The sequence below is a fragment of the Cupressus sempervirens genome, chromosome 9, assembly GCF_028749045.1.
Source record: "Cupressus sempervirens isolate cs-2001-9-10 chromosome 9, ASM2874904v1, whole genome shotgun sequence".
NCBI classification, from domain to species: domain Eukaryota; kingdom Viridiplantae; phylum Streptophyta; class Pinopsida; order Cupressales; family Cupressaceae; genus Cupressus; species Cupressus sempervirens.
Window position 1 is genome coordinate 437,512,250 of NC_143126.1, and position 72,089 is coordinate 437,584,338.

Here is a 72,089-nt window from a genome sequence, read left to right on the forward strand (position 1 = left end):
GGTCAGATAGACTGAAAGTCAAAGACTAAGGGAAATTGATATATTTGCATCATATATGCTAGGAAGAAGGTTGGTAAAAGGCCAGTACCCATAGACATCTAATAATTATTTATAGTAGACTAAGATTAAATAATTATTGTAGAGCAAGTATCACATGGAAAATAATATCAAATCCATCTGCTATAACAGAGAGGGTAGAGGAATTGTATGAAGGAATGGTAATTCATAAGAGTGATAATCAAGTTCACATAAGAATCAAAACCAATAAAATAGTTGCAAAAAAAAGAAGTATAAACTATGTAGGGGCACTAGTGATAAAGAATATACTATATCATGACAACAAGAATATACTGGTAGAAGTAGAACCAATAGAGGTATACAACTCATTTTTGATACTGGTAGAGCAATTATCATTGGAGAATTATTGATCACATTAGAGATGAGAAATTATAGTTCTCATTGTGACCCAATGGGCTCTTGGTAGTAGAAATCCATCTATTATAGATTTCAAGTTTCTCTAATAGAGAACTCAAAGAATGGAGGGCATTCGATAGAATTTCAAGTTTCTCTAAAAGAGAACTCAAGGTCTAGAGGGCATTCTAAGTTGAATGTTAGATTTCCAAATTGGTATCCAAAGAGGGATCTATAGAGGATCCATTAGAGGCAATATATATTGTAGTGGTCAAACATATGCATATGTCAGAGAAGAGATTTGGTAAAGGTGGGATCTCTACCAATTAGTGTTACTAGAGATCTAAAAGAGGCCTAAGAGAGAAGCTCTTTCTATGATGATTACCTAATCGAGATGTAGTTCTCACCTGAGGATTATGTGATTGGAGGAAAGATTTCTCCTGAAGGATTAGGATGGGTAGCTTGGGTAGTGTAAAGATTAGTATTTACTCAAATTTTATATTGCTAATATGTTTTACATACAATTTTTGGATATTATATTGACAAATGGTTGCAGGTTACAAAAGTCGAATATAAGTGGAAAGCAGGGACATTACGGTGGTCTTAGAGCATGATCTTGCCATCCTGAAGGGCTCAAAACTATTTTAAAGAATGGGAACACATATATAATGTATAATTAAAATTATCAATAAGCATACATCTATGGATAAATTATTATATGAACATGGTTTTGGGAAGACTCAATAAGAACCTTGAAGAGATGATCAAAATATTGGAACATGTCCCAAATTTTTTCTGAACCAATTTCATCAGCTATGAAGAGAATAATTGCTTGAGGACAAGCAAATTAGGGGAGGGTGGACTATCATAACCCTATATTTAAATATAATGAATCTTGTAAATAACTTGGTCAATGATATTTATCAAATATTACAAATAACTATGCTTAATATTAAGCCACTGAGAAGCCTATGGGTCAAGTGAAATTTGGCTAGAATTATCTTAAAGGAAGGTAATAACAAATATAACCTTAGGAGGTGGTGAAGGTGGAGGCGCAGAGCTAGGTTACCAGTTTTGTGAGAGCTTACCAAGCAACATAGGGAAGCCCTTCCTCTTATGTCCCTCTTTTTTACACAAATAGCAAGCATTCAACCCTCCCATGTATGTGATAGGACAAAAGACTGATGAAGGGCCCAAGTCTAACATAATCTTTTTAGGGGCTTCCACACCAAGAAAAAATGGAAAAAAAGGATTCTAATGTCTGAATTAGGGATGAGGGTATTTGACCTATCAATTTTAAGAATTTTACCAAAGGGTTCCAAAACCTAGGGAACAAAATTATAGACATGAGAGGGGGGGGGGGGGGGAGATTACTAACTATAATCCATCTAGGGCTAGCAAGAGCTAGTATCTCATCATTGACCGAATCTAATGACCACAAAAGGGCCCTAAATTTTGCATTTCCCACTTTTTAGAATTGCTTCTCCACAATGGCTTTCTGGGTGTTACGGTCATAGAAGATAATAACAAAAAGCCCTTTTTGGATCATACGATAGAATGAAAAATGGTGCCCAAGTTTATTTCCCCAAACCCTTTGAAAACAATCATTAAGATAGTTCTACAATGGTAGGTTAAGGGGGTCCATAGAAGCAAAAATATAGTAGTGTTCGTTAATCTATTAACTTCTTTATCTATTTCTAGACCCATTTGGTCATTAGTCTTAATAATGATGCAAGAAGTAGATATATCCTTACCTCCATTTCCTATGAAGGTGGTTTGTCCTGTGTTGACTATCGGTTCCTTGAAGAACTTGGCTTTAGTTGGAATGGTAGGAAGTCCTTGTAGGGCTTGTTTGAACAAAGCCTTGGTATCTTGATTGACTTCTCTTCCTATGCAGGCTTTCTGTTGTCCATGTTGATCCAAGGCAAAATGAAGCGGAGGTAGGTGGGAATTAGTTTTTAATGGTGAAGAAGATGATTCAATTCCATTGAAAGTAGCTAGAATGAGAGTCTTTAAGTAGGCACTCCTCCTTTCTATAGGTGAGGCTAAGGCCATCAATGGTGGTATGGGGGAATTAATGAGGGCTCTACCAGTTGCAAGTTGCAAAGCCCTCTCTCACATATGAGCCATTATCTACGGGTATAGAATATTAGAAAAGGATAGTTTAATAATAATATTTAATTATGAGGTTGTTGTAAATATAATTAATTGATTTTATTATTATTATTACAATATAATTGTGAGGTAAATGGGTAATTGAAATTTTGGGAAGAAATGATTATTTTGAAGTAAACTTATATGTAATTTGATGATGTAATGATGGAAATGCTTTCTATTATAAAGGGAAAATCTATTATATCTTTTGATAATTTGAATACCTTAGTAGTTATCATACTTAGAAAAGACAAAAATTATAACGTGTATATTTATTGAATCTTGTGTTTCGATAATGAATTGAACTATGAAATAATGTTTAAACAACTTTTTATGAATTGTTGAGTGTTGAGACTCATGTGGACCCGAGAACTTTAGCAAATTTGTAATACTTGAAAATGAAAAATGAGAACTTGAGAACCTTTAGAAAAAATTGAACTTTTGTGTTCTCATAACCTAATGAATTATGAAATTAATTTTGTATGTACTTTATGTGATGTGTGGTTTACTACTGGGGGTTTCGAGTTTTGATTTAGTACTTTGACCAGTTAGGATGTTTACTAGAGGCTTGGGGGTTTTATTCTATGATGATGTTATGGCTTATTTTGGTTATGATATTATATACCTGACCATGGTGATGTGTCATGTGTGTTCTTTGATGAGTTTGATAAGATATTTTGTTGTGCTTTCTAGTTTCTTGTGTAGAACTGAGGTGAATGACATGACTTTTCTAGTATAACCTTTGAGTCTTTGATCAGTTATATTTGAATTTCTTTCCAGTTGCTTGTTTAGGACTGAGGTGATTATGGTGATTTGTTTTTGGGTGATGTCATGGGTTGGTAAATGTGTACTTGATTTTGGATCAGTCATGTCAGGATGATTGTATTGGTGAAATCTATGAATTTGATGAATGGGATTTCTGTGTTTTCAAGTTGCTTATTTAAGAACTAATGTGTATTTTATGGTCATATGAGGTCTTCTTTTACTGATCTTAGGGTGGGTTATTTGTATGTCATGTTGGGAAGTGGCTTGCGATGGAGGCCGAAGCCCTAAAGAGGCTACTTGGGTAACACATTGTAGGTTATTTTAATAAGTGATACCATTTCATTAAATGGGTTTAAAATAAATTAATAAGATATGGTGCCACATAAAGTCACTAGGGGGCCGAAGTCCTCAGAGACTACTAGGGTAACCTTAGAATTGACTCGTTAGTATGCCTTGTCTATACGAAAGGATATTGATGCTGCATAGAGACACTAGGGGTCTAGAGTCCATAGAGGCTACTAGGGTAAACTTACATAGTATATTTCCTACATGTCTTTGTTGCCTCTAGGATTAGATGATACTTGTGTCTTGGTACCCTTTGAGAAATTTTTCTTTCAAGTGTTTCCTTAACCTAGATGTTGGTTATGACTTGTGTTTTTTTATTTGTATGGGACTTGATTTTATCTCCTCATCATGGTGGGAGTGGGCCATTTAGGTTTCATGAGGTTGGATGGTAGTGCTTTTTCTTATACCATTGAGATTCAATAGTTTGATGTTGATGCTGGAGTTCCTTCTTCTATATTATCCTTCATTGTGTTCTTGTGTACTATGATGGATGGCTATACCCTATTGTATTGTATTTGATTTCATAGATCTTATGAGATGATGTAATCTATTTTATGATGAATATTCTTTGGGCTTTTCATACCTTGTGACTTGTACAGTGGATGATTAAGCATTCTAATTATTGCCAAGTGAAATCTTATATAATTTTATATTATTTAAATAGATTTGTACTTTTGGTTATTCTTTAATGTGGAACTGTTAGATATTGGATTTAGTATTAATTAAACTTAAATGTGATTCAATGCCATGGAACCCTTAGGAGATGTAATCTGTTTATGTGTTGCTTATGTATGTGTGTATGTTATTGCTTCTGCTATATTATATCTATTGTTGTTGAGTTATTATATTTCAAAAAAAATGTTTGGCAAACTTAGTAAAACTTTAGGTTAATTTCTTTTGGGTGCCCTGGTGGGGCATTACATGGATGGATGAAAATTCCATGAATGACACTCCTAATTCTCATGGAATGACTCATACCTAACTTATACAATACTATTCTAACTTTGACATGTGTAAACAAGAGTTTGTTTGAAGGTGATCACCCAAGAAGGAAGTCTTAATGGTGAATGAAGATGTAGGTATGGAGCAGTATTAGAGAATTTGTCTAAAGGAGGGGAATTTTTTATGTTTTGAGGTGTCTAGATACACCCCATACAAGGTGAATCCACCCTTTTTTGATTCCAAAAGGGTTGGGACAACACTTAATTAGAAAACCCTAGTTTAAGAGGGCTTTGAGGAGCAATTTGGGGCTTTACTAGTTGGAGGCATCCAAGGACAATCTGTATAAAAGTTGAACATGTACATATGCATATAAATCTAAACTAAATAGACAATGGTGGGGAAGGGTATATCATGTAGATCCTAACTAGCAGGTGACTATGACTCCCTCCCTCAACCACATCAGAAATGTCAAACATAAATTAAAACATACATGTACATCATACACATGCAAGTATGGGGTAAGTAACCATAAAAAATATATATACATCATCCATCTAACTATCATCATGAAACCACTAAAATCACTATATGAAACATACAAAGTATCATCATCAAAAGAATAAACATGAACACATGAAATAACCAAGTATGAAGTAGCTCATCAAATATATAAACTTAGTATGAAATAACATCAATCAAATTAGGTGATCAAGTACCACTAAATCATAACACATAACCATAAAATATGGCCTAAAACAATTCAACAATAAAATATGAAAGGTAAACTAGGGGTGGGCACTACATCCTCCCCTCCTATACTTAGGCTTACTCCTAGAAGCTGAATATTGCTACTAAGATAACAAAAAATGAAATATATAGTCACAAAATAATGTTTGAAATAGAAATGTTATAAATCTAAGTTTTATTTTCATAGTTCTATTGTTTCCAATTTTTTTGTTTATATTTTGGGTTGATAAGTCTTGCTGCAAGTTCAACTATTTGTTAGCGAATCATGCACAATATGCCCAAAGTTCCCGATGTTGAAACTCGGGCTCTAATATACTCCTCCTTGATGCAGAGTTGGGCTTATATGTTAGAATATTTAGATTAACTGGGAAGGGGGGTGAATCAGTTATCCTTAGGTCTAGATGTACTAATTCAACTTTCAACAACTTCAAACAACTTAATCAATCTCATAAAATCTCTCAGCCAATATAGCGAAGGATCAATAACTTAACTTATTCATTCATCACTAGCTCCTTGTTTAGTATATGTCGACTAGTAGAAATAAACAATAGTAGATAACATGTATCAAAAAATAACATTCACACATATATGACACTAGGATTTAATGTGGAAACCCAATTTGGGAAAAACCACCAAGTAACATGCTATCGCTTTTCACTCTTCTGAAGTGAGCTTGGTTAAGAGCCAACCTTGTTAAAGGTTACAAAATACATTGTTAGGTGTGATCCTGTTAAAGGATTTAATCACTGAATTAGGAGTGGCTTGGTTAGAGGAATTTGGATCATTCCTTTAGAATGTCACCTTGATAAAAGGATTTATAAATGACTGTTAAGTCAACTTTGATTAAAGGATTTTACTTCCACAATGGTTAGAAAGTAACATCTAGGTTTGATATGTCAAGATACAAATAAATTTGCAAATTTAGATCTCCATTCGACTCAATTTCTAATTCATTAACTGGACTTCATTATACTCTCCATCTTTAATCTTCTTGGCAACCCTTCAAGCAATCATGCTTCACCAATCTTCTCACTTTTCCTTTGCTACTATGTTCTTCATAGGTTCTTCACAAATTCTCCAATCAACAATGAACCATCTAATTTAAAACATATCTTGTTCCTCCTTAAATAGGTAGCTTTGATCTTTGGTTGCATAAATATTACTGTAGATCTTAGGTTTTTATCAAATTCATTGAATTTGTTAATTATTTTGTCCTTCTTTCTTGAAACTACTAGAAATTTATCCTTAAATCCTTTTCTTAGATTTCTCAACAAACTCAATTCATGCATCAAATATGCTAGCTCATCAATCCTTATCATTTATGCATTTTGACCGATTTGAAAATTCAATCGTGCCAACCTCAAAACTCGATTCTTTCACAAACTATAAAAATGCTAACACTCTGTCATCACTATATTCTTCTTCTTAGTCATCACTAGGTAGCTTGATCTTTACTATTTTGTCCTGCTTAGCTTACACTGGGTCACTCGGTCACTCATACACTTGGTCACTTCTACATTTTCCTTCTTCATTTTTATCAGCCATAACTATCATGTAGCTGATGCTATTTGCTCAACTATCTCTTAAGTTCCTTAATCCCATGCTTCACTGACCTAGTAAAACTATCACTTGGTTAAGCTTAGTGTTTTACTCAAACTCTTGTCTTCTCTTCTATAAATTAACTTAACTATCTTCTTCACTTCATATAATGATTAAACAATGCATTATCTTGTCAAAGACTAATTGATCAAATGCCTATTATAATTCCAACATACATGCTCCTCTTTACTCAACAAATTTACTAGTTCATCTAGTTATCTCTCTTTTCAAATCCTCTTCATCAATAAAATGATATTCGACTATACACGATTAGCAAATGTCTCACTAGTAAGGTTTGACATCAACGACAACATACCAATTGTTCCAATTATAGTTTCCAACTATCTCCCTCTTTAGAATTGACAAAAACACTTCTATTTATTATGCAAATGCAAAAGACTTTCTCATAATTTTTCATTAACAACTCCCTTTGTAATTTGTATAAGATCTTCATTATTATCCTTAGTTTCATTTTGGTTCTCATTTATGCACTCTCCAATATGCTTCCTGCTTTCTTCTATTACATTGATTCCTCTATGATACCAATTGTAGATTCATTAATCTAATACTAATTTTATTAACACTTGTAATGAATCCTTGTTAGAGATCACTTCTTCATATATTACATTCATATTCTCCCTCTTCATATTAAATGGTAACTACATACATATTATCCCTCTTTGACAAGAATTCCAAAGGCATGATACACTTCATACACAACATCCTCTTTGTCACTAATATTGCAATATTAGTCCCTCTATCATTTTCAACTTGTAGCTTCATCTACTCATACTTTTGTCCATCTTTTTTACAACTTTAAGGGTTCCTAAAGTGTGACTTCTCAAATCAATGTGTAAGATATTTAAATCATAACAATTGATGCAATGTTGCATCTCTTCTTAGCTTTCTTTAGATAGGGGAATGACCCCTAAATTACCTCTTAGATACTCATGTGAATCCTTAGGTAATGCCTTAGTGAATATATTAGCTATCTTCTCCTTTGGGTTCACATATTCTAGTCTAACTTCTTTGTCTTGTACTAACTCTCTCAAGTAATGATACTTGATTGAAATATGATTGGTATTTGTATGCATCAAATGATTCTTAGATATGTTTAGAGAACTTGTGTTATCACAATATATCACTACAAGTTCAATAATTTCCTCCTTCATACCTTTCAACAATTGTTTGATCCACAAAATGTTTGAACAATTAACTGCTGCAACAACATACTTAGCCTCTGCTGTGGATTTTGAAATACACTTTTGCTTCTTGCTTGTCCATGAAATAAAATTCTTTCCTAGAAATAAAGTGCCTCCACTAAATAAGCATCACTTATTGGTATCTGAGAAATTTTTCTCATTGCTCTCACGGGGCACTATCTCGGAGAGAGACTCGGTGAAATAGACATGTCTGTGAAGATGCAGACTACTTGCACCTGGATAGAAAGACCCTATGAAGCTTTACTATTTCTTGGGATTGACTAGTCTTTTAATTCAAATTAATAATAATAATTTTCTCATTTATAAAACATTAAATGTTCTTTCCATTTTGATTCCTCTTTCTTGTTAGCATTAACCATGGACATAAATAACAATTACACACAAAAATAACCAATATCAAAAAATAATAAATAACGTAGAGGAGAAAAATGATATAAAGATTTAATGTGGTTCACCCAATCCCTGGGCTACATCCACCAACAACAAGTCCAACATTATTATTTTCTAGTGATTACATTCCACAATCCCTTATAGCTTAATACTACCATAAGAAGCTATAATCTCATCATACATTATGAATTCTCTAACCCTAAGCCATTTTATACAAGATTTTGTCGCTTAAGAAATTAGGGCCAAAATAATTCATCCAATAGAAAAAATAACAACCAATGCCTTTTACAGTAATAAATTATTTTTGGCTTTAAGGGCATTTCCCCTCGACCCCACCCTCTAATGCAATAGGGAGCACACCTAGGGTACTACCCTAGGATCTCATAAGGGGCATTGCCCCTTGACCTCATCTTGGGGGAATTGCCCCCAAACCCTTGTAGTAATAATTTGTGGAGAAACCATGTTGAATAAGGTGATAGAAATTAAACCAAAAGTTTGATTAGGCTCCACATCACAACATTTCTATCATCAATGTTTCCATCCCAATCAACATCTATTTACACTTCTAGCTCAAACTTGTCATTCTTCTTGTACCATAATCCACAACATTTAGTTCATTTCAAATATCTCAGTATCCTTTTCACAACCACCATATGATTCTCCTTAGGATTATCAAAAAAACTTGCAACAATACCAACAACTAATGCAATGTTAGGTCTTATGAACAACATATTACAATTTTCCAATCATTGACCTATAAAATGTCTAATTCACCTCAACAAAATGACCATTCTTTGAAAGTTTGTGTCCATTCACCATAGGTGTTCCAACTGGTCTTGAATCTTCCATTCCAAAAGTCTTCAATATCTCCTTGATATACTTTGATTGTATAATGTATATACCTCTCTTCATCTAATAAACTTGCAAACCAACCAAGGATAACTTTAAGAAATCCCCCTTTGGAAAAAATTATTAAATATTGGCAAATCCAACATTATTTTAGGGGGAAAAATTAATCTATATTGGCAATTTTTTTTGCGATTTTCTTTCTATCGTATGGAAATTTTGTAAAACCTTGACGAATCTTTAATTACTAAAGAAACTCATGAATGAAAGTAAAAATATCTAGAAACCATATTTTTATATCATCTTAAATACACTAACCCATTTTAATAACCATTAGATGATCCTAAATGAACAGTATAAATCCTATTTTGGGCCAAAATATTAAAGGAAAACAAGTTTTTGAGAAAGTTTTTGAAATAATGACACATATCCACAATCAAATCTATTTCGAGCCAAAGAATAAGAGGATGAAAATTCACTTGGAGAGCCTCTGGAGTCGAGACACATGTCAAGTATATATACTTAACATATAACCTAACTTAAAGTTTTACCACATATTGGCGAATGTGACCATCAAATAAGACAATCCTTAGAAATTGTAGGCAAAAATATTTAAGTACCATATGGAAAGATCAAATTCCATTAGCAAAGTCATCACAAAAATAGAAATAATTATCTATCTTTATTGGCTATTGGTCTAAGCATGTGACCCAATTTTTAATAAAGTGTAGGCAACATGGCCATCGCAAAAGTGCACTTTTTGTTGCCAAATTCAAGATCCCTGATGAGTGAAATTCACCATTTGGTGAAAATTTGCCACTAAAGTTATCCTTGAAGCCAACAAATAATTTAATCTCTCCAAACATTGAAATCTCAAATGCTTTCTTCATCTCATTAGAAAATGATTTACATAGCATATCATGGCCTCCAAATATGATATCATCAACAAATATTTTAGCTGGCAATATCTTACTCTTAGATTCACTTTTAAAGTACAATTTCTATTGTCATTAGTCCTTGCAAAAATATTTTTCACCAAATAATTGTGTAACCTTTAATACCATGCTCTAGGGGCTTGTTTCAAATCATATAATTCTTTGTGTAGTTTACATACCATGTTCCTCTTGCGAGGATCAACAAACCCTTTAGGTTGTTCAATATAGACTTCTTCCAAGATTCTATTAAAAAATTTAGATTTGACATCCAATTGATATACTTTGAATCCTTTGTAAGAAGCATATTCAAGAAAAGTTCTTACTCCTTCCAACCTTGCAACTACAGAAAATGTCTCTCCATAGTCAATTCCTTCCTCTTGTGCATATCCCTTACAAACTAGTCTTGCTTTGTTCCTTGTAACTTCACCTTTCTCATTCATCTTTTTTTTGAATACTCACTTTTTTTAAATCACATTCTTGTCCTTTTGCCTTGGTACCAATATCCATGTCTTGTTCTTCTCTATTTGATCAATCTCCTCATTCATTAGTCTAATCTAATCTTCATTCTCCAGAGCATCTTTAACTATTCTTGGATCAAACTCACATAGCAAACATGTATCCTTCTTCAACTTATTTCTTGTCATGGCTCCTGAATCTTTGTCTCCAATAATTTGATCTACTATATGGTATCTTTTAACATATTTTTCCAAGATAGGTTTAGACCTTATTTCTTCTTATGGTACATCACTTGGTCATGCTCACTCATCTTCTTCAGGTACCTCTACCTATAACTCGACTTATTCGTCTAGTGTTCAATATCCTCTATCTTATATTTTTCTTCTTCTTTGTGTAAGTCATTTCTACAACTTGATGCTTGGTAGCATGTTGATGCTTGGCAAAGAATTTCTATTGAACCTTGGTAGTGCCTAGTTTTTGATGCTTAGAAGCCTCTTTCTCTAGTTCAGGTAGTACTAGGTTCTCCTTCATAGATGTAGACAACATTTATGTAATATTTAGGTTCTTTCTTACATTCCTTTTCATTCTTCTATGCAAACTCATCAACTCTAACATTTTCACTTTCCACAACTTTTTTGGTGTTAGAATTCAAACAAGAGTATGCCTTGCTTTTAGTGTAATATCCTAGGAATATGCCTTCATCACTCTTTACATCAAGTTTTGCTTTCCTTGCATCTTTCAATATGTAAAAATTTGTTCCAAATACTTTGAAATAATTTACATTAGGTACATAGCCATATCAAAATTCAAAAGGGGTTTTGTTTGTACCTTTCTTAACTTGAACTTGGTTCAATGTATAAACAAAAATACTTACAAATTCTCTTCAATAATTTTGTGAAATATTCTTTTCCATCATTAGTGTTCTTGCACAATCCATGATTGATATATTTCTTCTTTTAGCTATCCCACTCTATAGTGGAGTCCTTGGTGTACTCATTTGCCTCTTGATTCCTTTGGCATTGTGATGCAGGAGCATCCTAGGTTGCCTTGTTATCTTGCTCATTTTTGTTCATTCTACAAGATGGTGCTGAGTTACTATAGCACTCAATTGGTGTCAAGTTACTGTAGCACTTAGTTGGTGCCAAGTTACTATAGCACTTAGTTGGTGTCGAGTTATTGTAGCACTCAATTGGTGCCGAGTTACTGTAGCACTCAGTTGGTGCTGAGTTACTGCAACACTCGGTGCCAAGTTACTATAGAACTCTAGTGTTGACCAAGTGTTCCTTCATATGCTGAGTTACCTAGTATATGCCAAGTGACTCTTCATGTTACAAGTTACCCAATGTATGCTAAGTGACCCTTCATGTGCCGAGTTTTCTTGCTGATGCCGATTGTCAACATTTAGACGTGATTTCTATAAGCTGACTTGTGGGATTTATTTTGATCGTGACATTTATGTTAAGATATTTTCTTGGGATGTGTCCAGACCATTGTTGGGTCAGGTTTCCTCTTATGTAATGTTCTAGAATGATCTATAAGCCATTTTGGCAAGTATATATAGAGTGTTTAGGCTTAGAGTTAGGAAATTTTTTGGGAAGAGGATTGTATAGTAGAACTAGAAAGTGTGAATTTGCTATTGGAACTTTGAATGTGAATGTATTTGTATTTGGTCATAACCCATAAGACCTTATAGTTGGGCATGTATGAAGATATTTTGATGAATCAATAAAAATATTTCACTCTTCTTTCTCCTTTGGTTGTTCTTTTTGTTTTCTTCCATTGTGTTAACTCTTGTAGGGTGGTTTGGATAGCTGGGTGAGCCTTTGGCCCTAGTTATTTCATCCTTTTTCCCTGCGTCACATTGTAGAATATATTGAGTTCATCTGATATGAATTCACCTCCTTTATCTGAACTCAAACACTTTAGAATCCTACCTATTTCCTTTTCAACTCTAGCCAAATACAACTTAAACATTTGAAAAGCATTAGATTTTTCTTTAAGAAATATCATAGTCATCATCCTAGAGAAATCATCAAAACATAGAATAAAGTACATGTCACCATAATAAATTTTTTCTCCAATAGGACCACATAATTAGTATGAACCAAATTCAAAATACCATCAGAAGAATAGGTCTTTCTCTTCAAACTAGATTTTGTCATTTTTCTCATTTGACATTGTTTGCACATCACTTTGTCAAGTTTGCTCAATCTTAGTAATCCTCTTACCCTTTTCATCTTACTTAAGCTTGCCAACTTATTGAAGTTCACATGATATAGCCTCTTATGTTATAACCAAACATCTTCAAATTGTACAAATGAACATGTATCTTCAGATAGGTCTAGATAGAATAAGTTACCTCATGTTTTCTCTCTACTTCTAATTAATTCACCAAAAATATCATAGATCTTTTCCTTCTTGTTTTGAAATTCAACTCGATAGCTTGAACTATTCAACTGTGCCACACTCAACAAATTCTATTTCAAACCATCAACCAAATATGCATTTTCACATTTGTATCTTGTCATTCAATATAATTTATCCTTTACCTTTCACATAACATGGTGCATCATTTCCAAACTGAACACTACTTCCATTGTAATGTTCTATCTTTTCAAACTTGTATCACCAATCATATGATGTGAGAAACAACTATCAATTATTCATCTTCCATTCTTATTCACATGTGATATTAAAGTACTTTTCTCATCATCATCTGACTCATCTTTCATTGCAACATAAACAACTTCTTCACCATTTTCATCAGTATCGCTATTAGAACCATCTTCTTTAGCAATGTAACAAACATGATTTCTTACCTTTTCTTTTGTAGTCTTTGATACCTCATTTCTCTCTATTGTCTCTCCTTCCTTGGTATTTTTTGTCTTTTCTTTTCTTTTCTCCTTCTCATCTTTGTTAGGACATCTTACAACAATATGACCAAATTTGTCACATGTAAAATAGATAATAGGAACTTTACCTTTGTATTTTCCTTTTACTTTTGGTAGCTTTCTTGCCAATAATGCTTCTAACTCATCAAGGCCATTATTTGATTCACTATCATTATCCATAGGCTTATTATTTTTCTTTCTTTGAGATCCATCAAGGGTTAGTTGAGACTTGAAAGCACATCCAATAGTAGAAGATGTATAGTTATCAAAATTGATAATTTAAATGCAGTCAGCCTACCAATTAGACTATCCAAAGTAAAATCATTATTAGGCCTATGTACTAGTTATTGAATTACATATACCCTAATTGCATAGATAGGAAGTAAAGTCCTCAATACTTTTCTTATCCTAGTCAAATCAGATATGTCTGCTCCATCTCCTATAACATCATTCACAACCTCCTTAATTTAGCCACAATACTTTGCAACAATCTCTCCCTTCATTCTCATATCATCAAACTTGCCTCTCAAACTTTATGCTTTAGTCCTTAACACATTTTTTCTCCTTAGTGAATTTGTGCCAACTTATCCCACATTTTCTTTATAGAAGTGAAATCCTTTACATGATCAAACTCAACTTAACTTGGGGAAGATGCCAAATCTATCATCATTTGATTGTGCTCCTACTTCTCCTTCATTTGCTCAATTATCATGGGTCTAGGTAATTTAATATATTCATTGTCCAAGTATTATAATGCAAACTCTCCAACTCTAGATAGATGCAATCTCATCAATTTTTGTTATTCTAGGAAGTTCTCTTTGTTCACCTTATGTACGTCTCTCTTGTATATCTTGAGCTTTAGCTTAAGTCCCTTCAAAATTTCCTTACAAGCATCAAATCTCTAATATAAATGGTTAGAATATTCAAAATAACTGGGGGGGGGGGGAGGTGGGGAATTAGTTATCCTCAGATCCAAATGTACCAATTCAACTTTCAACAACTTCTAAAAACTTAATCAATCTCATAAAATAACTCAACCAATATAGCAATTTATCAACAACTTAACTTATCCATTCATCTCTAGCTCTCTGTTCAGTATATGCCAACTAACATAAATAAAAAATAGTAAATAAAATGCATCATAAAATAAAATTCACACATATATGATATTGAGATTTAATTTGTAAATCCAATTTGGGAAAACCACCAAGTAACATGCTACCACTTTTCACTCTTCTAAAGTGAGCTTAGTCAAGAGCCAACCTTGTTAAATGTTACAAAACACACTATTAGGTGTGACCCTATTAAATGATTTTATCACCTTTTTAGGAGTGGCCTAGCTAGAGGAATTTAGATCATTCCATTAGAATGTCACCTTGATCAAAAGATTTATAAATGACTATTAAGTCAACCTTGATTAAAGTATTTTACTACCATAATGGTTACAAAGTAACATCTAGGTTTGATATGTCAAGATACAAATCACTTAAAAAATTTAGATCTCCATTCAACTCAATTTCTAGTTGATTGACTAGACTTCATTATACTCTCTATCTTTGATCTTCTTGACAACCCTTCAAGCAATCACACTTCACCAATCTTCTCACTTTTCCTTTGCTACTATGTTCTTGATAGGTTCTTCACAAATTGTCCAATCAGAAATGAACCATCCAACTTAAAACATATCTTGTCCTCCTTAAATAGGTAGCTTTAATATTTTTCCTCTTAAACATCACTATAGATCTTAGGGCTTGATCAGATTCATTAAATCTATCCATCATTTTGTCCTTCTTCTTCTTTCTTAAAACTACTAGAAAATTCTCCTTGAATCCTTGCCTTAGATCTATTAAAAAACTAAATTCATGCATTAAATATACTAGATCATCTATCCTTATCATTTACACATTTTGACCAATCCAAAAATTCAACCATGTCAGCCTCAAAAATTGATTCTTTCATAAATTGTAAAAACTATTGACACTCAGTCATCACTATGTTTTTCTACTCGGTCATCACTGGGTAGCTTGGTCTTGACTATCTATCTTTCTCAACTTACACTATCTCACTCAACTACTACTATGGTTGATTACTTCTACATTTTCCTTCTTCATTTTACTTGGCTACAACTATCACTCAATTGATACTACTTGCTCAACTATCTCTTAAGTTCCTTAATCTTCTGCTTCATTGACTTAGTAAAAATGTCACTTGGTCAAGCTTAGTATTTTACTCAACTTCTTGTCTTCTCTTCTATACATTAACTCAACTATCTTCTTCACTTCATATAATGATTAAACAACACATTATCTTTTCAAATACTAATCGATCAAGTTTCCCATTGTTATTGCAACATACTTGTTTCTCTTTACTCAAGAACATCTCTAGTTCATCTAGTTATCTCTCTTTTCAAATCATCTTCATCAATTAAATGATATGGGACTCTAAACTATTCAAAAATGTCTCACTAGTAAGGTTTGATATCAATGACAATATAACAATTGTTCCAATTGTAGTTTCCAACATTACAATCTTATCACGAAGAGAAAAAATCTGATTTCTTGTGATTGCTTGGTGAAGATATATGCTAATTGTTCTTGAGTGATTATGTATTTTAATTTAACTTCCCTTTTTTGTACCAAATCATGGATGAAATGATACTTCAACTCAAAATTCTTTATCCTATTGTGATGAACTAGATTTTTTGTTAACTTAATGGCACTCACATTTTTTGCAATAAATCACAATACATTGAATTTTCTTCTCCCTAATTTCTTCAAGAACCTTTCTAAGACAAAGAGATTTTTTACTAGCTGAAGTGACATAAACATACTCTACTTTTGTGGATGAGAGAGAAATAATTCTTTGCTTCTTTGAACCCCATGTAATCAAACTAGAAATAAAGGAGATAATTTGTAGATGTAGACTTACGGACATTTACACTACCCCCCCAATCTGAATCACCAAATCCAACAAGATTGAACATTATATAAGAGTAGTAATTAATATTAAAATTTATAGGTCCTTTCGCATAGCTTAAAATCCTCTTAACTTTCTTCATATCTATCTTTGATGGATTTGTCATCAATCTTGTAATAAGTGAAACTGCATAAGCAAAATCAAGCCTTGCGTGGGTTAGAAACATAAAACTCCCAAAAATACTTCTATAATATGTCTTGTCAACTAATTCAAAACCATATTCTCCACACAACACAACTCCATGAGAACTTGGAGTGGGGTATGTATCAGTATCAACCATATCAAATTTCTTCAACATATCATTTGCATAATTTGTTTGAAAAAAAATAAATTTCATCTTACCCTTGATAAACCTCCATTCCAAGGAAATATTTCATAAGGCCTAGATCTTTCATCTCAAATTCATTCATCATAGTATATTTGAACTCATCTTTCTTTTATAACTACTACCCATATAGAAAATATCACTTATATATAAACTTATGATGAGAATATCATTACCTTTTTTCTTGTAGCAAAGTGTAGGTTCACTCTTACTTCTGTTGATGCCATTCTCTTGAAGGGTACCCATAAATTCTTTCATACCATTCCATTGGTGCTTACTTTAGGCAATACAAAGTATTATTCAAATTGTAGAAATGATCTTCTTTTCCTTCAACTCCAAAGAATTGTGGCTACTCCACATATGCTTACTCTTCTAAGTATCCATTCAAGAAGGCACTTTTTACATTCATATGATGTATGCTCCAATTATTTTGAGATGCTAATGTTGGAAATATTATGGTAGGCTAAGTTACTGAGAGGGGAGGGGTGAATCAGTAACCAATAAAACTTTATCCTTAATTAGCAATTAATCCTTCATGTATATTCTGATCTAATTGCATGCATGAGAAATTGAAAACATTAAGGCATACATAACACTTTTGACACACAATTTTGGTAACCTAGAAACCTTCCAAATAGGAAGTAAAACTAGGGTGGGGATGATACCCACAAGCTTTAGTATTGTAGTATAAATTTGACTTGTTAAGGCTTACAATGATCACTTCTGATGATCTGCCTTGTTAGGAGCAATAAGGACTGCTAGGTCCACCTTGCAAAAGGATTTACAAACATACAATGAAGTATGCACTTGGTAAAGATATTTACATAAGACTATTAGGTCTACCTTGCTAAAGGATTTGACTGATCCACTTGTTAGGATGAAGCAGTAGCTGATCTTTGATCTGCAACTTGGTTTGGTGAATGAGATTCCTTTGAGTGTACAAATCACCTTGCTATGATAGATAAATCTTTGCTACTCCTTATACTGCTGTAGCCTTTGTAATTTTCTCTTCTTCTCTTCTTTGATGATTCTTTTACTTCTATTCAATACTTTGGATGTGATACAATACATTACATATATACCAATCCAATTACACAATTACAAAGCCAACCATAATACAAGTTTACACAAACATTACAAAGTTAGCCAAAGTGTAGAAACTCGAGTTATGAAGATTGAATCAGTGAGGTTTTGATACTTGGCATTCACTATCAATGCTTGACATCATCATGCACTCGATAGATGTAGAAGCTTGGTCCATACTAATCACTTCCAAGTAGTCTTGAACTCAGTTTGCATTGGTGACTCAACAAATACTGTAAAACTTGACATATAAACTGAATCACTCAATTCTCACTACATAGCTCGGTCAACACTATCACTTTGAGCTTGGTATAAACTAAGTCACTTGGTTAAAACTAAGTAGCTCAATTAACACTAGACTCGTATCACATCAACTATGAACTTGGTAAGCACTGCACAACCCAGTTTGCACTGGTAAACTTAGCATACATTGAGATGCTTGGTTTACACTGCTGATCATCACCATAGTAGTAATTGCTTAGTGCAAATTGAAATCTATCTAAAGGACTTAGTAGCAACTGTAGAACTCAGTATCAATTGAAATGCTTGGTTAACTCTATTAACTATACAATAAGATCGGTAGATATGAACAATTTGAATAAGTGTATCTCACTAATAATAAACATGATTGGAATATCAACAATCTCCCCCCTTTGGCATTAGTGACAAAAATACTTATCATTCAAAATTGAATTCAAGAATGTTCAAGAACATCTTAATACCTTATGTCTCCAACTTGGTAGAGTATACTATTTTTAAGATTTTTCAAAATTGGTTTTATAAGAGTTATATTTCTATATATGGTAATGCTCCCCCATATAATATATAGTATACTATACATCTAAATACATATTTCTCTTTCTTTATACAATATACATTTTCAATCTGCAAATTTTTCTAATCTTCTCCCCTTTTTTGACATTAATGCCAAAGACTTATGCTATATTTATTTACACAGTAATGCCAAAATGTGACAAGAAATTTGAATATACCTTTAAGATAAGCACCAAAGTCTTGTCCCAATTCTGCTGCAACACCTTGGATGTGTGCAATGCAATCTGCACTTCTGCTACCAATTCTATCATGTGGTCTACAATGAAGAAGTTATTGTCATGGATGAGCATTTCTGAATGTGCAATGTGCTTCTGCAGTGCATCCATGTTAGGGAGAATCATATTCTAAATATCTATCAATGTAGATCTAATTCTTGCCTCTTCTCTTAGCAATTTTGCTTGATTATCTTTTAGAAATCTAATCCATTTGAAGTAGGCAAAACTTGAACTCAGATCAAGTTGTGACTGCTGTGCACGTCCCTTCAGATCCTCATCAATTTTTGATAGTTTATCTCTTATTTATTTTGTGAAAATTGATGTATCAGATAGCTTACCAAAAAGTAAAGATACATTGATGCAAGAGGTCTCTAGAGAGCCTAAAATAGTAGATAATTCTACCTGATGAATGGAAATTTGTTGAGCAATAAGTTCTAAAAATTTATTCTCAAACTTTATTCTCAGCTTCTGTAATAATTTGTTCTGTCCATCCAAATCTTTATTATATTTTTGGACTGCCTCTGTCAACTAATACAAAATTGGTTGAGAAGTATCAACCTCTATACCTAGAGCCTCTGCTAGAATGATCTTAGAATCCTCAATGATCTTAAACTCCTTGTTTCTTTCCTCTCTAAGCCTTTGCTACTTGGCTTTCTTTGGAACTAGTTCACCAAAAATTTGCATCTAATTTGGATTTAGATTTGAGATGTCCCATTTTGTAATGACAATCTCCTCATAAAGATCTATATCCTCTTCCTTCTCTTTTCCTTTACCCAAAAATTTTGTGCTCGATTGTGGCTTGGTCTCAACTATCCTTGCACTTATTACTTGCATACTAGGAATGGAAACAATTGTTGAAATGCTAGGGCTTGCTACAAAAGTAGATACTACATTCATTATTGAAATACTAGTAGAAGTACCTAATGTAGCTAAAATTGAAGTAGAGGGAAGAGCTTGCAGCTCGATAGATGAAGTGCTAGGCACTACTATCAATGAAGTGGTGTAGAGATTGATTGAGTATTTGTGCTTATAGTGCTGGTCATAATCAATCCCATTGAAGCTATTTCCAAGCTTGATGTTTTCAATGTTTTGCTGGGAGAATGAGGAAGTGAGGCTATCACTGCTACCGCAATCTTTACTAGGTCAGTCTCCTCAATATCTCATGCATCTTCCTCAGTAGCTTCCTGCCCTTATTCCTCTTCATCATCATTATCAAAATGGGTCACCTCTTCTTCATCTTTCTCTTGATCATCATCATCATCCTTATCACTTACACTAACTACAAAATCACTTAGTTTGTGAAGAAGATATACATTCTTCCATGTGTTTGTAGCATTCTTCACAACATGCTCAATTTATTTCAATAGAATAAGACAAGTGTTGAATCTTAAAGTTAACTTTTCTTCATTTTTCTTTAAAGATTCCTTCACCTCCTTATCATTCAAATTTGGCATGAGTTGCCTTAGGTTCTGATCATATATATCTTTTGCAATTTTCAATGCATGCTCCCATCTTGGCTTAAACTTGTCCATTAAAGCATCATGAGTTTGCTAAGTAAGCTGGTTACGTGAGTGCTTCCACTTATTATACCCATTTCATTCTTTCCTCAAATGTGGGTGGAGACCTCTTGAAAATCATGTTTCCTCCTTTATCTACTTTCTTTCTAGATGATCTCCTTGTGATCACAGCAATGGATGTCTTGGAAAGTTTGGTAATGATTACCTTACCTTTCTTCTTTAGTGGCTCTTCTTCCTCTAACTTTTCTTCATCTTCTACTTCTTTATCCTCACCTTTTCGTTCAGTTAATAGAAGAGTGGAACTGGTTTTCAGTTTGGCAATCCTCTTCTTGCCCTTGTTAATTACCTAAGGGAGTTTTATTTCTAGTTCTATCCTGGCCTTTGCCTCATCATAGGTGCCAAAGTAAGTCACCTCAGGATCAACAAGCTCATTTATCAATGGCTCAATTATGTCTTTAGTTTCATCAATGTTCACCTCATATCCTAGAGGTTTTACCCATACTATTCTTGGCCTAACTACCTAAATATAAACTTTATCACTATCAACCATGAAACAAATATCATCTTTGTAATCTTTAACTAATTTCATGGGGATTTTGAATCTATTATTCATTTTCTCCTTAAATGCATCAAAGTAATTGTCTATGACACTTGTATAATACTCTCCCATTTCAGTAATATACTCATTAATATGATAAAGGACTAATACATCTTTTCTCCAAACCACAATACCTTTTGATGGGAAGAATTTCTAAACACAGAAAGATAAACATTTCAAGAGTGAACCAAACTTACATGGATTATTTTTGGAAGTTCTGATGCTCTCCATGTTTTTGTTGCTGTCCATGTTTTTTTTAACTGGTTCAACAGTAACTTAGCAAGGTCAAGAGAAAGGTTATTCTCGATCACGTTATACACTAAATCAACTGCTTTGCAAGATACACTATTCAATCTACTCGAACTATATATTTTGTGGGCAATGACACGAATGCCAAACTTCAATTCCATGTCAGTTACATAGCTTATCTTCATTTCGCTTCCATCCCACTTAGCAAGGGTTTTCTTCTCTAGTTCAACCCAACCTAGGGTTTTAGTCATTTTAGCTTTTGCCAACATTGGAAGATCAATGATCCTGTGGATCATCTTCTTAGTTATCAAAATTGGTTGCTCCAACCATAGCTAACCGTTGTGCATATGACTAAGGATAAACCTTATCCATTTTACTTGGAAATTGCATGGCATGTGAGGAATGTGGGTTAAACCTTTTGTCTTGAGATGTTGATTCTCAGGTTTTAACACACAATCAATGCATAACTCCTTCAAACATTCATCCATCTCTAGTATACCAATATCTTGAATAGCACATTTAAAATGTTAACAAATATCATTTTTCAATAGTACCTTGGGAGAAATTTGAGATTGTGCTCCACTTAGATCTAAGGTTTCTACAACTATAGGAGTCAACTTAAAATCTGGTGTTTTCCATTCCACACCACAAATCAACAAGTCTGAACCTTTCTTTGACTTGCTACTGGTAAACACCATCTTTGCTTAGTAGGGTTTGAGAAAATATGAAAACCTTTAGTAACAATTTGCTCAAATTGCTTGAATTCTTTGAAGATCACTCTACACAAATAGCTCTTGAAAATTCATGGGGAGAAATGACTTTAATTTCACCCTTTTTATCAAATTTTGCCATAAATGCTTGGTACGATTGTTTGCTCAAATGACAGACTATCATCCACTTCACTTGCATTGAATACTCAGTAGTCTTTCATGGCACAGTAACTACATAGAATTAGTTACTCCTAACCTTACTCAGTAGAGTTTGTAACTCGACATCCCTCGATAAGGATAGTAACTGGGTAGTGACTGCCATCTCTTACTCGGTAATCCCTTTACATCTTAAATGCTGATTTAGATCTTTTATCTTGTCAACTAGAACTAATATTAGATGTCTTCTTCAGTATCCTAGTTCTAGTTCTCCTTTGAGAAATCAAGTGGAAATGGTGGAGTCACCCAATTCTTGAGTGATTTGATCATCATTGCTTAGACTTGCAAGATTTTGGAACCCATTGCCATCTCATCTATTTTCTGATGTTATTAGCTTTTGCCTTCTTTTCATCTTCAATTCTTCAATATTCATATAGTTATTGGAAAGATGACCAAGTTCTGTACAAATGAAACATCTTTTGGTAGTATCTCTTTTCCTCATGTGATGTAACTCACAATTCATTATAATGTGTCTGAATTCTCCACAGTAATGACATTTGCACCAAGTGTTGTAACCCCAACCAAATATAGCTTTTACAATTTGTTCCACTGGATTCAATATCTTAGTTTTTCTTTCTAATGACTTGTGCCCATGCTTCTTACATTTATGATATTCACCTTCAAATTTAGGATTCTCTTTGCATTCATTTTCTCTATGACCATGCTGATTACAATTGTAGCATTTTCCATTGAATTTTGCTTTCCCATTGCTCCAACATTTGTTTGATTTATGATCCATTTTACCACAATGATTGCAAGTAGGTTTTTAATTCTTTTGAGCTCCTTTCTTGGATGATTCACCTTCTTCTATATATCCAATTCTTGCTTTCCCCTTTTGTCTATAATGACTGCTCATTCAATTGATTCATGTCTGCTTGAGATTTTGATATCCTTTCATTGGTTTGCCTTTCAGTATTTAGATCATTCTACAATCTTTCATTCTCTAATCTTAGATTCATGATTTCTTCATTTGCATTGGTGAGTTGATCAATGAAGTCTGCTTGCTAAATTCCATTGTTCTTTCCTTCTATCTCTTCTCTTAACTTGTTTTTCTCTTCCATGAATTCATACAATCTTATTGATTAATTTTTTTGCTCTCTTCTTAGTTTTCACTTCTTCTTGAAGAGTACTATTCTTTTCCAATAGTTCTTTGATTACTTCATCAACTTCATCTAAATTGCTTGAATGAATGTCTTCAATTCTTTCTTCAATGTAGAATGGATCATTCATTTGGATTGCAATATCTTTTCTTCTTTTTCAGGGATTGAGAGAGTTTCTCTTTTGCTTTCTTGAGTTATCCAATAGCCAATTCCAAATCTAGCTTCTCATTGTCAATAGCCTTATCAAGTATAAATACCTCCATTGCCTTTGATCATTGCTCAAGCTATTAAAATTTTTTCTGAGAAGCACAAAGCTCTAATACCAATTGTTGGAAATATTGTGATAGGCTAAGTTACTGAGAGGGGAGGGGTGAATCAGTAACCAATAAAACTTTATCCTTAATTATCAATTAATCCTTCATGTATATTCTGATCTAATTGCATGCATTAGAAATTGAAAACATTAAAGCATATATAATACTTTTGACACACAATTTTGGTGACCCAGAAACCTTCCAAATAGAAAGTAAAATTGGGGTGGGAATGATACCCATAAGCTTTAGTATTGCAGTATAAAGTTGTCTTGTTAAGGCTTACAATGATCACTTCTAATTATCTACCCTATTAGGAGCAGTCCACCTTGCAAAAAGATTTACAAACATACAATGAAGTATGCACTTGATAAAGAGATTTACATAAGATTGTTAGGTCTACCTTGTTAAAGGATTTTCCTAATCCACTTGTTGGGATGAAGTAGTAGCTGATCTTTGATCTACAACTTGGTTTACTAAATGAGATTCCTCTAAGTGTACAAATCACCTTTCTGTGATAGATAAATCCTTTTTTCTCCTTATACTTTTGTAGCCTTTGTAATTTTCTCTCCTGCTCTTCTTTGATGATTATATTACTTCTATTCGATACTTTGGATGTGATACAATACATTACATATATACCAATGCAATTACACAATTACAAAGTTTGCCACAATATAAGTTTCCACAAATATTACAAAGTCGGCCAAAGTGTAGAAACTTAGGTTTTGAGGACCGACTCAGTGAGGTTCTGATACTCGACATTCACTGTCAATGCTTGAAATCATTATGCACTATGTAGATGTAGAAGCTTAGTCCTTACCGATCACTTCCAAGTAGTCTTGAACTCAGTCTACACTGGTGACTTGGAAAATATTGTGGAACTTGGCATATAAACTGAATCACTCAATTCTAATTGTAATGTTTGATCAACACTATCACTTTAAGATTGGTATAAACTGAGTCACTTGGTTAGCTAGTTAAGCATTTAATTACAATATAGGTACATACTTATAAGATTAAACCAAAATCTGCACAAATGGCCATAAAAATGATGAACACTTAAAGGTAGGTCCACATAGATGTTAGGAGTTGGCTCATAACCATGCAAGACACCATGTAATCAACAAAAATTGTGCCAATTAGAACAATACAATATGCAAAATGAAAATTGTAGGAAAACAAGACTACAAAGAATGACACAACACTCAAGAAATATGAAACATAATAATTTTTGTGCTTAGGAAAAGGATCTAGGATAGGTCTATGACATGAATACAATTGCGCATAACATGAAAACCAGAGCAACAATTACTACTTCACAAATAGAAAATTGCTATAGAAAAACAAGAATATTTTTGGTTGATTGAAGATTGCTCAAAGACCCAATATTATTTGGCATTAGATACCTGGGGTTAATAAATAACTCATGTCCATGTTAGGCATGACTGATATTCTGACCTGAATTATAAAGACCCAACTCAACTTGCATAATCCATGAAATTTTTTCAACTAGTTTTTCTTTCCACTAAATTTGGTTACTCTAATGCTTTTACTTATTCAGTTACTCAAGATCTTTTCAATGGTATCTATTTTCTTTATAAGATAATCCAAGTTACTTTTCATCTTATCATCCAATTCAAAATACACAAAGATATCTGCAATTTTGAATATAGGCAAAATGTCCATGTTTTCTAGTAAATGAACTTTAAAAGAATTTCCACTATAGAACTTCCATAGAATCTTAGAAGGGAAAAAAATCTTTATACTAAGCTTACTGTAAATACCAACTGGAAATCTTTTTTTCTTCAAGTGAACCGTTACCTCGTCACTAACTTCAATTTTTTATGTCTCCTCCTCTTATTTAATCTCTATTTGTATTTTAGTGTTAGAATTCTTTAGAATAACTGAGAGGGGGGGGGGGGGGTGAATCAATTATTCAAGGTCTAAATGCCCTAATAATACTTTTTCTAAAAATTATAGTGAGCCCATAAACTTTTCATCCATTCAAACTTAAATCAATCATCTTAGCAAATCACGTAAATCAATTTGCAGGGATAAAACATTCAAGATCAACACATGACACAATGATTTACATGGAAACCCAATTTGGAAAAAACCACCAGTAACATGCTACTTAATTCTCACTCTTGTAAAGTGATGCCTTATTAAAAGCCTTCCCTATTAAAGGCTTACAACACACTGTTAAATGTGACCTTGTTAGAGGATTTCACCATACTGTTAGGAATGGGCCTAGTCAAAGGACTTTAGAACATTCACTTGGAATGTCACCCTGTTAAAGGATTTATAACATGGCTATTAAACCAACTTAAGTCCATAGGATTTAAACTATCTGTTACAATTGCTAGAGAGTAACAATAATGGCTTTTTGATCTGATACAACTTACAACATATTTTGTAGATTTTAGATCACACTTCAGTTCAATCCTTTTGCTTGGCTTTTAATCACTTTAGCTTTGACAGCTTGTCATCTCAAGCTTCGTCTTATTGAGTCTTCTTACTCATCATACCAATGCAACCATATCTGTAGTCATCTGTTGAAGTAGAGTAACTGTGCTCTCTTACTCCTTAGCACCTCCTTCAACACTTTATGCTTTCATGCTTGACCTCCTCTCACACTTTTCTTTGTGACCTTATGACTCCTTAAATAGAAATTTGGAGTCCCTTCGCCACTCGATTCTTCCTCTCCAATTTTAGGGTTTCAGGTGGATTAGGTAGGGTACAATGTATCTACCCCATATCTTGCTCTTATCTAGAAACTTCATCTAAAGTCCAGTTGTATTCTCCAAAAATGTTTTACATGATGTTCTATGCCACCAACTCATCACTCTTATCTTCTATTTAATTCACAAAATTCTAGATAACAACCTTGTCGGCTCAGATCTGGCGAATCTTCGATCTTTGAAATAATGCAACAACTCGGCATTATTGGTTTACTGATACTTGGCACCTCTATGTTACTTGGTACTTGTATCCTACTCGGCACTTGTTTCTTGACTAGGCACTTGTATCTTCTTGGCACTTGTTTCTTGACTCGACACTTGTATCTGCTCGGCACTTGTTTCTTGACTCGACACTTGTATCTGCTCGACACTTGTTTCTTGACTCAGTACTTGTATCTGCTCAGCACTTGAAGATCACTCGGCACTTACTAAGGTTGAACTTACTCAGCTTCAACTAGGAATCTATTCAACACTGACTAGCTTGCTCAGCTCCCTCTCTAATAGACTTAGTTAGGCTTCACAAATGACTTAGCTAAAATCTTACATCTTTGATATGTTTCAGTGTGCCTATTCTCTGTGTCTTAGAGTATGTCATCAATACACTTTTTCATCAATGGCTTAGCTGATCCTTGTACTTCATTACAACATCATAACTTCAACCTTTCTCTAGGTGTTCTAGTTACATCTTATTGATTGCCTCCTCATTGTCAATCAACCAATTGATAGTATTTGGATCACTAAAGAAATTGTCATTCTTGCAAGTAGCAAGTTTGACATCAATGAAAAAACAATGATTGAAAACATTCTTTACTATTTCCATTACTTTTTATATATGATCTTTTCAATCATTTCCAACATTTAGATTATTGAGTTGAAAAGGGATATTGTTGAAAACAGATTGATACAAGTATGATAAATGTGTTTTAATCATTGTTTTGTCACTAATGTCAAACCTACTATTTTCTAGTAAGACAACTACTTACATGATTCAAGTACTATCACTTATTTGATTGATGAAGAGGATTTGATTAGAAGATGTAACAATAGCACCTAGAGGAAAGGTTATGTTATGATATGGAAAGGCATACAAGAATCAGCTAAGATAGTGGTTACACAATGCATTGATAATCTACTTAAGGTTGCAAAGGTTGGTCACACTAAGCAAGTTCAGAAGAACAAGTATAACAAAGTTTGTCTGGAAATCTTGACCAAGTGGGTAGTAGGTGCTAAGCAAAGTAAATGCAAGTCGAGTAGAAAATTAGTTGGAGCCAAGTAAAAATTTATTTTAGTGTATGCCAAGTAAAATTGTTGATGTCAAGTAAATTTTAGTTGATGCCGAACACTAATAAACTTTAGTTCATGCCAAGTGATTTTACAGAGGATGTCGAGCAACACAGTATGTGTAGAGCATTAAAAGCAAGTGAATGTGGAGTGTCAACATTATTTGAAAGATCGTGAATTCGTTAGATCTGAGATGACAAGTTTTTTTTCTTGGATTGTGTGAACCATGTGGAAGATAAGATTGATGAGCTAGTGGCACATAATCCATAGTAAACTATTTTGAGGTGAATTCAAAGAAGATTGAAGGGGAAGTTTCTAGAAAGGGATGAAATGAAATAAGGGGTAGATTCATTGAATCCTACCTAATCTTTCCTAACTCTCAATTGGACAATGGAGAATGAACAACAGAATATCATAATTTTCTATTTATAGGGATGGATGGTTAGAATAAAAGGTTTTCATGTGTGAGAACCTAAGGAAGACAAAGAGTTTAGGGTATTACTTCATTTAGTGACCTAATTAAGAGTATGCATTGGCATGTTAAGCAAGAAGGCTTAAGGTTATGGATGCTTGAAGGGTGAACAAGCTATTATAGCTGAAATGTGTGAAAGCCAAGTAGAATGGAGGATTGAAATAGAGATTTGTAATCTAGAAATGTAGTTGTAAGTTATTATCAGATCAAGCCTTACTATTACTCTCTAATAGTTGTAATCAATCTATGATAAATTCTTTGGATTAAGGTTGACCTAACAATCATTTGTAAATCCTTTAACTGGGTGACATTCGAAGTAAATGGTCCCAAGTCCTCTAATAAGGCTCACTCCTAATAGGGTGATTGAAATCCTTTAACCAGGTCACATTTAATAGTGTGCATTGTAACCTTTAACAAGGTTGGCTTTTCACAGGCCATCACTTCAGAAGAGTGAAAAAGAGTAGCATGCCATTGGTGGTTTTTCCCAAATTGGGTTTCCACGTAAATCATTGTGTCAAATATGTTGATTGAATCTGTTATTTTTCATGTTTATATTTTTTCAAATTGATTTGACTGTAACATACAAGTTTTAAGTATTGCATAATCTTATGGATGCATGCATGATGATAAATGTTTTATGGGTTCACTAAGCTATGAAAAGTTTTAATTGTACCTCTAGACCTTAGATAACTGATTCACCCCTCTCTTAGTTATTCTAAATAATTCTAACATATTGTCTTTCAAATTTATTTTAACTTCCTCATGTAAAGCCTTCATGAAATTTGCAAATTCTTCAGCTTCAACACTTCTCTGTGTTTCAAAATTTGGATTTCTCATTCCACTAGTTCCCTTAGGATTAATTCTAGTAACAACCTTGAAAGGTGTCTTCTTAATGCTCCTATTTACAAAATTATTGTATGCAAACTCTGCTTGTGCCAAAATCAATTCCCAACTGGTAGGCTTATCTCCAACCAAACTTATCAATAGGTTACCCAAACTTTTGTTTACAACCTCAATTTGTCCATCTATTTGTAGAAGAAATTGAGAACTAAACCTCAACTCTATATTTAACTTCTTCCAAAGTGTCATCCAAAAATAACTAGTAAACATAGTATCTCTATCTAAAATAATAGTTCTAGGCAATCCATGCAATTTTACCACCTCCTTGAAGAATAATTCAACTACATACATAACATCAAATGTCTTCTTAAAAGGTATGAAATGAGCCATCTTCAAAAATATATCAACCAACACTAAAATAGAATCATTACCTCTTTGAGTTCTAGGAAAACCAAGAAAAAAATCCATACTATTATCTTCCCAAGGCTCATAAGGTATAGGTAATGATGAATATAATCCTAGATTCTAACTAGATCCTTTTTCTATTTGAAAATTTTTGCCACTTCTTACCATCTTCTGCACATCCTTATATATCTGAGGCCAAAAGTACCTATTTGATATCAACTTCACTATCTTATCAATGCTAAAATGTCCAACAAGTCCACCACTAGGATTCTCCTTTATGATGTTTTCTCTCATAGATCCTCTTGGTATACATAACTGAATTCCCTTAAACAACATGTCTTCCTAAATAAAATAATTAGTCCACTTATCTCTTGTCATCTATTCGTTAAAAGCTTTTCAAGGTTTTGCAAAATCAGGATCAATTTCATGCAAATACTTCAAATCATTAAAACCAAGTACCTCAATTCTCATTTCTGTCAGAAAATTCCTTCTTCTGCTGAAAGCATCAACAACCTTGGTTGAATGTCCACTCTTATGTTTCAAATAAAAAAGAAAATTATGTGAAAACTCAACCCACTTCATATCTCTCTGATTCAACTTATTCTAACTTCGTAGATACTACAAAAATTTATGGTTAGTATAAAAAAAAATTCCTTAGGCATCAGATAATGTCCCCACTTCTTCAAAGCTTAAACAATAGAATAGAATTCTTGATAATAGCTAAATATTTTCTTTTAGCATCATTCAATTTCTCACTAAATGAAGCTACAAGTCCTCCTTGACTCAAAACAACTCCAATGGTACTTCTACTAGCATCACATTCAACTTGTAAAACTTTACTAAAATTAGGAAAAACAAGTGTAGGCAGTTATGCAATCTTCTATTTCAATGTTTCAAAACTCATTTGTACTCCATGTGTCAACCTTGAAATCCTTTTTACCTCCTCTTGTAGTCTCAATCATAACATTACAAATAGAACTGAATCTTCAGATGAACTTCCTATAAAAACTTGCCAATCCATGAAATGATCTTACCTCTCTAACATTCTTAGGTGTAGGTCAATCAAGAATAACTTTCACCTTCTCAGGATCCATCTCCAAACCATTAGCTAAAATAAAAAAGTCAAGATACACAATTTCTTCCTTTATAAATGAACATTTCTTTAGGTTAATTAGTAATCTCTCCTCTTTCAATCTCTACAATACTTGTCAAGCATACTCAAGATGCTCTTCCTTAGTCTTACTAAATATCAAAATGTCATCTAGGTATAGAATAAAAAATTTACCCAAGAATATTTTCAAAACCTCATTCATCAATGTCATAAAATTAGTAGATGCATTAGTTAGACCAAAAGGAATAACCAACCACTCATACAAACCTTCATTCGTCTTAATAGAAGTTTTCCATTCATCCCCTTCTTTGATTTTGATACGATGATAGCCACTTTTCAAATAAATCTTGGTAAAATAATTCACTCCACTCAAACTATCCATTATGTCATCCATCCTAGGAAGAGGAAATCTATATTTCGGTTATCTTGTTAATAGCTCTAGAATCAGTGCACATTCTCCATTCTTAATTCTTTTAAGGTGCTAACACAATAGGTACTACACAAAGATTCAACCTTTCCCTAATCATACCATTCTTAAGAAATTCTTGCACTTGGTTATTTAATTCAACCTTTTCATCATGTGTTAATCGATGTGCTACTTTATTAGGAAAACTAGCTCAAGGTATCAAATCCATACAATGATTCATGCTTCTCACAGGTGGTAAAAAATCAGGTACATTATTAGAAATAATATCTTGATACTTTGCTAGCAAGGATTTAATCTTAGGTGCATGCTCTAACTCATCTTGTTTCTTAGTCCTTACAGGAATTAAAGAAAAACAAGCATTATGTTCCTTCATATGTTTAGCAAACTAATTACCTTCAACTAAACACACTCTAACCGTGGTACGATGATTCTCCTTAGGTTTATCTACCAAGGGGAACAATATTTTTTTGTTTCCATCTACCAAAATAGTATAATAATTCAGTCTACCATCATACTAAGCTTGTCTATGATATTACCAAGGTCTACCCAAAAGAATATGACAACAATCCATAGGCATAATATCACACAAACTTCATCATGGTAATTCTCAATTTTGAATTTAACAAGGCATTTCTGACTTACAAGTAATTTATGCTCCTTCTAGATACAAGCAACATGATAAGGCTTAGGATGTCTCAATCTTTGCAATTGCAATTTGTTAACCATTTCCTTAGATGCCAAATTGTCAAACTACCACTATTAATGATTACCTTGCAACATTTCTAGATATCCTATATCTAGTTTTGAACAAACTGTTAGGATAAACCACGGACAGAAATAAAAACTACATGCAAATATAACCAATAACAGAAAATAATAGAACACACAGAAATGAACACAAGGCACCAAGATTTAACGTGGTTCACCCAATCCTTGGGCTACGTCCACCAAACAGCAAGTCTGATCTTATTACAATCCAGTGATTACAACCTGATTACAATCCGTAATCCCTTACAGCTCAATACCGCCGCAAGAACCAATTTCGTATCACCACATATCAAAAATACCCAACCCTAAGCCCTTTTTATACAAGTATTAAACCGCTTTAGGGTTATAACATGTCGGCCATATGTTGGCCATAATATGTCGGCTACCATGTCGATGTCGGCTACTTCCAAAAAAATTTTTTTTCGGGCCGATGCCCCGAACCCCACTATTTATGAAGTATGTACAGTACTTTCCTGATCAGTCACCACAATCTAACAATCTCCCACTTGGGGACTGATCAGGCTCCACACTAAACAACAATCTCCCACTTGGAGACTGATCCTGTAGCAATACAACTACCGCATGGGGCTCCCACTGGATCAAACCACCCTGGACTCTGCTGTTCTTTTATTCACATTTAGTCTAAAAGACCAACTGAAGCTGAAGAGGAGTTCAGCTTCTCCCTTGTGACAACCTTTGTCAACATATCTGCTGGATTTTCATTGGTATGTATCTTCTCCAGCTTTAACTGTCCATCCGCCAAAACTGACCGAATGAAATGGTACCACAACTGTATGTGTTTGGTCTTAGAATGCAGAGCTGAATTCTTAGCAAGATGAATGGCACTCTGACTATCTGTGAACAAAAAATTATCCTTCTGAGGATGTCCCAATTCTTCCAAGAAGAACTGAAGCCATATCATCTCTTTGGCAGCCTCTGTAGCAGCAACATACTCTGCCTCTGTAGTGGAGAGAGCATTAATCTTCTGTAGCCTAGAAACCCAGCTCACGGCTGCCCCACCAACAGTAAAGACATAACCTGTAGTACTCCGCCTGGTATCAATATCCCCAGCCAAATCTGAGTCAACATAGCCCTGTAAATCAGTAGTAGAGCCCCCAAAGTGTAAACACTTATTGGATGTTCCTCTCAAATATCTGAGAATCCACTTGACAACATTCCAATGCTCAAAACCTGGATGACTCATATACCTGCTAACGACTCCCACTGCATGTGCAATATCTGGCCTAGTGCATACCATAGCATACATCAAACTTCCTACAGCTGAAGCATAGGGTACCTTGGACATCTTATCCTCCTCTTCCTGTGTCTTGGGACACATCTCCTTAGTCAATTTCAAATGACCAGGTAAAGGTGTGCTGACAGCTTTAGCATTCTCCATAGAGAAACGTTGCAACACCTTCTCAACATAATCAGCTTGAGATAGCGTCAATGTTCTATTCTTCCTATCTCTGCAAATCTTCATACCAAGGATTTGTTTTGCTGCCCCCAAATCCTTCATAGCAAATGCATGTGCTAATTGGCGTTTTAGCCCCTTAATATGATCCATGTTAGACCCAGCTATAAGCATATCATCAACATATAAACATAAAATAATGTAGCTATCATCATCCAACCTCTTAAAAAAAACACAGTAATCTGAATGACACCTATTATATCCATGCTCATGCATAAAACTGTCAAATTTCAGATACCATTGCCGAGGTGCTTGCTTCAGGCCATATAAACTTTTCTTCAATTTGCACACTAAGTTCTCCTTACCTTTGACCTCAAAACCCTGTGGCTGAGCCATATATATTTCTTCATCCAAATCACCATGAAGAAAGGCTGTTTTAACATCCATCTGCTCTAAATGCAAATCTTCAGTAGCCACAATACTTAAAACAGTACGAATAGAAGTCATTTTAACAACAGGAGAAAATATTTCATCAAAATCAATTCCTTTTTTCTGTGCAAATCCTTTTACAACTAACTTGGCCTTAAATCTTTTCTTACCTCCTTCCTCTTCTTTCAACCTGTAAACCCATTTATTCTGTAAAACCTTTTTACCTGCAGGCAACTTGCACAAATCCCATGTCTTATTTTTCAGCAAAGAGTCCATTTCATCTTTCATTGCAAACTCCCACTGAATCTTAGTATCCACCTGCACAGCTTCATCATAACTTTCAGGTTCACCAGCATCAGTAAGTAAAATAGAATACAAAGAGGGAGAAAACCTTTGTGGAGGTCTAATTGGCCTTGTTGACCGTCTAACATTCACTGGTGTATGTGGTATTTGTTGTTGCGGTTGTTGCACATCATGAGGAATGGCTGGAACATCAGCTTTTGGAGTATCATCCAGCACTACATAATCATCTTCTTTCTTCTCATGTTGCTGCAACAGATCTTTGTACAACACTTTTTCATTGAATATGACATCTCGGCTTCTTATAATTTTATGATTTTCAAAATCCCAAAGCCTATAACCAAATTCATTAATGCCATATCCAACAAAGACACATTTCTTTGATTTAGCTTCTAGCTTGGTTCTATTTTCAGAGTCTATATGAGCAAAAGCTTCACAACCGAAGGTCTTGAGAAAAGAATAACTCACCTTCTTACCAGTCCATGCTTCCTCTGGAATACCACAGCCCAAAGGAGTAGAGGGACCTCTATTAATCAAATATACTGCAGTATTGACAGCCTCCGCCCACATGTGTAAGGGCAATCCAGCATGCAACCTCATGCTCCTTGCGCGCTCCATTATAGTCCTGTTCATGCGTTTAGCCACTCCATTTTCCTGTGGAGTCCTTGGAACAGTTTTTTGTCTACGAATACCATTAGTGGAGCAATAATCTTCAAATTCATGACTGCAATACTCACCACCATTATCAGATCTGAGACATTTTAATTTCTTACCAGTCTCATTTTCAACCAAGCATTTCCATTTCTTAAAAGTTTGAAATACATCAGATTTCTGTTTAAGGAAATAAACCCATACTTTTCTAGTTGCATCATCAATAAATGTAACATAATAATGAGAGCCACCAAGGGAAGATACCTGAGCCGGTCCCCATACATCTGTATGCACAAGTTCTAATTTCTCCTTTTTGTTTTCCTTCCCTGTCTTTACAAAACTCACTCTCTTTTGTTTTCCATACACAACTTTCACAGAAATCCATATTCACACATTTTAGACCTGGTAAAACTTTCCTTGAATGAAGTACTTTCATACCTTTCTCACTCATGTGCCCAAGTCTATTGTGCCACAGCGCTGTATCAGAATCCACAGCAGCTATTTGTTCTCCCTGCTCATCTGCAGTAATTGTTCCTGAATATTCATTTTTCTCTGAAACAATCAAAGTAGAAGGAACAATATGACCTGTACAAAGATATAAGGTGCCTACTTTCACACCTTTTGCTACTACAAGGGAACCTTTTGAAACCTTCCAATTTTTATCATTAAAAGTAACTACACAACCCTCATCACCGAGTTGCCCTACTGAAATTAAATTTCTACTAAGTTTTGGAACATGTCTTACCTCATGTAGTAGCCAATGATTCCCATTCTGCAACTTAATCTTAATTTTTCCCTTTCCAACAATCTGACAGGGTTCATTATCCCCCAAATAAACAAGCCCAAAATCCCCTTGGACATAATCAATGAAATAACCTCTATGAGGTGTAGCATGAAAAGAAGCACCAGAATCTAAAACCCATGAATCATCAACACTCTCTAAAGACAGAAGCAAAGCATCCTCTTCGGATTTGTTACTTACCACATTTGCCTCTTTGTCTCCATCTGATTTATCTCCTTCATTTTTCTTTCGAGTCCAGCAATCTTTCTTTTTGTGCCCTGGTTTCCCACAGTACCAGCAATCATTTGGTCCTCTCGATTGAGACCTCCTCCCCTTTGACTTTCCTCTTGATTTCCCACGATTTCCAGAGTTACTTCCTCTTTCAGTCGTTCTGCCCCTGCTTTGTGCATTTAAAACACTTCCTGATGTAGATCCACCTGAGGATTTTCTACGAGTTTCCTCACTTAAAATAACACCGATCACATCATCATATTTTAGGGTACTAGATCCAGGAACAGAATTACTCACCGCCATTACCAAGCCATTCCAGCTTTCAGGCAAAGAACACAAAATCAAGAGAGCCCTAATTTCTTCGTCAAAATTGATACCCACAGAAGATAATTGACTAGTAATAGTATTAAACTCATTTAAATGATCTGCAACAGATCCACCTTCTGCCATTTTCATATTAAATAAACGCTTCATGAGAAATACCTTATTTGAAGCGGAGGGCTTTTCATACAGTGTCGCTAGGGTTTTCATCAAATCTTCTGTCGTCTTTGCTTTTGTAATATTAAATGCCACCGATGGTGCCAAGCATAACCGAATGCTTCCAAGTGCCTTTCTGTCCAAAAGATCCCATTCAGCCTCTGACATAGTTCCCTGATTCTTGGCTTTTCCTTCCAACGGCTTCCACAAATCCTTCTGATATAAATAGTCTTCCATTTGCATCTTCCATAATTGGAAGTTCTGCCCATTAAACCTATCAACCCTCAGCTTACCATCATCTGCCATTGCTCCCACTCAACCGTGAGACTCCCACTTAACCGTGAGACTTTCCTGCAGAGGATAACTGAGAAACAACTAGGCTCTGATACCACTTGTTAGGATAAACCACGGACAGAAATAAAAACTACATGCAAATATAACCAATAACAGAAAATAATAGAACACACAGAAATGAACACAAGGCACCAAGATTTAACGTGGTTCACCCAATCCTTGGGCTACGTCCACCAAACAGCAAGTCTGATCTTATTACAATCCAGTGATTACAACCTGATTACAATCCGTAATCCCTTACAGCTCAATACCGCCGCAAGAACCAATTTCGTATCACCACATATCAAAAATACCCAACCCTAAGCCCTTTTTATACAAGTATTAAACCGCTTTAGGGTTATAACATGTCGGCCATATGTTGGCCATAATATGTCGGCTACCATGTCGATGTCGGCTACTTCCAAAAAAATTTTTTTTCGGGCCGATGCCCCGAACCCCACTATTTATGAAGTATGTACAGTACTTTCCTGATCAGTCACCACAATCTAACAATCTCCCACTTGGGGACTGATCAGGCTCCACACTAAACAACACAAACTTCTTCTTGAAAAAGATTCTCCATCAACTTCTTCATTCCACAAGATTCTACTTAAAATCAGGTTCTTACCATTTTCAAGTTCATTAGTCATTTCAAATTTTTTTTCACAAGCCAAAGTGCTTGTATTGTTACCTCCAATCTTGTTTCTAAAATTAGTACATTCAAAAGCTCTATGTCCTTCTCCACATTTATAATAAGTACCTTTAAACCAAGATATATCTTCCCTTTTCCCACCATTATTATTCCTAGTGTAACTAGTATATCTACATCTAGTCTAGGTACCTCTTCTACCAGTAGGTTCTTCCTTCCATTTTGATTTTCCTTTATCTTGCATTCCTTTGTTAGATCCACCACCTTCTCCAAACATTTTTCCTCTATTTCTTTGAAATTTTCCACCTTTTCCTCTTTGTCTCTAATCATGTTTCTTTGCCAATCTTTCTTCAGTCTTTAAAGAATACTAATATAATTCTTCTACACTATTAATCTTAACATAGCTAATCTCATCTTGAATTGATGTCCTTAAACCATTCAGGTATCTTGCCACCTTCTCAACTTTATATCTACATGTCTAGATCTAATATCCAGTCTAGAGAATTTCTCAGTATATTCCGTTACACTTAGGTCCTTTTGTCTCAAATTTTGCATCTATCTCAACAAATTAACTTGATAATCCATAGGGAGAAACTGTTTCTTCATCTTTTCAATCATCTTCGCCCATGTCTTGAGCTTTTTTTTCCCCCTTTTCCATCTCTTAGTTTGCAAAGGATCCCACCAAAGTGAAGCATGACCCTTCAACTTTGTGACTGCTAGCTTAACCTTCTTATTCTTAGGAGTACCTTCATACTCAAAGTATCAATCCATCTCAAAAATCCAATCCAATACAACATTAGTCTCAAATCAACCATCATAGCAAGCAACTTCAATAGTGGGTCTAACATTCACCCTAGAAAAAAATCTCAGAACCCTTTCCCCATCTTATTCAACCTTAGGTTTAGGGTTAGGGTTTGGCCTTGCCTTTTCATCATCACTAACATCTTCAAGATGTACACCTCTTCTTTACGTTGCCTCCACATCTTCAAGTCTCACTGCAATCTGCCTCAACATGTCCATAATAACATTATCAATATTTTCTTTACTATGAACCATTTTGACAATAGTTCCTACAAGATCATAACCTTCTACAAGTCATTGGTCAAATTTAAGGTTTGGTACCCTATAATCAAATTCAACAAGATTCTCCATGATCCAGGCCTCAAGAAAGAACTCGCTCTAATACCACCTAACATAGGGAGGTAGGGGAATTGAAGAACACCATGTCGAATTAATTCAACTTAAAGCATTCTACACTCCCTACATAGAGGTTGCACACAAAAGCTATACAAAGATTAATGAAACCATAGAAATTACAAGGCCATACACAACATATTTGTAGGTGTTATTATTTATCTTCACATATAAATAATCCACAAAATGCTTGACTATGAGGCCTTCTAGGTTGTATCCTAATACAAAATAAAAATCTAAAATCTTAGAGCCTTAGCTCACATCTTCTATTTTCTATATCTTTTATACATAATACTCTTAGAATCCTACTTTCCTACATCTTTCGAAGCTTTTTTTTATAGCCATCTAAGCCACAAATCAGCTAGTCAAGCATTTAATTACAATATAGGTCCATACTTGGAAGACTAAACTAAAATCCATACAAATGACCATAAGAAATTATGCACACTTAAAGGTAGGTCCACATGAGTGTTAGGAGTCATCTCCTGATTGTGCAGGATGCCACGTAATCAACAAAAAATGCACCAAAAAGAAAAACATGCTACACAAGATGAAAATAATAGGAAAAAAGGACCTTAAAGAATGACACAAAACTCAGGAAATAAGGAACATAAGAATTTGTGAACTTAGGACAAGGATCTTGGATAGGTCCTCATCATGAATACAATTGCACATAACATGAAAAACAAAGCAACAATGACTACTTTGCGAACAACAAATTTCTATAGAAAAACAATAATATTTTTGGTTGATGCAAGATTGCTCAAAGACCTAAGATGCTCCTGCATCACAAGTTATACTTTTATACCATTTATCTCATACAAATTTGAAAATTATTTGAGAAATACTCTCCTCCACAATCCATTTTCAAATATTTGACCGTATTCCATTTTTCATTCTCTACATGGGCTTTATACCTCTTTTAAGTATCAAGGTCTTCATCCTTTGTCTTCAAAAAATACACTTGACACATTCATGAGTAATCATAAATAAAAGTGATAAAATATGATGACTTACCCAAATTTTGTGTTTACATAGGACCGCATATATCTAAATGAATAAGCTAAAGTGGGTGATTAACCCTCCATGCATTTCCTTTTGGAAATTATGCTCTTGCAGGCTTCCCTTTTTCTCATCATTCACAAATACTTTTATACTCTTAAGCCTTAGGTGACCCAAGAACCAAAGCATTTGACGTAAGAAGCTCCAAAATATTACAATTAAAATGGCCATAGCTAAGATGCCACAACCAACTTTTATCCTCATAAGACATTGAAAAGATGATTACTAATTTAACCAAGCTTCAAAGGTAACATCCTATTGTTTGTTATAGGATCAACTCTAACAACTTTATTGCCTTGATTCTTATCATAGATAGTACATTTCATACTCTCAAATACAACTCTATAATTCTTCTTGCATAGCTTCCCAATACTTAATAAATTATGTTTCAACTTTGGAGTGTAATGAATATCTTGAACACTTTTCATAGCTTCCTTTGTCTGGACATCCATAGATCCTTTTGCTGCAACTTCCCACTATATTATTATTACTAAGTGTAATATTGGATTTAAAACCATCAACAAATTTTGAAAATATCTCCATATTACTAGACATATTATAAGAGCACTCTGAACCCAAATACCAAACATTATTCTTATCATTTTAAACTTTTCCAAACCACAAAATTAAATTACTTGAGGAGGGATCATCATTTTGATGAGAATAACTGGTAATATTATTATTACCCAATTTTAATCTATAGTCTTTCTCAAAATGTCTGTACTTATTGCAATGATATCACTGAATTCTCTTCTTATCAAATATACCTCTCCCTATTCCTCTATGACCACCTCTTCTTGCTCCATTTCATGTTAAATAGTTCTAATTTTGACCCTTTCCTTAGGCTTTATTATTGTTGGACTTGCTTCTAGCTCCATCATTCTTTGAAATTTGAAATTGAGAAGAAAGATCCTTTTCATTGACATATGTCAAGGAGTATTCCATTCTATCCTCATGTAATATGAAAGATCCCTCCAAATTATCATACTCCAAGGTGGAAAAATATTTTCTCTATTTCATAATGATTGTGATATTATTCAATCTTAGAGCTAAAGTTCTCAATACCTTCGATATCACAAGTTATTGGATCATACTTTCACCTAAACTGACCATTTTATTAACCATGTCCTCGACTATAACACAAAAATATCCCACATTTCTAATTTTCAAATTATCAAATCCCCTTTTCAAGGTTTGTAACTTAACAACCATAATTTGATCATTACCCTAGTAAACATCTTTTAGAGTCTTTCAGCCTCATTAGCTATCTTTGCATCAATAATTCTAGGAAACAAACTCCTATCATCCTAATCATTCAGATCCTCATACTTTGATTCAGCATTGTTCCAAAAGTCTTTGCTTGTCAAAATGTCTTTATCTTAATTTCCTAGTATTGTGTTGGTTGACAGTTTGTCTTATTAGATTTTATAACCTAACTCTTTGATACCCAATTTTTTGGAGATACAAAAGGATGTTTTACCAACAAATGGGTTAGTGTATGTATTCTATCATTGTGCTCTGAATTACTAAGTACAACTCCCTTATGATTTGCAATGAATATGTTTTTATGAGATTAGAAGTTTTGACATTACAAGCTCTTAACCTGAGAGTAGTAAAGGATAACCAAATTTTTTTTAGGCACAAATAACTTAGGCAAGATGGATTTGAATGACCACTCACACTCAATGGAATGATTGTAATAAATTATCTTGATAATTCTAACCCTTCTATTTTAAAATGAGATTAACCATCTAACTATAGAAGAGGAATGCAAAAGATATGCACATGAGGGAAAATGGAATTGCTTTCACTATCAGCCTTGAATGAAATAGAATCCAACCATTAACTAATAGATTCACACACATTTATCTTTCATTTCTCAATGAAACTATCTAACATGTTATGAAACCAACAAGAGAGGAAACATAACCATATATGAAGAAAGTAAATGGAATCACCTCCACTATAATTACCAAAATGAATGGAATTCATATGGTTATCAAAAAATCACATATGATTTTCTTTCAATTCTTAATGTAGAACTAATATATGAATGGCCACAAAACATGATAAAAAAAAAGGGTAAATGGAATTACATGCCAATTCACCATCAAGTTTTCCAACCTTTGTATTGTGAGATTGCATTTATAGTTTTTCTTTCATTCCTCAATTCTGGTAGAGCAACAATCACAAAATAGAAAGAAAATATGAATAATACATGAGAAATATATAAGGATATAGACATGTGACATCTTTACCATTAAAAATTTTGAATCTATGATACTTCTGAAAACACACAATGACAGTTCAACTTCATGTGAGCCTAGGAATCTTGTAGAAATTAACATCCTCTTCATATTCTGCTATTTGGTGCCAAATCCATACAATGCATATTCCAACGGTTATTACATTTTTGAGTTACCATCATTGATCTAAGATTAATGTTCTAGATTAAATCCTTACAATTTCCTTTGTTTCTTCCTTACTCTCTCCTCCATGGGTTCCTTTTCACTGGGTCACAACTTAATATGTTTTTATTCTACTAACCATAGTGGCTTGGTGACAACCACTCATTAACTATGATCGCAATATCACAATATTAAAATTAACAGTCACTTCTAACCTGTGACTATGCAAACAATACTTTTCACCCTATCATTCCCTTAACCAGAGCTTATCTTTTAATCTATTTGACTATGAAATTCCATTGTTTTCTCCCTATCATGACCTTAACCCTGATTTACTTTAACTTTTCCTTGATGATGCGATGATCATCGATTTTCAAACATCTGATGGATAAGATTAAAAGACTTAATTTTCTAGTTTACTCTACAGTGTGGGTCCATCTATTCCAACTACACACATCATGGGAGACAGGTGGCATTATTCCATTGCTTAGAGAATTTGAATTTGAACTATTTTTCTTCATGGAACTTTGTGACAAGATTCTGACTATGTCTCACGAAATGTGATGGGCTTAGCGAGGTATGTGTTGTTTTGTCATTATGTCACCATGATTAATGACTGAGAAAATTTCTATGGTAACATAACGATGATCATAGATCCTTCCCAAGATTGACAATCTTTATTTTTTTTCTTCTTTTACTACATATGACTAAAAGGAGGTCCCATGTTCAATTGGGTCTTGCGGATAGGTGTCAACTTGTTGCTATCTCACTAGGATTATTCTTCATGCAAATTTATATAACATGGTGACAAGCATAGATCCATTTTTAATCTGATAGCCAATAATATGCATCATCAAATATTTATATTTCCATCATTAAAACATCATTCATTGATCTTGGTTTTTATCGACGATCTGGATTTGGTTTTCTAAACCATTTGACTTGTCTCTAACATGTAGCTTATTATGATTGCATCTTAAACCATTCATGTACTGAATTGACTATGCATATTTTTTTATCTTCATAGTTTGACTTTAGGAGGGTTTTGAATGTTTTATTCTTCATGAACTACTTCTTCTGCTCACTAATCTTAATCATCTCTAATGTCTTCTATGGAAACCAAAACATAACGTTGAATCCTTGTCTTCATCACGGTTAGGAACAAATCAATAGAAGATCCAAATATTCTTCTCATTGGGATGAAACATAAAAAAACCTTCAAAACCTAATCACCTAGCCACTTGAATGGTGCTTTTCTCATATGATTTCCCACATCAGGTTAGCTCAAAGGAATAATGAGAATAAAAGCCATCCTATGGACAATCTAGAGTCAAACTCAAGACAGTGACATTTTTTATAACTCAAATCTAAAGCAAAAAGATATGAATTGAAACTAGGGCATTAATTGGCTCTATCTAGGGATTCAAGCATGATAATGCTTGAAAGATTCTAGAAATCTCTGGTTTCACGCAAAAGGTGACAACTTGGAAAAAAAATACTAAACTAGGAAAATAACAACAAACTACCTAGGAAAGAAAGCAACTAAGCTAAAGAAAAATGCATGAAGGGAAACCTACCTATCTAACTACTATGTAGGGGTTACTTGCTTTCAATTTGACATTTGATACAACTTCAAATCCTGTCCATTATAAGAACATGGTAGGGTTTCTCCAGTGGGAAATGACAACTTGAAAGAATTATTCTGATTCACTTCGATGATCTGAAATGGCCCTTTCCACAAAGATTGAAATTTGGAATGCATGCCTCTTGGCTCATTTCTCTTATCCCATAGCAACACCAAATCACCTTCCATGAATTTTCTAGGCCTTTCTCTTCTATCAAACAACTTCTTTACCCTTCCTTGATGTTTAGTGATCTTATCAACTATCTCTTTCCTTTCTTCTTATAGTTTGGTAAGATACAAGATCCTCTTTTCTAATCCATCTTTGAAAACATCTTCTTCAATGAAAGTCTTTAATTTACATGCAAAACATTCTAGAGGTAATGACAAATTAGCTTCCACTTCATATACCAATTTAGATGGTGAAATAACTATAGCTCTTTTAGGTGTAGTCATATCAGCCCATACCGCATCATGTATTTTCTTGTGCCAATTTTTTTGATTATCTGAGACCAATTTCTTCAAAATATTAATTGAATTCTTATTACTAGACTCAACCTACCCATTTCCTTGAGGGAATAATTAGAGGAATGACCAACCTAAATACCATTATCATAGAAAAACTCAATAATTTCTAAAGAAGAGAAATAAGATGCATTATCTATTATCAACTTTACAGGAACTCCAAACCTAACCAATATATGTTCTTTGAGAGATTCACATACTACCTCTAATGAAGTCTTCTTCATTGGCTTGGCTTCAACCCATTTACTAAAATAGTTTGTGGTAGTTAGTATGTAAGAGTGTTCTTGATTGGAAGGAGGATTGATTGGGCCTATAAAATCTAAACCCCATTGATGGAAGGGAGCTTCAATTACCACTGGCCTAAGAGGTAAGGCAAAAATTTGAGGTTTACGTAGTAAAACATCTTGCATTTGTCACAATTAGCAACCCACTTATATGCATCTTTGAACATTCTAGGCTAATAATAACATTGCTTTAAAATTTTAAATGCAATGATAGTAGAAGAGAAGTGTCGTCCACATGCCTCATTATTAAGAGATGTCAACAATTTTACCTGCTTCTCTTTATCCAAACATCTTAAAAATGTTCCATTAATTTATCTCTTGTACAAGACATCATCATGAATCACATACTTTAAGGCTTTTTTTTTTAGATCCCTTCTTTTCTTAGTAGTCAATCCATTAGGGCATTCACCATATGTCAGAAAATAAGCAATATTTGACAACCAAGGATCTTGAAGACTTTCCATAAGAAATTTTGGGGTATCTACTTCTTTGAATTGTTGATCTTCTACTAAGGCTTTATAGAGTGCATTACCTCTTGTGTCAAAATACTTTTTACTATAGGATCTGGCACATATAACACTGGATGAGAACATAACACATAAAACCTAAAATTTTTTAAGGGCTCTCATCACTGCATATCCATGTTTATCCATCTACGAGTATCTTAGTTCTTGATTCTTTAATGGTATACTCATGAAAGAAATTGGAGCTTTTATTCTTTCTTTATTTTATTGCATTAATATAGATGACATAGTATGTTCTAAGGCATAACAATAAATGATAAATTCTCTACTATAGTTAGGATGGACAAGCAAAGGGGATTTAGCAATAGGACCTTTGATATCTTCAAAAGCCTTCTTCCCAACATCACTCCATTTGAAAGTTTTATTGCCTTTCATCATATTAACTATACATTTAACTATCTCTAAGAAATTAGGCACAAATCTCCTTAGGAAGTTTAATTGGCCAAAGAAGGATTTCACTCCAGTTTTTCTCAAGGGAAGACTTAATTGCTGAATGACTTTAACTGTGTATGGATCAATCTTCACTCATTCTTGAGATACAATATGACCAAGCAGTTTGCCTACTATTACATAAAATACTAACTTCTTTGGGTTCAGTGAGACACCATGATCTCTACATCTTTGTAGCACACTTTCTAGATCTTTTATATGATCTTTTCTCTTCTTGGAAAAGACTATCAAATCTTCAAGGTATATGACAATGATTCTATCTTTCAAATCACCAAAATCCAAGTTCATGTCACACTGAAAAGTAGCACTTGCATTAATTAAACTAAAAGGAATTCTATGGTAGGAAAAGGTACCTCATGGTGTGGTAAATGTAGTTTTGAATTGATTTGCTTCATTTACCTGAATTTGATTATATCCTAAAAATCCATATAACATGGACATCATTTATGACCCTACATCAATATTGGGGAGCACAAAATTATCTTTGAGTAAGGCTTGATTTAGACTTCTAAAATCTACACAAATCCTTATCTCTCCATTCTTCTTCCTCACTAACACAATATTAGCAACCCAAGTGGAATGATCAATAGGGTATATAATTGTGACCTGCAACATTTTATCAATCTCCTTGAAGATTGCCCCTTCAACTATAGGATTATAATTCCTTTGTTTATGTCTAAATGGTATTGTTTCTGATTTAAGAGGGATTTCATGTTTGAACCTTCCACCCATAAAATTATTTAGGTCTTCATAACTCCAAGAAAATACATCTTGAAATTCAATAAGTAATTTCTTGATCTCTACCCTCTCTTCTTGTGTGCAACACTTTCCTATGTTTCTCATCTTTGGGCTGACTTCCATCCCTATATTGATTCCATCATATTCACCACAGGTTTTTCCTTTCTTATCTCTTTACCTCTTTATTTATGTGTCATGCCTATCAATTTTTTTTTCTAAAGAGATTATCTAGGGTGAAATCTTATTACCTTTCAATTGAATCATATTAGGCTCTATTTTCTTTTTATCACCTATCATTGAATTATCACCATTTTTATTAGTGCTTCCTTCAAAATAAAAACATTCAAAAGGATCTCTCCCTTCAATGAATTTTAGTGTGTGTTTATCATCTTCAAACATCTTCCATGAATCTTCATTATTAGGGACAATGGGTCTGAATAGAACTTCTATTTTATAAACTTGATCTTTAAGATCAAGATGGGTAAGAGAAATGATGCAAAAATTTCCAAAGAATCAACTCTTGAATTGAATTCTTTGAGTACTAATGTAATTAAGAAAGCATCCAAACTCTTGATTCCATCCCACACCTTATTACGATAGCTTTTCAATCTCAAGTTCTTTACTATATATTGATTTTTGACTTATCTCACCACCAACTTTGCATCTCCTTGAGCTTTAAGTATCTTGACTCCCTTTTGTTTTGTTGTCATTATTCCAATGAGAAGAGCTTCATATTCTATAGTATTGTAAGTATTTTTAAAATATAACTTATAAGCCAAACAAGTAATTTCTCCACTAGGTGATGTCAACACTACCCCTGCACCTGAACTAGCATTAGCACAACTTCCATTAAATTCTGGAGTCCACAATTGATCACCTTTATTTTGTTCTGATTCTTCTAAAATATTAGGGTTATAAGAGAATAATACATAATTTCCAAACTGCATTTCATGATACAAGATTTGAGAGCTAGTATCATCTGATTTCAGGATAGTGAATTTTTCCTTCTCTTCTGGTTCTAGCCTCACCTTTTTATGTTCAACTTGGATGGTAGCATAAGACCAATTTAGTTTTATCTCCCCACCCATATCTTTGTAGAAAATTCTACTTAGGAGCATGACATAGCTTGTAGGTATGTCTACTACTAGAATAGTGAGTTTTAACCTTTTGGAAGGATAAGCAACAAGGGAAACTTGAGCATCTTTTATTTGTCCAAGAAAGGGCACTTGTTTTACATCCATTGAATAACATTTACCAAAGGTTTTAGTCAATGGAAGGCCTAAAGATTTTGCTACAGAGGCATGCATTACATTATCAGAAGCTCAAAAGTCTATGATGTAATTACTCAATCTATTTCCATTGATAAACAAGGAAATGTAGAAGGGATCTAGTTTTCCATTTGGGCATGTGGATAAGACAAGAGATTCATCTTCTTTAAACAACTCAGGGAGTGTAAAATCATCATCATTCAAAGAAGTTCCATTAGTGCTAGTTTTATTGTGGTGATCAACATTAGCATTAATATTAACATGACCTATATCTTTACTGTTACAATGTTCAACTAATCTTTTCAATTGATTAGAATTAGACTTTAGGTAATCCAATGGAGATATTTGGATTCTTATCTCTTCACACTATTGCATGATGTCAAAGGAATTAGCTGACTTACCTTTGTGCTCCTTTAGTGGAGATGTAGTTACTATGCCACTATCTTTATCAATTTTGTTTGATGGTGCATTATTCTTGATAGGAACTAAATTGTTAGTCTGATTTCTATTATTCCAACCTTTGGCCATTACTATTAATTGAGGTCCTTCTAGAGTAGTAAAATAGTCACCTCTTTCTTCTTAATCTGATTCATACTCCAAGAAATAATTTTCATAGTCACCACAAGGAGCATGATCATCCTCACTTTTAGGATATTCAATTGTTTGTTCTTTGTTATCCACCATCTATCTATGTCTAATCATATCAACACAATTGTCTCCATCATGATCTACCCTTAGATGGAAAGCACACATATTTTGTCTTTTTGGGACACCTTCAATCGCTAATCTTTGTTGAATAGGTGGTATTTGCAATGCTTTACCTCCATTAAGGTTTCTATAACCTTCTTGATGAGGTTGATGAAAAGAATGAACATGCCTATTGATTTGTTTCTTTGTGTTATTTGAAGTATTAACTATATTACCTATGGTTCTAGATTGAAGTTCTCTTTTCCACTTACTAGAGGCTATTATGTCATCCTCCATCTCCATAACTAGTGTCTGGGTAGCTTGTAAGTTTGTTACATTTTCTTATTATGAGGCATAGAGCTAATGTAGAAGTTTTTCTTATTATCATCTATTGGTGCACTAGTAGTTGGTATTCTCTTGATGAATTTTTAGAACTTTGCATTAAAATCTCTCATGGAAACTGATGGTTCTTTCTTTATTTGTTCTAATTACAATAACAATACTTGTGCATCCTCTGTACTTTTGTAACGTTCTTCAAATCTTTGTTTCATGGTATCCCAATTTGTGATGCATTCTATAGGTAAGTCTTAAAACCAATCAGAAACATTGTCTACAAGTGTATTCACAAAAATTTTGATAGCCACATCCTTATATCGAGGATTTACTACACCATAGGCCTTATGGAAAGCACTTAAATGTTGTTCTACAAAAGTGGTACCATTACCATTAAATCTTGGGAAGTTCTTCCTTGATGCTCTCAAAAAATCATCATTAGCTACAAGGGCAAGAGGACCAATAGAATTTCCCCATGGTGGTGCCATAACTACTGGTACAATATTTTGGTTTGTTTGAAAAGTAACAAAAATAAGAAGTACAATAACAATCAACAACAAAGCATCAAAGATAGGAGGAATAGAATTCCTAGCAATAGGAGCAAAAGAAATATTTCTCCATGTTCTATTAGGAGGAACAACTATAGATACGTGAGTATCTTGGAGTTGTTTAGTCATAGATTCCCTTGCAAGTATTTTTCCTCTTCTGCCAAGATTTTCTAGGATAGGAAAATTGGCCTTCTTGAGTTCTTTGTATATTGGATTAATCTTTCCTTTCTCCTTGGCACTCCTAGTATATTTGGAATCTAGGATGTATCAAATATTTAGAAAAAATGGTGTTTTGAATTTATGTTTACCAATCTTCAACTTTGAATTAACTCTCTCCTCTCTTAGTAGGTTGAGGTTGTAAAATTGGTATCAATTTCTTATGGCAAACACCTAACTACCACAAGTTCTTTCTTGCAACTAAAATATATGAAATTAGATTGCAGCTTAATATGAAGGAAACTTCTTCAAGGCTTTCATTTGAATCATCCCTAGTAGAGTCGCCAAAAACTATTGGTTAACAGTTTGTACTCCTATTAGATTTTATAACCTAACTCTTTGATACCCAATGTTTTGGAGAGACAAAAGGATGTTTTACCAACAAATGGGTCAATGTATGTATTCTATCACTACCCTCTGAGTTACTAGGTACAACTCCCTTATGATTTGCAATGAATATATTTTTATGAGATCAAAAGATTTGACATTATAAGCTCTTAACCTAAGAGTAGTAACAGATACCAAATTATTCGTAGGCACAAACTATTCAGGAAAGATGGATTTGAATGACCTATCACACTCAATGGAATGACTGTAATATATTATCTTGATAGTTCTAACCCTTCTATTTCTAAAGAAGATTAACCATGTAAATGTAGAAGAATGAAGAAGATATGCACATGAGGGAAAATGGAATTGCTTTCACTATCAACCTTGAATGAAATAGAATCCAACTAATAAATAATAGATTCACACACATTTATCTTTTATTTCTCAATGAAACTATCTAACATGTTATGAAACCAAAAAGAGAGGAAACAAAACTATATATGAAGAAATTAAATAGAATCACCTTCAATGTAATTACCAAAATGAAATGGAATCCATATGGTTATCAAGAATCACATATGATTGTCTTTCAACTCTTAATGTAGAAATAATCTATGCATGGGCCACAAAACATGACAAGCGAAAAAGGTAAATTGAATTACATACCAATTCATCATCAAGTTTTCTAACCTTTGTGTTGTCAAATGAGATTATATTTATAGTTTTTTTTGTCAGCCCTTAGTTTTGGTAGAGCAAAAATTAAAAAATAGAAAGAAAATATGAATAATACATGAAAAATATCTAAGGATATGGACAAATGACATCTTTTCCATTGAAAATTCTAAATCTGTGATACTTTTGAAAACACAAAATGACTGTTCAACTTCATGCGAGCCCAGGAATCTTGTAGAAATTAGCATCCTCTTCATATTCCTTTGTTTGGCACCAAATCTATATAATTCATATTCCAATGATTACTACATTTTTGAATTACCATCGTTGATCTAAGATCAATGGTCTAGATTAAATCCTTACAAATTCCTTTGTTTCTTCCTTACTCTCTCCTCCGTGGGTTCCTTTTTGCTTGGTCGTAGTTTAATATGTTTTTATTCTACTGACCATAACGGTTTGGAAAAAACTACTCATTAACTATGATTGCAATATTATAACATTAAACTTAATTGTCACTTCTAACCTATGACTATGTGACCAAGACTTTTCACCCTATCTCTGCCTTAACCAAAGGTTACCATTTAATCTCTATGACTATGTGATTCCATTGTTTTTTCCCTATCGTGACCTTAACCCTAATTTAATTTAACTTTCCCGTGATGATGCAATGATCATCAATTTTGAAAGATTTGACTACTGAGATTAAAAGACTTAATTTTCCAATTTTCTTTGTGGTGTGGGTCCATTTGTTTGAACTATGCACATGACAACAGACATGTGGCATTATTCCATTGCTTGGAGAATTTGACATTGAAATATTTTGCTTCATGGCACTTCATGACTAGATTTTGACTATGTCTCACAGAATGTGATGGGCCTAGTGGGACACATTTTGTTTTGTTAGTATGTCACCATGATTAATGACTGAGCAAATTTCCATGGCAACATAACGATGGCCGTAGATCCTTCTCAAGAGTGATAATCTTTATTTTGTTCTTTGATTAATACGTATGACTAAAAGGAGGTCCCACCTTAAATTGTATCCTGTGGATAGGTGTTGACTTGTCACGATGTCACCAGGATTATTCTTCATGCAACTTTTTATAACAATATAGTGACAAGTGTAGATCTATTTTCAATCTGATGGCCAATGAGATGCATCATTGAATACTTATATTTTCATCATTAAAAAATCATTCATTGATCTTGGTTTTTATCGACAATCTAGATTTGGATTCTAAATCATTTGACTTGTCTCCACCACATAGCTTATTATGATTGCATTTGAACCATTCATTTACTGAATTGATGATGCATATTTTCTTATCTTCATATTTTGACTTCAGGAGGGTTTTGAATGTTTTCTTCTGTAACATGAACTGCTTCTTCTACTCACTAATCTTAATCATTCACAATGTCTTCCATGGAAACCATAACATAACGTTGAATCCTTGTCTTCATCATGGGTAGGAACAAATCAATAGAAGATCCAAATCTTCTTCTCATCGGAATGACACATAAAAAACCCTTCAAAATCTAATCGCCTAGCCATTGGACTGGTGCATTGCTCATACGATTTTCCACATTAGGTTAGCTCAAAGGAATGATGAGAAGAAAAACCATCCTATGGACAATCTAGATTCAGACTCAAGACATTGACATTTTGATATGACTCAAATCTAAAGTGAAAAGATACAAACTGAAATTGGGGCATCATATTGATAATAAGCCCCATTAAATTCTAAAATTGGCAATTTATTTGTCATGATGAAGCCCTGAAACACTTGATGCTTTGATACTAATTATTAAATTTCTCAAACAATAAAAATCTAAGAATATATCTTTAATGCTCTTCTAAATTTTTTTACAAAGGGTTGGAAAACTAAGAAATGAAAGTAGATACACATAAACCTAGACATATTTTATTAACAAATGAATAAAACCAAATAAATAAATAAAATTAAATCCTAGATATATATGCTTATTGAAGCACATATTTTGTTTGTATTAAAATAAAAAACTAACTAAAATCATCTTCCAAAAATCCTTTGCCTTAGTTTCAATGATAGTGGAATAATAAAACTTAATGATGCAGGAGCATCCTGGGTGTAAGAGCAATCTAGCATCAACCAAAAAAATACTGCATTTGTTGTTTGAATAAAAGTTGTCTTAATTTATAGTTTTTGTATGTGGAGGCTTTCTACATAGTAAGTCAGTCATACGAGCTCGAAATGTCCTAATTTTAGAGTTGGATGTTCATCTTGGATATATCAACCTACAATTTGAGGCTAAGTGCCATATCATGTGTATTAATGGATTTATTGCAGATTTTTGGTATGTAATTTTGGTATAAAAACTTCAGGCTCACCATTGAAGGCCTAAACATGCTCGAATGAGGCCCAAAACATTGAGAGATGGGTGCTTGCATAAATTTAAGCCTGTAGATTAGGAGCCGAGGATTTTGAAAAGTGGTTATAATAACAAATAAGAGCAACGGTTCAAAAGTTATGGCCTTCTGAAGTTGGGTCAACCAAAACTTCCAAAATAAATGTCAAAAATGTATTTTGCCAACTCTATATGTATTTTTAGGGTCCGTTGGCCCTAGCTATTGAGTTTGAGTGTCTAGAACCTTCACGGGCAACGTAAAATTACTTATTTAAGAAATGTGACTAGTTCATTATCTAGGATAGCTTTGGGTGATAGTTCACAACTTTTTCTTGAAGATTACTATAATGAAGGCACCCATGTGGGTTAGTATATTGTAATCTTGAATTCTGTAATTTTGCATTTGCAATGATTAAAAATCCCATATTTTATTCTAGAAATTACTGTTATTTCTTTATTTTTGTTATGTGTTTAAGTTATTAAGGGGAACACCCTTCATCAAGTGGTATCAGAATAGGAGTTCCTAAGTGTGTAAACAAATCACCAATTGTGAGGTAGTTGGACCAGGACGGTTGTTTGGGTTGAGCGTATAGATAGATCATCTATTGTGAGGCAATTTGCACTAGGTTTTCAATGAAAGTGCAAAAATGCCTCCATGAAGAGAGCGTAGTGGAAGAGCTGCAAGTGTTACACTTGAGGGTTTTAGATCCCTCCAAAGAAAGATGCAAGAATTGGAAGAAAAAGTGCATAGAAGAATAAATCTTTCCATAAGAGATGAAAGTGAGGATGAGGGCAAAGAAGAAGAAAATGCAAAAGTAGAGGTAATTTTGAACCCAGAGTAAGAGAGGCTTTTTAAGGCCATTTCCAAGATTGGAAAAATACCTAAGTTTGATGTTCCCACATTTTTGGGAAATATTAACCAAGAGGAATTGATCAATTGGATCAATGAATTGGAAGAGTACCTTGAGTATATAGATATTGAAGATATAGATAGGGTGAAGTTTATAAAGGCCAAACTGAAGGGTCACACAAAGATCTCGTGGCAGGAGATCCAGTTGGAGTGAAATACAAGAGGGAAGGACAAAATCACTATATGGGATCTAATGATAGCTAAAATGAAATGAAGTTTCATTCTTGAGGATTAATAGCTTGATTTGTTGAAGAAAATGCAAGGGTTAAAGCAAGTGAGAAGGTCTATTCAAGAGTATACCAAAGACTTCTACCAAGTTCTTATTAGAACTAACTATGCAGAAGTTGATAAGAAGAAAATTTCTTGTTATCTTAATGGGTTAAGAAAAAGCATTAAGGAGGAGCTGATTCTAGTTCAAATGACTAGTATTGAGGATGTGTATTGGTTTTCCCTGAGAGTTGAGGAGAAGCTGAGAAAAAAGTTTGATAACAAGAACAGTGGAAGAGGTCGCGGTGGAAGATCTAGTGGATGGTCTTATGGAGGCCAAAATGATGATCAGAAGAACAAGGATGAGGATAGAAATAGTAGTCAAATGTAGAGGGAAAATAATTTTAATCATTTCAATGGTAAAAAATAATAGAGATCAGAGAGGACGAGCTAGAGGAAAAGGACTTGGAAGAGGAGCTTTCCATGGAAAATGCTTTCACTATGGAGAAGAAGGGCATAGAGAATTTGAATGTTCCCAACACCAAGGAAGGATAACTTAGAGAACTGAAGGCTAGGCCAAAGTTGCACATGTTGATAAAGATGCTAGATGATCAGATTCTGAAGATGTTGAAAGAGGAGAAGTCCTAGTTAAATTAAGAGTCCCGTTGAGTGGCAAGAATGAACTTGATGAAAGAAGGAGCTTGTTTCACACAAGGTTAAAATGTGAAGATAAGTGTTGTGATGTCATCATTGATGGTGGAAGTAATAAAAATCTAGTGTCAAAAAATATGGTCACAAAGTTAAGTCTCAAGAGGCATAAACACCCACATCCATACTATATTGCCTAGATATAGGATGACCACAAGGTCATGGTCAATGAGCAATGCCTAGTGAAGTTAAGATTGGGAGGTACTAGCATGAGCTTCTTTGTGATATAGTACCTATGGACATATGCCATATTTTTCTTGGTAGGCCATGAAAGTTTGACAAGCATGTTGTATATGGGAAAAACCTACACTCTGACCAAGGATGGAGTGAAACATAAGTTGAAGCTATTGAAGGAGAAAGAAGAAAAGGCATGTAGCTTTGCCAGAATATGTTTTGTTGATGAAAAAGAGTATCTCAAAGGTATGAAGCATGAACATATGCATTTTTTTGTAATCCCAAAAGATGGTAAAGAAGAAGTGAAGGAGGTAGCTGCAAAAATTGTAGATTTGCTTGACAAATTTTTGGATATTGTATCTAATAATGTGCCTAATGGATTAACACAAGTGAGGAAGATTAGTCACCAGATGGATTTGATTCCAAAAGCCAATTTTACAAACAAAGAAGTGCATAGAATGACACCAAAAGAAAGTGAAGAGTTGAACAAACAAGTTCATGAGTTGTTGTAGAAGGGGTTGATTTGAGAGAGTGTGAGTCCATGTGTTATACCAATAGTATTAGCACCAAAGAAGAATGGATAATGGAGGATGTACATAGATTTGTGTGATATAAACAAGATCACAACCAAGTACATATTTCCATTGCCAAGGATGAATGATATTATGGACTATTTGAGTGGAGCTGTGTATTTCAAAAAAATAGATTTGAAGAGTGGTTACTATCAGATTCACATTAGAGAAGGTGATGAGTGTAAGAATACTTTAAAGACAAGGGAAGGATTGTATGAGTGGTTAGTCATGTCTTTTGGATTAACCAATGCATTGAGAAATTTCATGAGGCTCATAAATGAGATACTGAAGGAGTTTTTAGGTAAGTTTTTCATTGTTTACCTAGATGACAGATTAATATTTAGTAAGACATTGGAGGATAATTTGATGCATATTTGAAAAGTGTTTGATAAGTTGAGGGAAGAAAAGTTGCTGATAAACTTGAAGAAGTGTAGCTTTATGAAGAATGAGTTGGTGTACTTGGGATTTTTAGTCTTAGTAGAAGGTTTCAAAATGGACCTGGAGAAAGTGAAGGCTATCCTTGAATAGCATACTCCATAGAGTGCTATAGAGGTAAGATATTTTCATGGTTTGGCCAGTTTTTATAGGAAGTTCATAAGAGGTACTTTTAGCAGTATTTGTGGATCCTTGATTGAAACAATGAGGGGGGATATGAAAGAATTTAAGTGGACTGTAGGAGCAGATAAGAGTTTTAATCCGTTGAAACAAAAAGTTACAAAACAACCTGATTTAACACTTCTAGATTTGAAAAAGGTGTTTCAAATAAATTGTGATACTTACTGCAATAGGAGTTGTTTTGAGCCAAGAAGGTAGTCCTATTTCTTATTTCAGTAAGAAGTTGAATGATGAAAAAAGAAAATATTATGTTTATGATCAGGATTTTTATGCTATAGTTCAGGCATTGAAGAAGTGGAGACACTATCTTCTTCCTAAAGAGTTTGTTTTGTATATTGATCATCAAGCTTTGCAATATTTGAATAGTTAATGAAAATTGTGTTGATCTCAGATTGGTTTTGATAATTGAGTGTCAACACACTTAAGTCATTTACTTAGTTCATGCCGAACTAGTAATGCATGTCGAGTACAACATGCAAATATTAGACCATTCCAAGTTGCAATGAGTGCCGATTCACTCATGTGTTGAGTCACTCAAGTGCCGAGTAGATAGACCAAGTTGAGTGATTCAAGTGTTGAGTGAACAGTAGATGCCAAGCAGTTCAAGTGCCAAGTCATAATAGTGTATGTTGAGCATCAAAGATTACATATACCAAGTAACACAGATTGGACATATTTGTATTTTATGGCACAAACAACTTTGTAAACCATTTTCTAGCCAACCTAAGTATATATTAAAATCTTTTAAAGATAAGGGTGAATCTATATGCAGATTCCCTATGCAATTACATGTAGCCAATCAAAAAATGGGAAGGTTTAAGCGACAAAATGGATGAATCTTAGCCGTAGATTCATACCTTATCCTAAGCCACCTCAGTCTTCTTAATGAGGATGAAGCCCTAAATTTTTAACAATGTTGAGAGGATTGGAAAGGGGTGAATGATTGAATTGGAGGAGCAAAAAAAATAGTTTTTAGAGCATTCAAGTTGACTTAGCAATAAGAGTGAATTGCAGAATCAATTAAGTAAAGAACAGAGGATAGAGGATACAACATTGATACATCAGATCATGAAGGATTAATCAGAGATTGGATACTGATGATCTATTATTAGGCAAGCAAGTGCCAACCACAAGATCTATGTTGAGACATTTTGATAGGTGATTTCAGTTAAATCTCTTAACAAAGTAGTCTTAACAGGTTGTATGAAATCCTTTAACAAGGTGCTTACTTAATTATAAGTTGAAGTCCTCTAACAAGGCACACTTCTAATAGGGTGTTGAAATCCTCTAACAAGGTGGGACTTAAAAGTCTTTGTAAGCCTTTAATAGGGTAGGCCTTTTATAGGGTAGACCATAATTCATGGTCAAACCATTGTAACCTTAATTGGATACACTTTATTACTGTAGTAGTGAAGATTTGTGGGTGTCATCCCCACCCCAATTTTACCTTCTCATTGGAGGGTTTCTGGGTAATCATTACTGGTGTTAAGTATGTGTGTTTGATTACATGTTTATATGATTGATGCATATGATTTATATGTTATTTCAGTTTATTATGCATGTGATGTATGAAAGGTGAAAGTTTATGGGTACAAGTTTAAACTCTTGATTCACCCCCCCTCCCCCCACCCAGAAGGTTACTCCTTTCTCACTTGTAATTCCAATGATTGGTATTAGAGCCATGCTCTCAGAAGGAGAAGCTTTGCATCTTAGAGGAAAGATCTTGAAATGAAAGTCTACAAGTTGGGAAAGACTATTGAGAACTAGGAGATTGAAATACATCTTATACTACATCAATTGAATGAAGCTAGAGATGCTTTGAAGAGTTCCATAAAGAGAAGGAAAGAGATTGCTATAGTAGAAAATGATACACAATACAAAGAGATAGATGACACCAAGCTATTTGTAGATGACAACTCTAGAAAATTTGATGCAAAAATTGCAAATCAAATGGAAAAGAATAGATCACAAGTTGAGGAAATCAAAATTCTCAAGCTAGAACAAGAATCTCAAGCCATGATGCTATGTGAGGTAACAAAATAGAAGAAGAAAGCCATGGAAGATAAGGCCATGATTGAAAAAGACAAAATAATTCTAGCAAATAGATTGGAAGAGAAGTCAATAGAGCTAACTAGGATCTCAAACATGAAATTGGATACCTTTAGCCAAATGATGAATGGTCATCATGGGTTGACTGTCAAAGACATTGAGATAACCACATTGAAGTTGCAGAATAAAAAAATGCAGATTGATTTGAAAAGAGAAAAATAAATTGCTGAAAGTTTCAACAAGCCAAATGAAGCCATTAAATAATTTGAACAATTACTAAAATCCCCAAGATCCAACAATGATGTAGCTAGATTAGGCTACACAAGCACTGAAGAAGGAAAATCATCAAAAGTTGCTGAAGAAAGGAAGATCAAAGGTAAGAACTCCAAACCTACTTGTTACTTTTGTGGTAAGAAAGAAAATAGTACTAATGTGCATAGGAGCAAGAATACAAATTAGAATGCTAAGCCTAAGAACATGACTCATTGTCATAAGTGCAACAAATAAGGTCATCAGGCACATGAATGCAGAACCATAACCATGCATGCACCAAGATTTGAAGGATAGTGCTACAATTGTCAAAAGTATGGACATAGAGCCTTTGAATGTAGATCCAAATCCATGTGGACATCATATAGGTCAGCAAAGGTAAGAAACAATAAAAACTTTTATAATTGGGATTACAACACAAGATATAACTGTCATTATTGTCAAGAATATGGACATATCCATGAGAACTGCATTAGAGCTAACTTCAGTGGTAACTACAAAAGATGGTTGAGTCAAACCACATGTTTTAGCTATTTAAAGATTGACCACATTAGTAAGCATTGTCCAACTAGGTCAAAGGCACCAAGTTGTGAATTTAATAAAGGCATAGGCAAGGTAGATGTTGAACACATTAGGAATGAGATGAACAAGACATGGAAGAAGAAAGATGGTTGAGTACATCAAATAAAGAAGATATCACTTCACCTAATGGGTTAGGTGGTCACACCACATCAAACTAAGCAAACAAGAGGTGTATGGGACTAATATTTAAAGTATTATATCATACATCAATTCCAAAAGAAGTTAATACTGAAAGGACTACATTAGCAAGAATGAAGATGCAAGATGTTGTTGAAAATTCAAGATTAAATTTTTAAGTTTTCATGCTGTTGCCAAGCATTAAAAGTTTTCAATGGATGCCGAGTGGAATGCTAGTTGATGTTGATGTCGAGTTTATAGTAGCTTCTGAGTGATGGTAATATCAGTGGATGCCAAATTATTCTAAAATCAAGTTAATACTAAGTTTATAGTTGTACAAGCACTAAACATTAAATGCAAGGGTTTTTGAAGGGTATATGGTCATTTTTCACTCATTTTTCATCATTTAGAATTCAAGCAAGAGAAAATAGAGTAGAAGGTGACTCAAAAACTTGTTGATAGAATTTGCAAAGATCTCAGTGATGATATCACACTAGTTCTACAAGATTTTCAAGGTATTTATCACAAGTTGAGCTACACAATTTTTATTTGCACAAACCCTAGTTTGATAGAATGACATCTAGCTCAAAAAATGTAGAAGGGAAAGAGGTTTTGAATGTCCAACTAGTTTTTTTTTCTTTTTCTTTTTCTTTTTTTTGAGGGGTAAAGGCTTTTGACTTGGAGCTATGAACCAGTGAGGCCACAAAGAGGGGACCTCATCCCCATTATATTTGAACCTTGATGGCAAGGGTAACAACTCAACAAATTAACCATCACAACATGCCACTATTGGCACAAATGTCTAACTAGTTATTAATGAAGTAAAACAACCAATTTTTGAGGCCATCCCTAACATAGCGTATAAACAAGATCCCTCTGGTGCACTATCCATGATCTCGCCAAAACTTATTATGGTACAAGATGTTAGGAAATGTTACAATTGTAAAATAGGAGGAATGGGAGACATGGAAATCAGATAAGCCTATGATAGACTATGTGAAAATGGTAATTTTTGAAAGAAAAATTCAAAATTGTTAAAAGGAAGGGTTTGACTCATGCTCTAGACTTTTCTACTATTTTCAAGACTAAATGGATTAGAATTGTCTTAAGCCGAACACATAATGGATCACTATGATTAGAGGGAGGACCAATAAAGATTACCAAATGAATAATCCATAGGGTTACTAGTTTCCCAACCCTAGATTGGCCCAAGAATCTATGGAGTGATTCCAAAGAGGTAATAGAGAAGAATATAGGAGCAAAATGGAATAAAAGAGGAATGACAATAGACACTATAACTGATCCTTTGATAAAATTTTCTATTAGGGTAATCTCACACAAATTCTATCAATCTAGTAGATTGAATAGTGTACCTTGTATTGCAGTGGATGTTGGCTACAAGATTGTAAAGAAAGATCATACATGTGATCTGGCATAACTACAACTACAATAACTGATGGAAAACCTTGGAGCTATAAGGAAAACCAAAAGTGCACAATGTAAATTTGGTTCGGTACTTATCTGCATATTCTTTTATGTACAAAATACATTCCCCTCTTTTGGTACAGTTGGATGGAAGACCAATAGGTCAATTGTAGTTCAGATAAATGAGTATATTGAATAGATGGAAGAAAAATTTGAGACATTAATGACTAGCTACTTTGAGGACTTTAAGAAATCAATGAAGAAAAGGATGAGGATACCTATTTTACTGGTTTAGCAACACTACAATGATATATGCTTTCTTATTAATGCTGATTATACCTTTATACAGGCTACTACACCAAGGGTTAGATGGTTAAGATGACTTGGATATGAGATCAATGTTGATGAAGCATCAGTAGCAATAACTACACTTTTAGCAGAGGAAGTGGACAAGACTGTAAGAATCTTTGGAAATTATGATGTGATGAAACCAAAGATTGAAATGGAGTTGAAAACTACCTCCACAATTAAAAAGAAAGATAAACTAGTAAAGAAGCTAAAGGCCAAATTTGGTGAAGGTGTAGGTGAGGAAGAAGAGGAAGAAGATGAAGAGGATGATGAAGAATATCAAGAAAAAACACAAGGACCTCTGGCATTAACCCAAGGCATGGGAGAGGACAAGGAAGAAGAAGAAATAGAAGGTTTTGAGGGAGAAGAAGCTGAGGAAGCACCAGCACATGCCATTTCAAGGAAGAGAAAGGCTAAGGCACCACCTCTAACTAAGGCAAAGAAAATTTCAATGCCAAGCCTAGCCAAGCCAACAACACCTACTACTAGAGCCAACACACGTGCCACAACATAGAAGGCAAAGGAGAATTAAGGCTATAGAAGAAGGAGGTCAAGTGCAAAAGAAATAGAGAAGAAAATATGTTGCACAAGCTGACTTAGATGAAGAAAAGATTGAATCAGATGATTTGAGTCAATTCAAAGTGGTAAGTCACAAATCACTTTCTGATATTGAAAATGTGTGTGAAAATGTTAGAAATAATGTAGATTATTCTGGATTTCAACATATTGATTTTGAAAAACTTGAGAAAGAAGAACAATAGTTAGTAGAAGATGCCCTATATGAAATGATGTCTAAATTTAAGACTATGCCATTGGAATTTGCTAACTTAGTACCTAAGAAATTATATGATTTAGTTGAGCAAAAATGACATTATTGTTTAAATTCAAAAAAATAAATAAGGGAAACTACATTGGCCCAAGTAATGCCAGAACTGACAAAAGGGAAGATTACTAAGGCTACTAAGAAATATGGAGTTAGGTTTACCCCTAATTATAGAGCCTTCAACATACTTCAAAATGACATTGAAGATGTGGTTAAAATGTCTACCCAAATATATCTATGAGTTGACTAGTGTAAAGCAAGGAGAAGCTAACCCTTTTAAGGGTAAAAGTGATGATAAAGATGAAGATGACAAAGAAGATGATGAAAAAAAAGAAGATGAAAATAAAGATAATATAGTTGGGGAAGAAACACAAAAGAAATATGATGACATGACTACAGTTGAATAGCAGAAAGATGAATAGAGTGTGTAGGACACACAAGTGTTGAGTGTCAGTCCCCCACATGACACATTTAAGTCAACATAAACTATTATTGTCAAGGATGTTCTTGATGCATCATATCAGAACATCAATCCACTAACTATAGATGACTTGAAGAAAATATTGGACCAATATACACTACATGCTAAGTTATGTGATAATCCAGTCTTGGTGAGTGTAGATGAGCTCCAAAAGGTAGTAACTAACATCACAAGGGACAAGGTGAATCCACAACAACCACCTTCTGCCATCCCTTTAGTTACTCAAATGCAACCTTTGATTCAAACTATAGTAGATACACCCTTTAAGGTTGATACACTTGTGAAAGTTGTTACTCTTGAGAAGAAGTAGGAAGAAGAAAAAGATACAAATGGACAATAGGAAGTAGGACAAATAGTTTCATCTATATCTGAAGCACAAAGACAAAGTGCTATTCATGTCATTGTATTAGACAAGAGCCAATATAAAGATTGTGAGAAAACACCTAAGGTAAAGGAGCAAGAAGCCATCCAGGCATTGGTAACACTACCAACATCTGGCACTTCTCCTACACAAATTCTTTAGAAGCCAAGCATATAAGCTATACCATTGTAGATCTTAGTGCCAGGCTCAAGCTCTTCAAAAGTTGATAAGGAAACTCACTATGGTGATATCACTTTAGATGAAGAGATATTTATTCCTAAATTTGGCTATGACACAATGACAATAGATCAAATAAGCATTTTACAACAAGCTTTAGAGAAGAAGAAGCATCAAGAAATGCTTAGCAAAGAATATAGGCAAAAGCAAGCACTGCAAGAAATTAAAGACATTTTTTTAGATGTATTCAACTTGCCTACTCCTAAAGAAACAAAGCCACTATTAGAACAACTGTCAAACATAGTGGAAAAGGTCAACAATGAATACATTGATACAAGTGCCAAAATTTTAGAGTGGCTAGAAAAGAAATTCTAGAGTAAGGTCAATGAGAAGATATTTGGTGACATAGCACTGACTCAAGTTGCATTAGCAAAAAAGGTTGAGGATGTGAAGAAGGTACTTGAGAACATATTCTCATTGTACACCAAATTGTGTGATCCCATATTTTTCACCCAAGAGACCAAAAATCATATTTTGAGCCTAGAGAGAAATCTCAATATATCAGGTACAATGTTACCTCAGAACCTAGCTTAGAGTAAGAAGCATTTTAATACATTGTTTCAAACACAAAGTCAATTAGCTGTGTTAACAACATAAGAGGCTAACATAAGAGCCAAATTGACAAATATACAAGTGTCTCTCACCCCTCACATGGAAATACTGCAGAAGGAATTAGGCTATGCAAAAACCCTACTAAAGAAAGACCCCAATCTTTCTACTCTAGATGGCCTAGTACACCTTACTACTAAGCTTTCCATCCAACTCAAGTCACTGGATGTTGCATGTGACAACTAGGATGCAGCTCTTAAAATCATAATGCAAGTCCGCAGATCATTTTTGGACAAGCACATTATGTGTGTATAGCCCATTTGACATTAGTGTCAAAAAGGGGGAGATAGAATATGAGGGGGAGAATATCCTGTAGGGAGACAGATAAAAAGGGGGAGATAGAAAAAAGGATGAAAATATCCTATGAGGAAGAATAAAGAAAGGGAGAGTTATACATTTTTGAGAAATGCAATGTAGAGATAGAAACAGGGCAAAATAGAGCATGAAAGAGTATAAGTGCATTGAAGTCAAAGAGTATCAATAGAGACAAACCTACTTAGAATAGAGAATAAATTTTGGATATAGAATAGACATATTAACTTAGGGGGAGTTATACATTTTAAGGTATATAGTTTATTGCAAAATTTTGAAAATTTTGAAGTTCTGTATATAAGCCGAATCATCGATATGCTATATTCAAGAAGATTAGATTGATTATGTATATTCAAGTGTTTTTGATACTCATGTCAAAGGGGGAGATTTTTGATCTCAAATTCATTTTGAAAATTGAGTGTCAACACACTTAAGTCATTTACTTAGTTCATGCCAAACTAGTAATGCATGCCGAGTAGAACATGTAAATATTAGACCATGCCAAGTGATTGAAGTACCGAGTCACTTAAGTTCCAAGTAGATAGACCATGCTGAGTGATTCAAGTGTCGAGTAAATTGTAGATACTCAGTAGTTTAGGTGTTGAGTCAGAACAGTGTATGTTGAGTAACATAGATTGGATATATTTATTTGTTATGGCACAAACAACTATGTAAACCATTTTTTATCTAACCTAAGGATAGATTATGATCTTTTAAAAATAAGGACAAATCTATATGTAGATTCCCTATGCAATTACATGTAGCCAATAAAAAAATGGGAATGTTTAAGTGGAAAAATGGATGAATCTTAGTCGTAGATTCATACGTAACCCTAAGCCACCTAAATCTTCTTAAGGAGGATGAAGCCTTAAATTTTTAATGATGTTGAGAGGATTGAAAAGGGGTGAATGATCAAATTGGAGGAGCAAACAAGATAGTTTGTAGAGAATTCAAGGTGACTTAGCAATAAGAGTGAATTATAGAACCAGTTAAGTGAAGAATAGAGGATAGAGGATACAACATTGATACATTAGATTGTGAAGGATTAATTAGAGATTGGATAGAGGTGATCTATTATCAAGCAAGCAAGTGCCAACCGCAAGATCTATGTTGAGACATTTTGACAGGTGGTTTCAGTTAAATCTCTTAATAGAGTAGTCTTAATAGTTTGTATGAAAATCCTTTAATAGGGTGCTTACTTAATTGTAAGTTGAAGTCCTCTAACAAGGCACACTTCTAACAGAGTGTTGAAATCCTCTAACAAGGTGGGACTTAACAATCTTTGTAAGCCTTTAATAGGGTAGGCCTTTCATAGGGTAGACCATGATTCATTGTCAAACCATTGTAACCTTAATTGGATACACTTTATTTCTATAGTAGTGAAGATTTGTGGGTGTCATCCCCAACCCAATTTTACCTTCTCATTTGGAGGGTTTCTGGGTAATCATATCTGGTGCTAAGTGTGTGTGTTTGATTGTTAGTTTGTGGTGACTGATCAAGGAAGTACTGTACATACTTCATAAATTCATGAATTTTTTTTTGGTATTATTTACTAATTTGCCACTAAAGTTTGTGCTAATATTTGCCAATTTATGGCCGATGTGTTGTAATCCTAAAGCGATAAAAATACTTGTATAAAAGGGCTTAGGGTTAGGTATTATTTCATTGTGAGTGATGAAAAAATTGGTTCTTATGGTGGTATTGAGCTGTAAGGGATTACATATTGTAATCAAGTTGTAATCACTAGATCATAATAATATCAGACTTGCTGTTTAGTGGATGTAGCCCAGGAATTGGGTGAACCACTTTACATCTTGGTGTCTTGTGTTCTTTTTTGTGCGATCTATTATTTTCTTATATTTTTTATATTTGCATGTAATTCTAATTTTTGTCTGAGGTTTAATCCTAACTTACATGTTTACATGATTGATGCATATGCTTTATATGTTATTTCAGTTTATTATGCATGTGATGTATGAAAGGTGAAAGTTTATGGGTTCAATGTTAAATTCCTAATTCACCCCCTCTTAGAAGTTTACTCCTTTCCCACTTGTAATTCCAACAAATTGAACCAAATTTTTTTTAATTGGGTTAAGTTTTTGCAGTGTTATAATTTTTTTTTGAAACACAGGAGTGTGAAGTCTAATAGAGTTGTAGATGCTCTTAGTAGAAGACAACATTTTCTGATAGAAATACATATTGTGGTGGTTGGGTTTAAGGAACTCATGAATTTGTATCCAGAGGATCTTGGTTTGGGTGAAGCATGGAAAACTTGTATAGAACTTGTTACACTTGACATGATGAAGTGGTTGGATTTCATAATCTAAGTTGGTATGTTGTTCAAAGGAATCTAATTGTGCATTCCAAGAAGTTTAAAGAGAGACAATCTCATCAAGGAGAAGTATAGTGTTAGATTGGCTAGACACTTTGGCAGAGATAAAACTATTTCTTTGGTGGTTGAGAACTATTATTGGCCAAAATTGATACATGATGTGAAGAAGTTTGTATAGAGTTGCAGAGTATGTCAAATGGAAAAGGAATGAAGTAGAATACAAGGTCATATCATCCATTACCTATAACAAAGAAGCCATGGGAGGATGTGTAGGGCCCATTTGCCATTGCACCAAAAGCCATGACTGTTAGTGAACATGGAACACCGCATAATTAACCACCTGTGGGCAGGGGAGCGCGTTGCATCACCCAAAAATCTCCCCCTTGACATGCATACCAAGTGCTTACGCGGGTCGGGAAGGCACCAGGGAGATTTGAACCCATGAACAGGCCAAAACCAGGCTCTGATACCAATTATGGGGCCCATTTTCCTTTGCACCAAAAGCCATGATTGTTAGTGAACATGGAACACCACATAATTAACCACCTGTGGGCAGGGGAGCATGTTGCATCACCCAATAGGATGTCAACATGGATTTTTTCTTTGATTACCAATGACTCATAGAGGGCATGATTCCATCTTTGTGGTGGTTGACAAGTTTTCATAGATGGGACATTTAATTCCTTGCAAGAAGACTAATGATGTCATTCATGTGGCATAATTTTTTTTTCAGAGTAGTGGTGAGACTACATGGTTTGCCAAAGAGTATAGTTTCATATCAACATACCAAATTTGTTGGGTATTTTTAGCATGCATCGTGGAAGAAATTGAACATAGATTTGAAGTCTAGTTCATCACATCATCCATAAACTGATGGAGAAATAGAAGTTGTGAATCACAGTTTGGGAAACTTGTTGAGATGTTTGGTTGGAGATAAACCAAAAGGATGTGATTTGATTTTACCATAGGTAGAATTTGCATATAATAATTCTATCAACATGAGTACTGCTAAATCATCATTCCAAATTGTATATGGGAGTAGTCCCATAAATTCTTATGAATTGAGGTAGTTAGATAAAGGAGAGATAAGTAGTGTTGAAGCAGAAGAATTTGCTGAACATTTGAAAAATATCCATGAGGAGGTGAGGAAAAACATTACTAAGATGAATACATAATATAAAGCTAAGGAATATGTGAGAAGGAGGTATATGGAGTTTCAGATTGGAGATGAAGTCATGGTTCATTTGAAAAAAGAGCATTTCTGATGGGTACATAAAATAAGCTAAAAGTGAAGAAGTTTGGACCATGCAAGATAATTAAAAGGCATGATTCTGGAAATGCCTATGAAGTGGAGTTTCCTATTGAATTGAACATTTTAGATTTGATAGAGTATCATGAAGGAGGTGATGGAGATGAAGTTATAGAAGTGCAATGGAGTATTCCAACAGCTAGTTTGACTACAAGGAGCTTGAGGAGATACTAGATAGTCATGTTGGAAAAAGTAAAAGGAATAGAGCCTATGAAGAGTAATAGGTCAAATGGAAAGAGAATCCAATAGAATATTCATCATGTCCAGCAAAGGAGGAGGCTGACCATCTTGGTTTTCTTCTAAACACCTGAGATGTGATAGGGTCACTTCTCAAATTACCCTTGGTGTCTGATGTAGGAGCATCCTAGGTGTAAGAGAAATCTTGCATCAACCAAAAAATATCTCATTTTATTTTTTTGAGTAAAGGTTGTCTTAATGTAGAGCTAGCTTTTTTTTAAGGCTTTCTACTTATTAAGTCAATCATACGAGCTTGGAATGTCCTAATTTCAGAGGAGGATGTTCATCTTGGATATATCAACCTAACATTTGAGGCTTAATGTCATATCATGAGTATTCATGGATTTATTATGGATTTTTGGAATATAATTTTGGCATAAAAACTAGGCTCATCTTTGAAGGCCTAAATGTGTCCGAATGAGGCCCAAAAACTCGATAGAAGGGAAGTTGCATAAATCTAAGCTTTTGGATCAAGAGTTGAGGATTCTAAAATGTGTTTATAATAGTAAATTGGAGCAACAATTTGAAAGCTATGGCCTTCCAAAGTTGGGCCGATCAAAACATCCAAAATAAATGTAAAACATGTATTCAGTTGGCTCCATATGTATTTTTAGGGTTTGTTGCTCCTAGGTATTAAGTTTGAGTGTCTAGAACCTTCTTGAGTGACACAAAATTGCCTATTTAAGAAATACCAGTACATTGTCTAGGAAAACTCTAGGTGATAATTCGTAGCTTTGTCTTGCAGATTATTTTAATGAATGCACCTATATGGGTTAGCATTTTATGAACCTAAATTCTATAATTCCACATTTGCAGTGATAATAGGAAGCCCATATTTTTTTCTCACAAAATTGTTGTTATTTTTTTGTTTCTATTATGTGTTTAAGTTATCAAGTGGGGCAACCTTTCATTACTTAATATTTGTGGCTTGGATCTAGCCTCAAGTTTCAACACATAAAAAATGGAGAGGAAAGTAAATTCTCAACATATTTATCAAAAATACCATAACTATTTAAAAAAATGTTGCTTAAGGAATCATTGTCGCACTGCTATAACTAGTTTTATAACAAAAAAATAGAACACCATCTTTAATGTTGAAATAAAGATTAAATCATCTCCAAATGCTCATGCTGGAATCCAAGGATCTTGGCAATGATAAGGCTTCCTCCCCGACTTATTTTTCTTGTAGCAAGACTTATAATCTAGTGAAAAAATTGAACCGAGAATAGCAGTCAATATTGAGATTGCTAAGGGAAGGAAAATGCAACTCTAAAATTAACATATATTTATCCCATTTAACATGGAGATTAAATCATAAAATTCATGCAAGGCAAGAGTCTACAACACAATGGTAAATTATGAGTCTCTTATTTGAGAGGTCTTAGGTTTGAATCTGCTTGGGCTCAATGAATAATAATAATTAATAATAAATAAATAAATAATACTCAAGGCTTTGGTCCATTACCAATAAAAAATAATAATCATAAAATTTGAGCAATGGAATTTGACTTCTACAAAATTAATTATAGGCGGAAAGACAATCATATCTCACAACACCAAATCTCAAAGTATTTTAGAAAGTAGATGGCACTATTGGATGACTTCAACATCACATACTAACAAGTGTCTCCTGTAATAAATGTTAAATAGTCAAAGTTGACCATTTTTTTCTAGGCTTAATTAAGATTTGTCATGACTATTGGTTGACTTAAACACCACACACTAACAACTGCCTCCTAGGATAAACGTTTTAAATAGTCAAAGTTGACTTTCTTTTCTAGGCTTTTTTATAGCATGTGATGTTTAAGGACTGCCATGACTATCGATTGGCTTAAACATCATAAACTTACTATGACCTTTTAGGCTAAAAGTGTTAAATAGACAGTTTATTTTTTCTAGACTTCAATTTTTTTCTTAGTGTGTGATGTTTAAGGATTGCCCTCTAGAACTCATGATTGAAGATAGATAAGAAAATTTATCACCATGAATTGAATGGATATCTAACTTGAAGGGTATTATTGTCTCAACTTTAGATTTGACATTAGAAGTACATCAAGATAGTTACACAAGGTTCCACAATAATAAAATTTATTCTTAAGTAGTTTTCATCAACAAATATTTTATGCCTAACTTTATGTCCAATTCTATACTAGGTTTTTGTTGACTATTTTTGCCCCTATTCAGCCTAAGATTGATAACTGATCTAGGAGATCTTCAATGGGATGGATTCCTTATGGAGGGATAACATCACACTAAGGTTGGCAGCCAACATTCCATGTTAGCTTAGTCCCTTTATTGACCGAGTTGAATCAATTTGCTCTTGGTTGGGCTAATTGGCTACGAGATCTGATGAATTTCATATTTTTGTGAGCTATCTGCCATCTCTCTAAAAGTGCAAGATGTTGCCATTCTGGCATTTCTTCATGTCATAGAGTCTCCACAAGGCTCCAAAGTCTAGAATTTCATCATGTGGTGGAGGGTCCCATCTCTGGCACTTGTTTATTAACACAAAATGTACATGCATAGATTGAAAATGAAGATTCAATAAAGGATTAAAATATCGCTATCTATTCTGTCATATAGAATTGAGTGAGATGCTGCCAAGTGTCACCATTCTGATATTTCTTCATGCTATAGAGTCTTCACAAGGCTTTGAAGCCTAGAATTTTTCAGTAACCATTGGATTTGGATCATCTTGGAGTCTCTTCACTGCATCTTAGGTGTCCATTGGAAATAAGATCATCTTACATCAATAACCCACATGTTTTCATGAGATGGTCTTCTCATCTCATGAAAGTGTGAGATGTTGACAAGTGTCACCATTTTGGCATTTCCTCACTTCATGATGCTTCTGTGAGGCTCCAAGACCTAGGATTATGCCATGTGGCTAAGGTCCCCATCTTTTGTGCTATCTGCTTCTTTCATTGGGAGGGATTTCCTCAGTACATTTGGCATTTTCATCTCGAGAGGAAGGATTTGCATCGATGATGGTGACTTAATCTATCGTTGGGAGGGATTTCCTCACTATATCTAGGTTGTTCATCTATAAAGGAAGGATCTGCATCAATGATGGTGACTTAACCTCTCATTGGGGAGATTCTCACTACATCTGGGCCATCTATTTTGAGATGGAGGATCTTCATTGACAAGCAACATTCAATTTTGAGGAAACTAGATCCCTCCCCTATGGTTAACCTTGCATGTTGTAGGCAATTAATACATCTGATATCCTTCCCCACGGTTTCTTTTTCCATGACACCATTTCACTTTGTGGCTCTTTAATACATGAAATGATCAATTATTTGTGATTTGATCTCTTGCGACTGGGTGCACTTGTTTTGGTCTCTTCCTATCACTTCCACCAGTGATTGCACTTCATAATTAGATTTCCTTTTGATTCTTAGTTAGTGCTCTCCTCTACAACTCAACTCCATCCTAGTTAGGGTTTGAACTCCATAGTTAAATCAAAATTATGCCTAAACTCTTTAAAAGGCAGTTGTAAATATGTTTTCTAGGTTCTTCTTTGTTTCTATTTTGTAGCAGGATTATGCTCTACAACTTTTGCCTTCCATTAATGAAATAGATCTATTTCTTACCTATTCTTTCCATTCATTATTTGTGCATGTATCTTGCCTTGTAGTGAGTTTTTCTTTTTCATTTTTCTTGATCCATATATTGTGTTAAGTTTGCTAGCAGTTGTTGCATAGTGAAATATCTTTCCTTTCAACACCTCAATCAGCTCCAAACCCACATGTGGTCTATTGGGAAGTAGAATAGAGTTAAGATTAGTGTATTTTGGGTTTGCGTTAATGTTTTGTGGAGTTATAGGTAGAGCTGTAACCACTTTCTATCTTGGTACATCACCCCCTCTCCCTTTTCCTCCCCAGTAGTAGTTTAGGTGTATCTTGATAGTAAGGAAGCCAACCTTCTCTAGAGATTGAACCTTAGAGTGCAAGTCCCACACTTGGAGGTTGTTTCCATGTTACACAAGGTTACTTGAGGGTCATAGCTCAATCAAGGGTGCAAAATTTTGTGTCAATAATTTTCTATAGCCTTGACAAGAATTATTAGTCAGTTCCTTACAAAAGGCAAGGAACTAATGTTTTTGGTAGGGACACTAAATTAGTTTAAATTAGGACAAGTTGTCATATCCTGAGGTTTAGACATGAATAATTTTAAAAATCTATTTTTTAAATCTAAATTCTAATTTTCTATTGGTCAAGAGAAATTTTGCTAGTATTTTTTTCCTTTTTAATTGTAAAAAATGGAAAGAAAAAATGACACAGATAGGATTGCATTAATTATGATAGGTATCATTGTCAGAAGTTGTAATAGTGTTAGGTGGGAATTATTTATTATTTAAAATTGATGTGATGAATTTTTATCATGGTAATCAGAGGGATTTGGAATCATTTTCAACGGGAGAGGAAAATTTACAAGATTGGTCTTTGAATCGAAGCCACCAAAAAATGTGAGTTGCATTTTTTTTCTTCCGAAGGACCTTTTCAGTTCTAGAATCTACAACCTTGCCTCTATAACACTTGGAGGTTGTTCCCATGCTACACAAGGTCACTTGAGGGTCATAGCTCAAGCAAGGGTGCAAACTTTTGTGTCAATAATTTTCTATAGCCTTGACAATAATTATTAGTCAAATCCTTACAAAAGGCAAGGAACTAATGTTTTTGGTGGGGACACTAAATTAGTTTAAATTAGGACAATTTTTCATATCCTAAGGTTTAGACATGAATAATTTTAAAAATCTATTTTTTAAATCTAAATTCTAATTTTCTATTGGTCAAGAGCAATTTTCCTATTATTTTTTTGCTTTTTAATTGTAAAAAATGGAAAGAAAAAATGACACAGATAGGATTGTGTTAATTATGATAGATATCATTGTCAGAAGTTGTAAGAGTGTTAGGTGGGCATTATTTATTATTTAACATTGATGTGATGAATTTTTATCATGGTAATTAGAGGGATTTGGAATCATTTTCAATGGGAGTGGAAAATTTATA